The 71,368-nt window shown below is 39.8% G+C and overlaps 5 protein-coding genes across 5 annotated transcripts; all 5 read left to right on the top strand.

The window, feature by feature from the left end:
• The first annotated feature begins 13,580 nt into the window (after positions 1–13,580).
• LOC132712182 (vomeronasal type-2 receptor 26-like) lies at positions 13,581–15,882 on the top strand. Its single transcript, XM_087883550.1, has 3 exons — positions 13,581–13,664; positions 14,056–14,185; positions 14,978–15,882. Exons 1-3 carry the CDS (start codon positions 13,581–13,583, stop codon positions 15,880–15,882), a joined length of 1,119 nt encoding a protein of 372 aa, XP_087739676.1.
• A 12,859-nt stretch (positions 15,883–28,741) lies between these two features.
• On the top strand, positions 28,742–31,265 carry LOC148116260 (vomeronasal type-2 receptor 26-like). Its single transcript, XM_087883549.1, has 2 exons — positions 28,742–28,847; positions 29,806–31,265. Exons 1-2 carry the CDS (start codon positions 28,742–28,744, stop codon positions 30,708–30,710), a joined length of 1,011 nt encoding a protein of 336 aa, XP_087739675.1. The 3' UTR covers positions 30,711–31,265.
• A 9,731-nt stretch (positions 31,266–40,996) lies between these two features.
• Positions 40,997–44,226, top strand: LOC148116259 (vomeronasal type-2 receptor 26-like). Its single transcript, XM_087883548.1, has 3 exons — positions 40,997–41,080; positions 41,586–41,715; positions 43,322–44,226. Exons 1-3 carry the CDS (start codon positions 40,997–40,999, stop codon positions 44,224–44,226), a joined length of 1,119 nt encoding a protein of 372 aa, XP_087739674.1.
• Positions 44,227–57,456: 13,230 nt separating this feature from the next.
• Positions 57,457–62,417, top strand: LOC148116258 (vomeronasal type-2 receptor 26-like). The gene is made up of 3 exons (XM_087883547.1): positions 57,457–57,540; positions 58,030–58,159; positions 61,513–62,417. Exons 1-3 carry the CDS (start codon positions 57,457–57,459, stop codon positions 62,415–62,417), a joined length of 1,119 nt encoding a protein of 372 aa, XP_087739673.1.
• A 1,063-nt stretch (positions 62,418–63,480) lies between these two features.
• On the top strand, positions 63,481–70,812 carry LOC148116257 (vomeronasal type-2 receptor 26-like). Its single transcript, XM_087883546.1, has 5 exons — positions 63,481–63,484; positions 66,464–67,296; positions 68,376–68,594; positions 69,100–69,229; positions 69,812–70,812. Exons 1-5 carry the CDS (start codon positions 63,481–63,483, stop codon positions 70,714–70,716), a joined length of 2,091 nt encoding a protein of 696 aa, XP_087739672.1. The 3' UTR covers positions 70,717–70,812.
• Positions 70,813–71,368: the final 556 nt, after the last annotated feature.

Raw genomic sequence — 71,368 nt, 5'->3', positions numbered from 1 at the left:
TTCTCTGAGAATGTCCTTGGTTCCCAAGAGAAAGTATTTTGTTTTGGCTATCAAAATCCCAGCTATCTAAAATCCTGCCTCCCTATCCCTCAGCTCCAGTGTGAAACATTGAAGCTGTCAAGATGGCTTTGGTTAGGTCAGCTTCAGTTGATTTTGGAGCACAATTCATGGGTTCCCTACTAGGCTTTCCACTCCTACTTTTACATCCCATCAGGAAAACCAGACACCAATCTTTCTGGGAAAGAATGGGATGTGAGATTCTAGCTTTAATCTTAATTAACAACCTGCCTCTTCTATCAGAACATTCGATGTCCCAAGTGATTTGTAGACCTGTCAGAGACAGAGCAGATCTGTCTACCTATATCTGCTAAACCTTTCCTGTAAATAAAAAAAGTTTGAATGAGTGGATTTGAAGTATAAAGAAGAGATGTTGAGCCAGAGAAGAGATCCATTTTTCTGGCTATTCCAAGCATTGTGGCAATCACTATATTTCTTTTGAAGTTTGGATCATGGCTCATGAATTAATTAGGGCATCTTTCAGAAACTTGACACCTTGTCAGTATGGATGGATGATTCACCCTTGTTGATTCACCAAGAAATTCACACTGACTTTCGATTTCAGATGCAGCTCACTGTGACCCCTGCCCAGAAAACAAATATCCCAACAAGGACAAGGACAACTGCATTGCCAAGAAGATCCATTTCCTTTCCTATCAAGACAGCCTGGGATACATTTTAGTTTCTCTCGCTCTTTCTCTCTCTGTGATCACATTGGCAGTTCTGGTGATTTTCCGTAAAAATCACAACACACCAATTGTCAAGGCCAACAACAGGGATCTCACCTATGTCCTCCTGGTCTCCCTCCTGCTCTGCTTCTTCTGCTCCTTCCTTTTCATTGGTCGACCTGGGAAGCTCACCTGTCTCTTCCGACAAACTGCCTTTGCCATTCTCTTTTCCCTGGCTGTTTCGTCCATTTTGGCAAAAACTGTCATGGTGGTTCTGGCCTTCATGGCCACCAAGCCAGGGAACAAGACAAGGAAACTCTTAGGAAAACCTCTGACCAACTCCATTGTCTTAGCCTGTCCCCTGGTCCAAGCACTTCTTTGTGCCACCTGGCTGGGAACCTCTCCTCCATTTCCCAACTTTGACTTCCACTCTTTAGTAGGAGAGGCCATCTTGGAATGTAATGAAGGCTCAGCTTTCATGTTTTCCACTGTCCTCTCCTACATGGGTTTTCTGGCCCTCATCAGTTTCACGGTGGCCTTTTTGGCTAGGAAATTGCCTGACAGCTTTAATGAAGCCAAGTTCATTACTTTCAGCATGCTGGTCTTTTGCAGTGTTTGGATCTCCTTTCTCCCTACCTACCTGAGCACCAAAGGGAAGTCCATGGTGGCCGTGGAGATCTTCTCCATCTTGGCCTCTGGGTCTGGTCTCTTGGCTTGTATCTTTTTCCCCAAATGCTACATTATCCTATTTAAACCAAATCTCAATTGTAGAGAGAATATAATGAGACATAAAAATCTCTGATGTATATGGGGATGTATGTTTAATTTTGACATTTTAGTTTTTGATTTTTAAAATAAATGATGAGAGAGGTGCTTTTTCCTTAAATAATTCTAAATCAAGTGATGTGCTAATCACAAATTTCTAATAATCAGCAACAAACACCCATCCTTTTATTTTTCATTAATGCCAGTTCTTCCCAGGGAGGCCCCATGATCAACTTGGAAATAAATGATAATAAGGTAAAGATGTTGTTATTACTTTCCAACATGCCTGTTCTCTTTTTTTAATCTGATTGGCTATAAAAATGTGTTGTGTTCACTATTAGTGTTTTTAAGACTTTTTTTCCAATAGATTAGCAAGGGTTTGCCTTTTCCTGCTAATTTTTTCATTCAATTGGCCATTAGTTTTTTTAAAAGGTATGGAGTTTATATGAACCATACTCTTTTAATTTCTATTAACTTAAGTGAGAAAGCTACATTTTTCATCAATAAGATCATGTGATTATTTTCTGGCCCCAGCTTTTCATACCTTATTTATTCTTTGTGACTGTTATGAAGATGGAAGGATGGATGGATGGATGGATGGATGGATGGATGGATGGATGGATAGATAGATAGATAGATAGATAGATAGATAGATGAATACATCATGGCTTGTTCTTTCTTGAACAAATAATTAAACAATTGATTACTGAGTAGGGAGGAAGACCTTGTTTTATGATACTCTCTGATTTCTTTAAAGAAATTAGAGATAAGAGGTCAGGAAATACTTTAAAAAGTGGTTATTTGAGAAGACAAATGTCTTCTACTACTATATGCAGATGATATCTAAGGACTCGAATCATTTCCAAAAATCGTTCCATAGATAGATATACATCCTTGTTATGAGTATGCATTTGAAAAATTATATATCAAAAACCAAGATAGCTGTGTTTGACAGAGAAATTGATATGAACTGTTCACAAGAACACTTTTCATTTTGTTCCAGTGACTGTCTGGAAGAATTCAGTCTTTAGGAAGTGTGTGTGTGTGTGTGTGTGTGTGTGTGTGTGTTATGGCATACAATCAAGATGGGGAAATTGGAGGACTTAAAAACAGTGGTGAAATCCAATTTTTTTTATTACCGGTTCTTTGGGTGTGACTTGGTGGACGTGGCAGGAGGAGGATACTGCAAAATCTCCATTCTCTCCCCACTCCTGGGGGAAGGATATGGCAAAACCTCCAATCCCACCCCATTCTGGGGCCAGACAGAGATGGTATTTGCTGGTTCTCCAAACTGCTCAAAATTTCCGCTATTGGTTCTCCAGAACCTGTCAGAACCTGCTGGATTTCACCCCTGCTTAAAAGGCATGGAAATGAATTTAGAAACATAGAGGGTTCTTGGTTCTGAGGAATGAACTTGATGAAAAAATGAACATGTTAGCAGGAGATTGATAAAGTCATGGTTGGAGGGAGTTAAAGGGAATCTCCCAAAAGAATAGCTATTTTTTTATTAGTTGGTGGTGTGTACATTTATTCAAACAATGGCTGTCTGCAAGTAGGTGTAAGATCCTGTGGGGCAGTTTGATGCTGGGATGTCAGAACTGCCACTCAAAAGAAAAAGCACCTCCTTCCTTAAATTGGGGGAGGGGTGTAGAGGGGAGGGGAAGGTGTGTGTAGAAGTGTAAATCTGACAAGTGTTCCCAGCACTACCATTCATAAATGTTCCAAGGACCAAATGACACTTTTTGAAATTCTTATTTGTAATATTGACGATGCTCCCAGATAACAGGGACCCTCAGTGGAATAAAACAAATTGATTAATAAATTTTTGAAAAAGTAGGCATATTGCATACTGGATGAAAATTGGCTGTGGGGATTCCAAATAATAGATCCATTGCAAGCAAAAACTTAAAGGCAGGTGGAATCCAAAATAAGAATAGCTTTATTGGAAAGATCATATTGGCACATATCTGGTGAAAACCAGCTCTGAGGGGCCTTTTGGTCTTCACCGAATTAAAAGTAAAAGTCCTTTGCTCCAGTGTGGCAGCACTGAACCCAGAGGTGGGCTGTTGCCTGGTCAGACCAGCTCAGGGGAACTGGTAGTTCTGACCACCGGCTGGGCCCACCCACCGTCCCTAGCACTATTCTGTCCTATATTGCTAACACTCTGGCTCACTGGCCCCACCCGCACAGCCCAGCTGAGTTCCACGCCTCGCCTGCTGTACTCACTGCGGCTGCCTAAAAAGACTTCCAGGGAGTTTGAAGCAGCGCACAAGCGAGGAAGGTGAACATTTCTGGTGAACCGGTTGTTAACATATGTGCAGCCCACCTCTGACTGAACCCTCAAGATGGCTTCAGCCAGATCAGCTTCAGGGTTGACATTGGCCAGTACGATGGGATCACTTACTTGAGGAGCGGGATAGCCACAACCTCCTTGAGAGATGCAGGAACAACATCTCTCTCACGGATGAATTTATGCTTGATCCAGTTCCGTTCCTGGTCTGATCCCAATAATAGAGACTTTCTGCTTCCAACCTTTCTTCTTGCCTTCATTTTCTTTGTTGATTTTGGGGCATTCAGACTCTCCACAGCTCAATATCATCCTTTTGAACAAATCGAAGCTTTACAAAAAACTACCATCACTAACATCTGCTTTTGGAGGAGGAGCTGAGAGTCCAGGAAGACACCCAGAGTGCACAGCAGTCCTAAGCAAGTCATGCAAGATCAAAGATCCAGTGTCCTCAGTGCTGGGAGGACCAATCATCCACAGCTGCTTGATTCTACTAGGATTAAAATGGAGACTGTTCCTCCCCATTCAATAGGCTTCGGGTACTAGGGCAAAATCTTGACCTCATTGCTTGGTCAATCAATGGTTGTATAATTGAATACCCTCAGGGTAAGGGTGATACTTGACTTTGAAACGAGAAGGACTCATTGAGGTACCTTGAAAACCAGAGGTTGGGGCTCAGTGTCTCCCCTCCAACTAACACTGAATGGAAAGAGCTCCAGGGAATGGAGAGAACCACATAATACCATGGACACACTCCTATTACCTCTGCCAATCCAGACGTTTGCCATTTGGTGACGGTGTCTTTCCCACACCAGTTCACAATTCTGAAGACCTGCTTCCCAAGACAAATACAGCAGGCAAACTTTTCTGATTCCAACTCATTGTTGGAAACTCTTCACATAGAGTTTATTTCAACCTAATACCTTGAGAAATTCTCTTGCCAACTATTAAGTTCTATCGGAAGAATTAGTGTCTAATTACGTCACCTGCCATGTTAGTATTTATAAACCACTTATTCCATCCAAGTGTTGGTATGATTGCCCAGACTTACTAGGATTCAATTGATTGTCAAAGGCCACCATGCCCCATCAACACTTATACTATCCAAACAACCTATGGAAGAGGCCAAACTCCACCTTGTGTGCACATGCTCAGTTTCACATGACTCAAATACACAATTCCACCTTGATTGTCCAGTGCATCTGATCTGTGGATTAATAATAGGAAATCCAAACTCATTTTTCTCTATCTGGTGTATTGCTCAGTAAATAAGAAAATTGCTTTTCCATGCAATTATCAGAAGAACAGCAATCTCTAATGTATCCCCTATGGATTTCTACCCACAAAAATCTTCCAAGTTGAAACCTGCTTTAAATTAAATACTCGGAGTTCTCCCAGTGGAGGCAGGACATGTCACCTTGCTTTGTGTTGTGAAGAGGCAACTTCAGGGTTTGGTGAGACTTGTATTGCCTTAGTATCCTCTTTGGTCACAGACCATACACAGGCAACAGGAAGCATGGTTGAATATAAATTTGCTTTGGGGGCCATCCAGGTGGCACAGACTATCTCTCTTGTGCTAAAGCTCTGCTGAGATTTCAAGGGCTCCCTGCAATTCAGTCTCTGCACACACAAAACACCCTTTGGGTTCCTGATCTAGGAGGAAAGGTGGGAAGAATGTCTGGGCTGCCTCTCCTCCTCCTGCTGCTGCTGCTCTTCTGGCTCCTGCCTCCAACTTCTGCTAAGAAGATGCAAACTAGGTGTGTGTTGAGAAACACTTTACACAGTACGAGAGACTTTTACAGGCCTGGTGATTTCATTATTGGTGGGAATTTTCCCATTGGAACTGTATATAAATTCAACTTTAAATCCTTTAAAAAAGACCCATCTTCATTTCGGGAGGAGATTTTGTAAGTTTCACCTAATTATTTGGTTTGTTCAAGGACTCTTTTCAGAAATACTTGTTCTAGTGATGTTTGCAATGCCCTAGCGTAGTTCAGATGTTTGTGCTTTTCTCAATGAAGAACTGATAAAATAGGCTAGAATTCTCAATCTTTCCAGTTCTCTTCAATATCTTCATCAATGACTTGCACGAGGGGATAGATGGGGAACTCATCAAATTTGCAGATGACACCAAGCAGGCAGGAATAGCAAACACTCCAGAAGATTGGCTGAAGATACAGAAGGATCTGGACAGACCTGAACATTGGGCGCTATCTAACAAAATGAAATTCAACAGTGAAAAAAGCAAGGTTCTACATTTAGGGAAGAAAAACAAAATGCACAGGTACCATATATGTGGTACATTGCTCAATAGAAGTAACTGTGAGAGGGATCTTGGGATCCTAGTGGACAATCACTTAATTATGAGCCAGCCGTATGCTGCAGCTGCCAAGAAAGCCAACACAACCCAAATGAATTTGGGAATTCCTCCTACAAAGGACGTTTTTAAACATGACACCAGCACACACAAGCTTTCCTTAAAATTTCCCTGATGATTTTCTCACTATAGAGTCATACCCAAGAACTACCAGCAGTTAGTAGCATTGGTATTTGCAGTCACAGAGGTCAACAAGGATCTGGTTCTCCTCCCCAACATCACCCTTGGCTTCCACATCTATAGCAATTTTCAGACTCAGATGGAGATTTCCTCAAACAGCCTCTCCCTTCTCTCCACAAGAGGCCAAATGATTCCAGGTTACAAATGTGACAGGCAGCATCCTCTGCTCTCTGTCATCGGAGATCTCAACCACAGATCCTCAAGGCAGATGGCCTCCATCTTCAGCACCTTCAAGGTCCCACAGGTAAGAGGCCTCATTGGATAGAGTATGGGGTAGACAAATAACACACAGTGCAGCTAAAGGTGGAAAAGGGGTTTGCGGGGACCTATATTTATATTTTGTGTGTTTTTATAGAAGTCAAAAGTGATAGATAATGAGCTATATTGAAATGTGGTATTTGCCAAGAGGAATTCCTTCCTAATCTATTCTTCATAAAAGTAGTGTAGTTAGTATATTCTCTGTATTAATTTGACATTCCCTTGGCTTTTGACACATCATCACCAGGCAAAATACATAACCTCTTCTTCCTAATATGTAAGCCTTCTTCCTAACAAGTCCAGAAAATTAAGCTTGTCACTCAAAGTGAATCAGGTGGGGCAACAATCCACATAATGGTGACCCTTAAAATTTACTCTATCAAGAAACTCACTTTCTCCAGCTAGGTGTTGGCTTTGAGTTCACTCAGGGAGAGAGAAGAGTTTATCCTTCCTTCTTCTGGATTAATCCCAGTGAATTTGATCAGTATGTGGCTTTAGTGCAGCTGCTCCTGTATTTCCAATGGAACTGGGTTGGGCTGGTAGCCCCTGAAGATGACAGAGGAGAACGTTTCGTCTCAACTCTGACGCCAATGCTCCAGGAGAAGGAGATCTGCGTGGCCTTCACTGAAAAGTTGAAATCAAATTTTCTTAAAACTCCAAAGTTGAAAATACTGCACATTTCGGACACTTGGACTAAAGCTGAAGTGATTGTTCTATTTGGAGACTCCAATAGCATTAGAAATGTACAGGTGACAATGAGTATCTATGAACATTTGAGAAAGATATCATTTCGGAAAGTTTGGATCTTAACTTCCCATTGGAAACTTAGTGTGGTCAGTATTCAAGACATATCGAAAGCAGTAAAGCCCTTCCATGGGGCTTTGCATTTAAGGCCCCACACTGGGGATCTCTCAGAATTCAATCATTTCCTCCTGTCTTTAGACCCCTTGAAGCCACAAGGAGACATCTTTCTCCTATTATGTTGGGAAATGTTGTTTGGCTGCAGGATCCACAAACCAGGCAGGATCTTTCCAAAGGGGAAGAAACAATGTACAGGAAGGGAGAATTTACAAAGTTTACCTTCTTACGTTTTTGAAACAAGCATGGAAGGTGAAAGTTACAACATCTACAATGCCATTTATGCTGTGGCACAAGCATTACATGTAATGCATGGATCTGGAGCACAACCAACCATGATGAGGCTTGGAAAGAGGATCTCAAATATTCAATCATGGCAGGTAATCCCAGTGACCTTTTTATCTGATCCACAGATCAAATAAATGATAGGTAGTTGTCTAGGTAGAAAACTACCACTAGGCATTTCTTGATCTACTGATTAAATATCTGTATTTAAAATGTACCTAAGAAGAGATTAAGATAGCAATTATGGAAAACTGTCATTTGAATTAAGTACCGGTAAGAGGTTTTTGTTTGGTTTTTTTATTGAAAAGTTTTAAAAATTTTTACAAACATTTCCCCTTCTCCCTCCCTGCTCCCCTTCCAACCCTCCCCTTCCCCTCCCTCTCCCCCCCCACTTCCCAGAGCAAAATACAGGGTATAACATTTGACAATCATAAGCTAACGTAAGCTAATTATCAATAGTCTCCTATCCCCCTTTTGAACTTTTAACTCCCCTTTTACTAAACTAAATTTAAGTACTTTATAAAATCTCTTTGATCATTCATAAACTATTTGAAATTTTTTAGTCCGATATTTGCCTTGAATATAATCAATCCATCTTTTCTATTCTAACATATATTTCTCATTTGAATGGTCCTTTAGATATGCTGAAATTTTCACTGTTTCTGCTAAATTTACTACTTTTAATGTCCATTCTTGAATAGTAGGTAAACCTTCCTTCTTCCAGTACTGCGCCACCAAAAGTTATTAAGTTCAGAATCAGATTAATCTCTATAGCCGTACAATCTGTAATGATACCTCACAAAAACAACTGTGGAGTAAACTTTATCCTTTTTAAAAAATATATTTTGAATAATCCACCATATTTTTATCCAAAATGCTTTAACTTTTTTACAAGTCCACCAAACATGAAAATAGGTAGCATCAACACAATCACATCTCCAACATTTGGGTTGTAAGTTTGGATACATACAAGCTAACTTTTTAGGATCCAAATGCCATCTACAAAACATTTTATAAAAATTTTCTCTCGAATTTTGAGCTTGTGTCAATTTTACATTTCTTACCCAGATCCTTTCCCATGTTTCCATCATTATTGGTTCCTCAAAATTTTGTGCCCATTTTATCATACAATCTTTAACTAACTCTGTCTCTGAGTCTATTTCTATCAAAATATTATACAACCTTTTTATATGCATTCTACTCTGGTCCCTAATTTGTTTTATCAAATTTTCTTCACTTTGTATAACACCAATTTTCTGGTCTTTTTTCCATCTATTCTGCAGCTGTACATATTGAAACCAGGTTTGAATTGCCCTTTCCTCTCTTAGTACATTCAAAGGCTTTAACTGTAGTACATTTCTTTCTGTAAACAGAAGTTCTTTATAAGTAGTTACATCCTGTCTTTGTTCTATATTTTCTATCGCATGTCTGGGTACTACCCACATGGGTATCTTGCCATTCAATTTATATTGGTATTTTTTCCAAACACGCAGGAGGGCATTCCTTAGTATATGACTTTTAAAAGTCCTATCCACCTTCTTCTCATAGACTAAGTAGGCATGCCAACCATACAGCAAATCATACCCTTCAATATTCAGTATTCTTTCATCTGTTAAATTAATCCAATCACTAATTGCTGACAAAACAGCTGCTTCATAGTACAATTTTAGATTGGGCAATTTCAAACCTCCTCTTTCACGTGTATCCTGCATTATTTTTAATTTAACTCTCGGTCTCTTCCCTGCCCAAACAAAATTGTTAACGCCTCTCTGCCATTCCTCCAGATTTGCATCCTTTTTAAGTATTGGTATCATTTGAAAAAGAAATAGAAACTTGGGCAGAACATTCATTTTAACTGCTGCTATTCTTCCTAACAAAGACAGTTGTAATTTTTTCCATTTATCCATCTCTATCTGTATTTTATGCCATAACAATTCATAATTATACTTGAATAATTTCCCATTTGACATTGTAATAAAAATTCCTAAGTACTTAACCTTTTTCACTATCTCGCATCCTGTTACTCTTTCCATTTCTTCTTTTTGATTTGTATTTATATTCTTAACTATCATCTTTGTTTCCCCTATATTTATTTTAAACCCTGACACTTGACCCTATTGCCTAATTATCTCCATCAAACCTGTAACTGAATTTACTGGTTGGGTTAAAGTTACAACCAAATCATCTGCAAATGCTCGTAGTCTATAATCATGTTGCCTGATCTTTAATACCCTGTATGTTATCCGCCTCCCGTATTTTATTCAGCAATACTTCCAAAGTTAAAATAAACAGTAGTGGAGACAAGGGACATTCCTGTCTTGTTCCTTTCTCAATTTTAAAGATTTCTGTGAGACTACCATTAACTATTATTTGTGCTGTTTGTTTCTAGTATATTGCCTTAATAGATTGTATGAAATGCTCTCCCAACTGCATCTTTTGTGCTACTTTTACTAAAAACTGCCAATTCAATCGATCAAACGCTTTCTCTGCATCCAAAAACATAAGCACTGCAGGGACTTGGTTGTTCTTCCCCAAATACTCCAGTATATTAACAATTTGTCTTACATTGCTTTTCATTTGTCTCCCTTGTATAAATCCAGTTTGATCTTTGTGAATCACTTGTTGCAAACTGACATTAATCTATTTGCCAAAATTTTTGCAAAGATCTTATAATCTGTATTAAGCAATGATATGGGTCTGTAATTTTTGGGTTGACTATGATCTTGATCTTTCGGGATCAGAGAAATAAAAGCTGTTCTCCAGGATGGTGGCACTTCTCCTCCCCATTGTATTTTAACAAATAACTCCTTAAGAGGTTCTACCATTTCTAATTGAAAATTTTTATAATACAGTGCTGTCAAACCATCTGTGCCAGGAGCCTTTCCACTTTTTAATTGTTTAATTGCCAAAAGTATTTCCTCAGTGGTTATTAATACATTCAGTCTTTCCCTTTGTTCATCAGTAATTGCAAGAATATTTTCCTTCTGCAAATATCTCTCTATATCATTACCTTGTATATTATCACCAGCATATAACCTCGTATAAAAGATGGTGGGTTTCCAGCCTTTAGTATGGTAGTGTAAAAACTCTTGCCTTCCAAACTGAGTTGAGACGATGTCTCTCACCCAAATAATTCACCACGAATCCGGCTGGAGCTTCCCATCTGTATTGCAACTGACGCCTTCTAAGTTCATCAATTAAAAATGCATAGTCCTTTCGAGATCTCAACATTTTGGGGGGAATTTCCTTCATTACTGAAACCTCCTGTCCTGCCACTTGAAGTTTCTTCTTATGAGAGACTTGTAAAACTCCATTTCTTGTTCTCCTTGTAACAAAGTAAATCACAATATCTCTTGGTAGTTGTCTCTGTCTGGCAATCCATGAATTAATGCAATAAATTTTGTCTATTTGCCAGTCACACTCTGCTTTAGACTCTCCAGTAAACTGAGCAAGGGCTTGTGCAAAAGTCTCTCTGAGATTTTCCTGGTTATTTTCTTTCAAGCCTCTGACCCTCACTGCCCATTCCATTGCTCTGTATTGTGTCATTATGAGTTCTGCTTCCACCTTTTCCATCTTGTTTTGAGCCTCTCCCAATTTAGCTTCCACATTCAAATTAAACTGATCAATTTCATTCACCCTTTCTTCCAATGATGTAACATGACCCACCAGTCCCTTAAATGCTTCCACAATATCTTCTCTTATTGCATCATTTTGGGTTTAAATTGTTTCTTTAATTTCAAGTAATTCCTCAGACACTACTTTAATTTTTTCCTCAAAACAGAGTGTGATTTTTTCTTCCAAATCAGTAGACAAATCAGTAGACCGTTTCTTTAAAGCTCCCTGAAGAACTTCAACTGTCAGTGTTTGTGTGTCTGGTGAGGCTAACAAAAACTGCATTTTTGATGTTTGAGCTGGAGAAGTCCCCACACTTTTAGTCACAACAGTTTTTATTTGCTTCGCAGCCATCTCCAAACTGCACTTTCCCACCAGCCACTCAGCAGAACCAACAGATCTTCTTAATCTCAGTCCTTAATAATTATTATGGCTTATTGATAAATCAATATTGTATTCTTTAATTTCCAATTCTCAAAAATACCCCAAAAAGTCTTTTAAGATGTACTGACAGTGTTAACGAGCGTTAATGAGCGTTAACAAGCACTTTCTCTTTTAACTTTCGGTTTCACGCCCTTAAGCAACTCAGCGCCATCTTTTTTAAGCTTTCTCCCATCTCAAGCTCCGAAGGAAGTGGTAGTTTATTAGCGTTAAAGTTTAGTACTTGCAGTTGTGATTCCTCCTGTCTTGCTCTGCCTGCTTTCAATCCAATCGATGTGAATTCATTTAGTTAACAGGGGTGGTCACGGCGCCTTGTTCTGTTAAAAAACAGACATGTCCCGGATCCGGAGCTTCTTCAGATGCTTGGAGAGCTCTCACCCTCTACGCCCCAGGATTAATCCTGGAGGTCTTGGGGAGCTCTACCCACACCTGCCTGCTCGCCTTCCCCTCTTCTCCCGAGGGGAAAGTTCCGAGCCGCTAGAACATCTGATTTTCGCTGCTCTAGTGGCTTTACAAGATCGCGGGGGTTAGCGCTCCAAAGGGAGCTGCCGCCGACGCCTGCGGTGCACCCAGAAGCCTCGAGGTTTTTGTTGAAAAGAGATAGATGGCGGAAAAAGAGAATTAAACCAAACTGATTGTTCATAAGAGCAAAGAGCTTCCTAGAAGTTCCTGGAAGGACATCAGTGGTTGCCTGAGAGTGTGCCATTTCTTGTACTGCTTTGTTTGTTGGGTTAAGCTTCTGTCAAGCTCAGCATGTGCAGAAGAACCCAACATGGTCCTAATCTGAGTGCATTTGTGGAAGATGCTTCGACAGGTCAGTTGAAGTCCTCGTCAGCATGGTAGAACCTCCTGGTTTTCTCTCAGTAGATAGCCTGAATCCAATCTATAAAAAGACATATTAAGTATGGCAGTACTTAATATTGTAAATATTAAAGTATTTAATATTTAATACTTTATTAAATATTAAGTAATATCAGTTCATATTAAGGTTGATTATTGTGTCTTAGAATTATTTGTGAGTCCACTCCATTTTTTTAGTATGCCATTTCTTGTACTGCCTTCTTTGTTGAGTTAAGGTTCTGTCAACTTCAGCATATGCAGAAGAACTCAACTTTACTGGGTTCCTGATCTGAAATTCATCAGACTTTTCAACATCAAAGGCTAAATTTTTCCTCTCTAGACAGTGAAGTGATAAATCAGGGCAGGACAAACCTTCCACATGGCCCCCATTTGGTCAAATCTACTTCTTTGCAAGCTACACTTTCTTTATTTCTAGAGAAAGTCTAGCTTGCATTTGTCATTTACAAAACTATGGGCCCAAATAAAACTAAAAATGTAGCTTACCAAGTATCACAAAGCAAAACTACACAATGAAATTTGGAATATGGCATTAAAATGTTTGTATGTAGCTACCATTCTTGTAAGACTGGAATTGAAGAAGCCATGATACTAATGTCCAATGATAAAGAAAATGTGTTGTCATTCAAGTTGAATATTTGATGTTACTTCTGATTACTTAGATTTCCATCAAGGGGACTCATTTAGCTTCTCAGATATAGACCCTCTCCTAGGCTGATGGCCATCACCTTATGAAGGAAACCAGGATGTCCTATGTGTGGAGTTCAACCAATCAGTCCAGATGTCTTTTTTTCCCCAGATTCTCCCCTATCTGAGGAACAGCAAGTTCAACAACAGTGCTGGAGAGGAAGTCTCCTTCTCAGAAAGTGGATTGGTGTCTACTCGTTATGATCTTCTCAACTGGCTTTTCCTCCCCAATCAATCTTTTGTCCCCATGAAAGTTGGGCAAATAGATTCCACAGCTTCCCAAGGACAAGATTTCACCATTAACTCCAATGAAATCGTCTGGGTCACAAAGGTGAGCTGGAAGAAAAAGTTGTAAATTCAGCAAAGGATTCATTCACTCCAGGAGATGCAAAACACCCTTTCACTGGGAAATCCATTAAATTCAGGAATTTGATGGAAAAACATGCTTTTGAGTTGAACACATTTGAGATTTGACTTATAATTCTTTCTTTTAGAAAAGCTGTAGCTCCATGTCACAAGCCTTCATTTACATTTTGAGGTCCCAGTTCCAGTCTCCAGCATCCATTAGTGGGTCAGGATTGCATTGGCCTGACTCCCTCTGGAGTTTCTGGTAAACCATTTCTTTTGAAGATGTTCTAAAGATGGAAAGAGCAATGTACAAATGAATAAATGAAGAATAATCTATGCTGAGCCACCTGCAATATCTCTCTTCTCTTTTTTAGAAGGTGCCCTTTGCCAGGTGTGGCATGAAGAGGTGCCAGGCAGGAGAGAGGAGAAGCGTTCCAGAGGGAGAGCCAGTTTGCTGCTACCAATGTGACCCTTGTCCAGAAGGAACCATTTCTAATCAGACAGGTAGCACATTTAAATGTTGATTGATATTCCAGGATCAAGGAAACCATTCAATGGAAAAGTGTTAATTTTGGCATCAGCTTGGTAGGATTTATATGCTTCAATATATTCATATTTCTTTTCAGCAGACCCTCTCAATTCATGAATCTAAACTTAATATAAATTTAATACAGGTGGGTGTCAGGGTTCCAAGTTGTTGAGTCCTCACAATTACGACTCCACTCACACAGGCTGTGTTGTCAGCCGACACGGATTGGTTGAGATGCGAGCAACTAAATTAGTGGGAAATTCCTGCTCATGTATTGGTTAGCACCATCTGACAGTTCGCTATTTAAGCAGCTGTCAGACGGCAACAGTTGTCTTTGTTGCTGCTAGGTGGAATTGCCTTGTTCTTGTTAGCGTTATGTGTTAGCAATAAAGTTGGTTTTCTCAGGAGCCAAGCCTCCGTCTTTGTCTGCCTGCCAGATCTTACACAAGTAATACACACATATCAAACAAAATTACAAGGCAGGTAAATTCCTCAAAGAATAGCTTTATTGGATATATCGTATTGGCACAGATCTGGCGAAAACTGACTCTGACGCTTCCCACGGTTTACACCTAATTAAAAGTTTGTCACTTTCTCAAAACAATCAGTCACATGGTCCAATCAAGGTGCTGTCTGGTTGCCTGTCGACATCACTGCATCTTCTTCTGACCAGGTGTGAGAATGTCCTTGGATCCCAAGAGAAAATATTTTGTTTTGGCGATCAAAATCCCAGCTATCTAAAATCCCCCCCTGACTTTCGATTTCAGATGCAGCTCACTGTGACCCCTGCCCAGAAAACAAATATCCCAACAAGGACAAGGACCACTGCATTGCCAAGAAGATCCACTTCCTTGCCTATCAAGATACCCTAGGATACATTTTAGTTTCTCTCGCTCTTTCTCTCTCTGTGCTCACATTGGCAGTTCTGGTGATTTTCCGTAAAAATCACAACACACCAATCGTCAAGGCCAACAACAGAGATCTCACCTACGTCCTCCTGGTCTCCCTCCTGCTCTGCTTCCTCTGCTCCTTCCTCTTCATTGGTCGACCTGGGAAGCTCACCTGTCTCTTCCGACAATCTGCCTTTGCCATTCTCTTTTCCCTTGCAGTGTCCTCCATCTTGGCAAAAACTGTCATTGTGGTTCTGGCCTTCATGGCCACCAAGCCAGGGAACAAGACAAGGAAACTCTTAGGAAAACCTCTGACGAACTCCATTGTCTTAGCCTGTCCCCTGATCCAAGCACTCCTTTGTGCCATCTGGCTGGTAACCTCTCCTCCATTTCCCAACTTTGACTTCCACTCTTTAGTAGGAGAGGCCATCTTGGAATGTAATGAAGGCTCTGCTTTAATGTTTTATGCTGTCCTCTCCTACCTGGGTTTTCTGGCCCTCATCAGTTTCACGGTGGCCTTTTTGGCTAGGAAATTGCCTGACAGCTTTAATGAAGCCAAGTTCATTACTTTCAGCATGCTGGTCTTTTGCAGTGTTTGGATCTCCTTCCTCCCCACCTACCTGAGCACCAAAGGGAAGTCCATGGTGGCCGTGGAGATCTTCTCCATCTTGGCCTCTGGGGCTGGTCTCTTGGGTTGTATCTTTTTCCCCAAATGCTACATTATCGTATTTAAGCCCAATCTGAATTGTAGAGAGAATATAATGAGGCATAAGAATCTCTGATTATAATCTCTGATTATCAATATGAAACATATTTATATTGATACCCAATTTACACACAGGTGTCTCCAGCTGGTTTACATTAAAAAATACAATATAAAAACCAATTAAAATGCCTCGTTCCACCTCCATTTATACAGGGATTGGGAGGTTTCGTTTTGATTTTGATTATTTTTCAAATTCATCTCACTTCTTTAAAAAAGAGGAAATGATGGAGGACTTGTCCCTTAAACAATTGGAAATCAAGTGATGTGAATAATCTCAGAATGTCTGTTAATCTGCAACAATCACCCACTTTTTTCATTAATGCTACTTGTCCCAAAGATCAATGATAATAAACATTGATATTGTATATCTGGATATTAGTTTCCAAAATGATAGTTTCCAAATGACATTTTATTAATTTTAATAAAAAGCATATTTAAGAATATGTTGGGTTTGTTTTACTCTGAGTGTTTTTCAGCATGTTCCTTTCCACTGATTCCTGAGGCTTTGCTGAATTTCCTACTGGATTTTTCTTTCAATTGACTATTAGAGGATTTTTTCTTTAATTCTAGCATTGAAATGAACCGTATTGTTTTATTCTCTATTATGTTAATTGAGAAACATAGTTTATTAATAAATAAGCTCATGTGAAACTGATATTGATGGATATTTTCCTGTTCCTGCTCTCTTCTTAACATTTTTAACCAAATATTACAAAGAAGGAAGGTGGATGGATGGATGGATGATAAGGAAGGAAGGAAGGAAGGAAGGAAGGAAGGAGGGAGGGAGGGAGGGAGGGAGGGAAGGAAGGTGAGGTTAAATGCAATGTATTGTGAGTAGTAAGAAAGATATGGTAAGAAAGAAGGAAGGTGAGTGGGTGGATGGGTGGGTGGAGGGAAGGAAGGAAGAAAGGAAGGAAAGAAGGAAGGAGGGAGGGAGGGAAGGAAGGAAGGGTGAAGTTAAATGCAATGTATTGTGAGTAGTAAGAAAGATATGGTTGTGTGATATTCTCTTGCTTATTTAATGAACTTACTGGTAAGAATACAGGACATGCTTAATGGCTGGTTATTTGGGCCTGCAAATGTCTGTTTACTCTTATATACAGTGGACAGTATGGTCTCTGAGAACTCAAATGATTTGCAATAAATGTTCATAGATTTGGTATATATATTCTCACTATGGGTAAGTATTTGTGGAGTAATATACACAACACCAAGATGGTTATGATTTATGGGGAAATGGAATGAACAAGAAGCAAGAAATGGAACGAACAGCTTTAAGGAAGCCCTTGTCAGACAGCTGCACAATCTCTGTGTCCCAGTGACTGCCTGGACCAATTCAGTCTTTATAACAGATGGGAAAATGAAGGGAATAATGATAAGGTCTGCAAATAGGTGCAGAAACATATAAATGATTCAACAGAGGGAAAAAGGCTGATGATCAAAATCAGAATAGAGGTGGAAGGGACCTTAAAGGTCTTCTAGTCCACTCCCCCGCCAAGCAGGATTTCCTATATCATTTCAGACAAGTGACTCTCCAGTCTCTTCTTCAAAACCTCCAGTGATGAAGCACCCACAACGTCTGAAGAAAAGATTTTCCATTGGTTAATTGTCCTCACTGTGAGGAAGTTTCTCTTTTTTAAGTTCTATGGGAGAAGTTAGTGTCTAATTTCATCCCCTGCCATGTTGGTATTTATAAACCACTTAGTCCATCCAAGTGTTGGTATGATTGCCCAGACTTACTAGGACTTACTGATTGTCACAAGTGCCACCATACCCCATGAAGACTTATACTATCCAAGCAAACTATGGAAGAGGCCAAACTCCATGCTCAGTTTCCCATAACTCAAATACACAATTCCTCTAGATTGTCAACAGCATCTGATCTGTGGATTAACAACAAGTGTCCCGAAATCATTTTTCTTTATCTGCTGTATTGCTCAGTGCATAGGAAAATTGTTTTTCCTTGTAATTATCAGGAGAATGGTAATTTCTAATGTATCCCCTATGGATTTCTACCCATGAAGATCTTCTGAGATAAAACCTGCTTTAAATTAGATACTTGGAGTTCTCCCGGTGGGGACAGAACATGTCACCTTGCCTTGTGTTGCAAAGAGGCAACTTCAGGCTTTGGTGAGAGTCAGCTAGCCTTAGTTTCCTCTTTGGTCACAGACCATACACAGGTAAGAGGAAGCACGGTTGAATATAAATTTGCCTTGGAGGCAATTCAGGTGGAATAGACTATCTCTCTTGTGTTAAAGCTCTGCTGAGATTTCAAGGGCTCCCTGCAATTCAACTTCTGCAAAAAAAAAAAAAAAAAAAAAAACACCCTTCTGCAAAAAATATAACCTCTTGATTTCTGATCTAGAGGGGAAGGTGAGAAGAATGACTGGGCTGCCTCTCCTCCTCCTGCTGCTGCTCTTCTGGCTCCTGCCTCCAACTATTGCTATGATGATGCAAACTGGGTGTGTGTTGACAAACACTTTACAGAATAAGAGCGAGTTTTACAGGCCTGATGATGTCATTATTGGTGGGAATTTTCCCCTGGGAACTATACATACATCCAACTTTAAATCCTTTAAAGAAAAAGCATCTATACTTCTGGAGAATATTTTGTAAGTTTCACCCAAAGGGGAAAGATGTAAATAATTTTGTTCAGGGACTCTCTTCAAAAGTACTTGTTCTAGTGATGTTTGCGATATTCACATCTTTGTGGTTTTCTCAACAAAGAACCAAATTCATAAAATAGGCTAGAATTTTCCATCTTCCCAGAACTCTTGAAGTTAATAAACCACCAAAAAGTGAGGAAGGACAACACCTTAGAAACTGTGCCAGACTAGTGAAGAAGTTGACTTACAACATTTATTCGGACATAAACTCCTGATGCAAAACTCAAAGATGAGGTCAATCCATTTACAGTGTGGAGGAGTTGTAAAAAATCCATCCATCTTGAAATCAGGATTGCTCCTATATAGGTGCCTTCAGGAAATGTACAAATGTACAAAACAAACACAATGGAGTTCAGGATTTCCTGCTACAAAGGACATTGAAAAAATAAGCAGGATAAACTCCATCAACACAAACTTTCCTTAAAATCTCCCCAATGATTTTCTCACTGTAGAATCATACCCAAGAACTACCAGCAATTCATGGCCTTAGTGTTTGCAGTCACAGAGATCAACAAGGATCTGGTTCTCCTCCCCAACATCACCCTTGGCTTCCACATCTATAGCAATTTTCAGGCTGAGATGGAGATTTCCATGATCAGCCTCTCCCTGCTCTCCACCCGAGGCCGAATGGTTCCAGGTTACAAATGTGACAGGCAGCACCCTCTGTTTTCTGTCATCGGAGATCTCAACCCCAAATACTCAAGGCAGATGGCCTCCATCTTCAGCATCTTCAAGGTCCCACAGGTAAGGGGGCATCACTGGATACAGTATGGGAGTAGACAATCAACTGAAGTGCACCCAGAAGCTAAAGGTGGAAACCAAAGGTGTTTTGGGGAACATATATTTATTTTTCTGTCGAGATATGTTTTTATAGAAGCCAAAAGTGATAGATAATGGGATAATTTTGCCAAGAGGAATTCCTTCCTAATCCATTCTTCATAAAAGTATAGTGTAGTATATTCTCTGTATTAATTTGACGTAAAGTTGCCTTGGCTTCTGACAATTCACCACCAGACAAAATATGTAACCTCTTCTTCCTAATATGTAATCCTTCTTCTTAAGAAGGCCAGAAAATTAAGCTTGTCACTCAAAGTGAGCCAGCCTAAAAGACAGGCAATAATCCCCATAATGGTGACCCTTAAAATTTACTCTATCAAGAATCTCACTTTCTCCAGCTCAGTGTTGGCTTTGAGAGCCCTCTGGAATGCAGATCAGTTCACCCTTCCTTTTTCCGGATTAATCCCAGTGAATTTGCTCAGTATGAGGGTTTAATTCAGCTGCTCCTGTATTTCCACTGGAACTGGGTTGGGCTTGTGGCCCCTGAAGATGACAGAGGAGAACGTTTCATCTCATCTCTGACGCCAATGCTCCAGGAGAAGGAGATCTGTTTGGCCTTCACTGAAATATTTAAATCGGATTTTCTTGCTGCTCCAATGTTGAAAATACTTCAGATTTTGGAGACTTGGTCTAAAGCTGAAGTGATTATTCTGTTTGGAGACTCTAATAGTATTACAAATGTACAGGCAGCAATGAGTATCCATGAATATTTGAGAAAGACATCATTTTGGAAAGCTTGGATCTTAACTTCCCATTGGAAACTTAGTGTGGTGAGGAATCAAGACGTATCGAAAGTAGTAAAGCCCTTCCATGGGGCTTTGCATTTTAGGCCCCACACTGGGGATGTCTCAGAATTCAGCCATTTCCTCCTGTCTTTAGACCCCTTGAAGCCACAAGGGGACGTCTTTCTCTCGCTATGTTGGGAAATGTTGTTTGGCTGCAGGATCCACAAACTAGGTGAGATCCTTCCAAAGGGAGAGAAACAATGTACAGGAAAGGAGAATTTACAGAATCTGCCATCTTACGTGTTTGAAACAAGCATGGAAGGTGAGAGTTACAATATCTACAATGCCATTTATGCTGTGGCACACGCATTACATGCAATGCATGGATCTGGAGCACGACCAGCCATGATGAGGCTTGCAAAGAGGATCTCAAATATTCAGTCATGGCAGGTAATCCCAGTGATTTTTTATCTAGTCCACAGATCTTTAGATAGGAATCTACCTATATGCATTTCTTGCATTAAATATCTATATGCGATCTATATGCTTTATTTGTAACTTTCCTTTAAGAGCCATACATATCTTGTGGACAGTACATTGTCTGGGTTGATATACTTTTTACATAATGCTAAAATAATAGTACGATTAGATATACATAACCATAGTATTCTGACTTGTCATGCACACTGTAATTCTAGCAAATTATTATACATCAGTGTTTGTAATAGTATTTTCCCAATTTGTACTTTCTACTCTACTCCTCATTTTTAATATAGCCCCCATTTTGAAAACTATTTTGTCTCTATCCATCATCTTTTTTTTTTTAAATCATCATTTAATGACCTTTTGGTAGCTTTTTCATTGATTATCTATATACATATATAATGTAACTTATTAGATAGATAGATAAATAGATAGATAGATAGATAGATAGATAGATAGATAGATAGATAGATAGATTGATTGATTATATATATATATATATTAAAAATAAACCCTGTCATTAGAATTAAATGAGAGGTATTTGTTGAGAAGGGATAGAAGGAAAAGAGAATTAAAACAATCCGATTGTTCATAAGAGCAAAGTTCCTGGAAGGACATCAGTGGTTGCCTGAGAATTAGGTGTAACCACTTCAAGGAGAAGTGGTCATCACAGAGCATGATTGTCAGATGTAAATGCCTTATTCTCCAATGTGTAAATAATGTATATATGGAACATCAGAGGTTAACTTATTCTTTGGACTTTAATGTATTCATAACTTACCACTCCCATTCCTAGCTCCACCCCTTGTATATATAAGGAGCCACCCTCACCATTCTCGTCGCTTCTACCTTGAATATTCAGTGAATATAGAATGCCTATCATAATTAAAAAGAAATATATTTAAAGCTCTAACTCCTATTATCTTTATTGAGTCTGATCCTGAAAATATTGCAACAAGCTGGTAGCAGAGGATGGTTAATTGACTCAATAAGTAATTAAAAATGTCCAAGAAAGATAGGCCCAACACCAGGGCCTACAGCAAAGAAATAGAAACTGATCAAGAGATGATCAACGAATCCACCAATGCGATTTCGAGAGAATCCGAAGAATATACCACTGAAGAAGAAGAACTAATGAGTGAAAATAATGACCAGAAAGAAATCGAAATAGAAAATAACGAACTCAGGTCAGAGATATTAAAGATACTAAAAAGCCAAAAGAATGATAAAAGTCTCATCGCGGACCTCCAGGAGATGCTGAAGAACAGCGGAGCAGCGAGAGAGAAAAACGTCATTAAAGAAAAACCCAAAGATCAAAAAACCGTAAGTGAGATGACTACTGAGAAAATAGTTGTTAAAAAGAAAAGATGTGATCCCGCGCGAAATTTTGAATGGCAGCCATCTTGGTTTCAACGAACTTCAAAAGAGAATGGAGCAGAGCCAATCAAAACGCTCAGTTCAAAATTTCTGGCGCGAAAAACACTATCAGACGAAGAAAGTGAGAAAGAAGTCTCAAACTCTTCAGATGATCCAAAATCAGAAAGTGAAGACGATTTAACAAAATCTCAAGTAAAATCAGCAATGAAAACGCTTTTTGCTGCTTTTGGGCCAAGACTGAAAATTACCAAGACATCTACGAAGAAGCAAGAAATCAAACCGGCGACTCAAGACCTGCACGCTCCCATCCTGACTTCGAAAGCGACGACGCCCGAGCCCAGAGAGCCATGCCGATTTCGCCCTACACCACAGACAAAATCGAATACCAACGCACACAAAAAGAAGAAAAGAACCGTCGCCACCACCAGAACCCCAAAAACCGAGCCAGAGACCGACTCATCTGAGGAGGAGCGGATCGAGAGAGCTGAAAGGGAGAGAACCTTCCACGACGCCACCAAAGAAGAAATGAGCAACGCGCATGTGCGAAACTACGTAGACGATCCAGAAGGACTTGAACTGGCCAGAGAACCGCGCAGACTCATTGCAAGCATCCCAATGCCGTTCTGTAATTTCCTGCACTTGAGAGATCACGGACTGCCCCAGGTTGTAAGTAATGGACAGAATAATGTAGGTAACTTACCCAGTGACTTCCCAAAACTTAGAATTGATGGCATTAATTTACAAGAGTGGTATCAACAGCTTCAGGTTATTTTCATGAAAGAAAATTTACTATTCTTTATAACTAGCCCTCCAAGAAGACCTTGGACTTTAAAAATAGATTGTTTACATCATAGAGCATTTTTCATAATAATATCTAGCGTGTCTCCTGCAATGTATCATAGCATCAAACCAAACCTAACTGTATCAGAAATAATTCAATGCATGTTTAATCTATTTCACAGCGATAGCGTAGCTACAACCACAAGAATGTCTAAGGATTTCTTTTCCTCTAGAGTAAAACCAGGGGTTTCTATAAGTGAGCATTTGATAAATCTAAACAAAATAAGAGCTGAGCTACAATTGAGGGGGGAAGTGATTTCAGATCAAACAATGAAAAGTGTTATTATCAATTCACTTGATCCATCATGGGATAGCTTTATGTCACACTTAGATACCATTAATTTGGGATATTTATCCATAGAAAGTCTATCTAACAAATTGATAGCAGAAGACAATTCAAGAAAAAATCGATCCAGTAACCAAACAGACCACAAACCTTTTAGGAAAGTAGTCTTTCAAGATAAACATAATGAGGCCTTTAGATGCTACAATTGTGGATCCAGGGAACATAGTAGAAGAGACTGCCCCAAAGTCTCAAGAGAGAGACATAGACCAGAATATAGGAGCAAATATAATTACAGACAATCTTCCACAGATAGACACAAATATAGAAGTCCACCAAATTACAAAGAAGGTAGAAGGGGTAGAGAAAATTCAAAAGAGAGGAAATCTGGGTCACTGAATGGGCTAAATAAACAAGACAGCACCAGAACACAGCAGGATGAGAATAACAATTGGCTTATTGATTCTGGTGCAACAAATCACACCACCAACAACAAAAGTATATTATCTTCATTTATAGAAGATAAGTTTGTGATAAAGGTAGCTAATCAAGAAAAGGTTCAAGTACTAGGCAAAGGAAATGTGACCTTGCCTGGTCTAGGAAAAATAGAGGGGGTATTATTAATCCCAGAAATACCTCACAACATACTAAGTGCCATAAAATTAAGCAGAGAATCTGATATCAATATAGTTTTCTCAAAGGGGAAAGCAACTATAGAAAAGAACAAAACAAATGTAGGTACTGTAATGATAAAAGGAGGTCTACCCTATCTGATAACTAAAGAAAGATGTTTACATAACATTGATTCAAATATGGAAGATTGTATTGAAGCAGATGATGAAAATGTCAGTAACAGTGACAATGATGAGTGTAGAATAACTCATGATCACAAAAATACATACAAGGAAAAGAAACCAAAAATAGGTAAACCAATTCATGATGAGTGTGCTCACATCTTACACAGGAAGTTAGGACATGCAAGCTTTCCTGTAGTACAAAAAATGACTGAACACGCAGAAGGTGTCAAAATAAAAAATTGTGAAAATTATTTGGAATGCTCAGTATGTAAGTCCACCAAACTAAAAACCAGTCCCAGACCAAAAAAATCTAACAGATCAACTAACAATATTTTTGATTTGGTACATATGGACTTAGTTGGTCCATTAAGTCCCTCAATTACCTATAGAAAACGTTACTTCCTAACAATAGTGGATGACTACAGCCGATATGGTTTTGTTTACACATTAAAGCACAAGGATGAAACATTTCAGAAATTTAAGGAATTCTACAAACGTATAGAAACACAACATAATATCAGAATAAAGCAAATTATGACAGATAGGGGATGTGAGTTCATGTCTAAAGAATTCTCCCAATGGTTAAAGGATAGAGGAATGTTACATTTCACGTCCAATCCTTTTTCTGCATTTCAAAATGGAGTTGCAGAGAGGAAAAATTCCACACTACAAACCATGATTAGGTGCACATTAGAAGATGCTGGTTTAGGCAAACAATTTTGGTCAGAGGCATTACATTATTCGAATTACACTCAAAATAGAACCTGGTCCAGTATTGTGAATAAGACACCATATGAGGTGATGTACAATAGAAAACCCAAATTATCACACATGCACATATTTGGAGTCACTGCAGACGTACACATACCTAAACAATTGAGGAGAAAGGGAGAAAATGTATCCAGGAGATTAAGATTCATGGGATACGAAACTGGAACCAAAGGGTACAGATTTATTGATAGTAATAACAAATTTATAGTATCCAGAACAGCTGTGTTCCATGAACAGGCCAATTGGTCAAAATTGCACCTTAATGAAATATTTCCTAATAAATGTAAAGATACGATATCTTGCAAGGAAGGAACAACAGAAAATCAAAATATTAACAAAAGTAAGAACAAAACCAAAACTTGGACTAATAGTCAGCATAAAATAAAGACAGACACATTAACAAAAAAGGAAGCTAGATATTTGCATGATAACCATAGCAAGCCTGAAAGAACTATTAGAAACAATAGAAACCAAATACCAAATAAATATAAAGATTACATAATGCATATGAATGGAGAACAAATAACACCTAATACATATGAAGAAGTATTGAAACTTCCACATGAAGAAAGAGAAAAATGGGAACTAGCTATGGAAAAAGAGATGGAAAGTTTACAAGGATTAAATGTATTCACACCTGCGATCGCACCTAAGGATAAAACAATTATAGGTACCAGGTGGATTTATAAAATTAAGAACTTAGAAGGAGGCAATACCTTATACAAGGCTAGACTAGTTGCACAAGGCTATGCACAAAAATATCCAGAAGACTATACTGATACATATTCACCCACAGTGAGAACAGAGAGTGTCAAAACAGCCCTTGTAGTAGCATCTGCACTCAATCTGGACGTATTCCAATATGACATACAGACCGCATACTTACATGCAAAATTAGATAAGGAAATATATGTAAGAGCACCACACAGTCAATACACTAATAAGAACGAAATTTGGTTATTAAATAAGAGTCTGTACGGATTAAAGCAATCCGGCAAAAGATGGTACGATTGCTTGGTAAAAGTACTTAAGACCATGGATTTCAACGCCACCACTGCTGATAACTGTTTCTTTGTAAAAAAGAGTAATGATCATATTGAATTTGTATTAATTTACGTGGACGATATTTTATACATTGGAAAGCATAAAGAGAGCAGGGAAATCTTTGTAAATAAGTTAAATGAACACTTCTCACTGAAATCTCTGGGTAAAGTGAATAAATACCTTGGTGTGCAAATTAACAAAACTAAAAGGGGATTCAAACTTACACAGAAAGATAAAATCATCGAACTCCTAAACAAATGTAACTTAAATAATGCTAAAACCTGTGACACCCCTATGCAAACTGATTTTCTTAGAAACACTGATGAATCTTCCCCTGAGTTTAAAGACAACACATTTTACAGATCAGTTATAGGTTCACTCCTTTATATATCTAATTGGACTAGGCCAGATATTGCATTACCTCTCAATCTATTGTCAAGATATGTTAGTAAACCAACCTTGTATCATTGGGAAGCTGTCAAAAGAATTCTAAGATATCTGAAGGGTACATTAGATTTTTGTTTAATGTTGGAACCCAATAATGACAGAGAACCAAAAATTACTTGTTATGCTGATGCAGATTGGGCTGGTGATACATCATGCAGAAAGAGTACTTCTGGTTATGTTTTTCTATTGAATGATTGTCCAGTTTACTGGTATACTGGTAAACAAGAACTAGTAGCCACTTCTACTACAGAAGCGGAATATGTTTGTTTGTCCAAGGCTGCAAATAACCTTGTATGGTTCAATGATCTGATCACTGATGTTTGGAAGAAACCCACCTTACCATTTATTATGCATGAAGACAATAAAGCGGCCATTGAAATATCCAGATCCGATGCAATTGGACAAAGGTCCAGGCATATTGATATAAAGTTTAAGCATGTGAGACAACTGTCTCAAGACGGATTCATTAAAGCAATACATTGCGATACTTCTGAACAATTAGCTGACATATTAACAAAACCCTTACCTTCTAAACAACACAAATATTTAACTTCTAAATTATATGTATTATATTGTCCTGAATCAGAATGTAATTGGTGTTGTGTAACGAACCGGCATTTAGAGGGGGATTTGTCAGATGTAAATGCCTTATTCTCCAATGTGTAAATAATGTATATATGGAACATCAGAGGTTAACTTATTCTTTGGACTTTAATGTATTCATAACTTACCACTCCCATTCCTAGCTCCACCCCTTGTATATATAAGGAGCCACCCTCACCATTCTCGTCGCTTCTACCTTGAATATTCAGTGAATATAGAATGCCTATCATAATTAAAAAGAAATATATTTAAAGCTCTAACTCCTATTATCTTTATTGAGTCTGATCCTGAAAATATTGCAACAATGATGACAATCTGGGTGCAAGTCCTAGGCAGGAATTTTTGTAGAATCTCTTCATTTTCTCTCAGTAGGTAGCCTGAATCCAATCTGTAAAAAGACACTCAATTCATTTTACTGTTGTGTCTTAGAATTCTTTGTGAGTCCACCCTATTTTTATAGTATGTTGTTTCTTGTACTGCTTTGTTTGTTGTGTTAAGTCTCTGTCAACCTCAGCATACGAAGAAGAACTCAACATGGTCCTAATGGGTTCCTGATCTAAAATTTCAACATCAAAGGATAAATTATTCCTCTCTGGACAGTGAAGTAACGAATTCTCCATGTGGTCCTTCTTGGTCAGATCTACTTCTTCATTCTGCTCTCTTTGACTATCAGCTAGAGAAAGTCTGGCTTGCAAAGTTATGATGGAAAGTATTTACCAATAAAGGAGAATATTAGAGGTTGAAATGAAGAGTCTTGGTGCTCTAAGAGCATTATCAATGCTAGAAGGGAGTGATAACACTATCAATGTTATCCATTTTAGGCCATAAAACATCTGCAAGAAAACAACCACCCTCAGATAGCTCCAAGGACCATGTCGATTTAATTATTTAATCATTCTTTAAATGCATTTCTCATGGACTCAAATAAAATTAAAAATGTAACTTGCCAAGTATCACAAAACAAAACTACACAATGTAATTTAGAATATGGAATTAAAATGTTTATATGTAGCTATCATTCTTGTAAGATTGGAATTGAAGAAGCCATGATACTGATGACCAGCAAAATGTGTCGTCATTGAAGTTGAATATTTGATGTTACTTCTGATTACTTTGACCTCCATTAAGGGAACTCATTTAGCTTCTCAGATATGGACCCATCTCCTAGGCTGATTATGACAGAAACCAGGATGTCCTATGTGTGGAGTTCAGCCAATTAGTCCAGGTGTCTTTTTTTTTCTTTCAGATTCTCCCCTATCTGAGGAACATCAAGTTCAACAACAGTGCTGGAGAGGAAGTCTCCTTCTCAGAAAATGGATTGGTTTCTACTCGTTATGATCTTCTCAACTGGCTTTTCCTCCCCAATCAATCTTTTGTCCCCGTGAAAGTTGGGCAAATAGATTCGACGGCTTCCCAAGGAAAAGATTTCACCATTAACTCCGATGCAATCATCTGGGTGACAAAGGTGAGCTGGAAGGAAACGTTGTAAATTCAGCAAAGCATTCATTCACTCCAGGAGATGCATAACACCCTTTTCACTGGGAAACAGTAAAATTCAGGGATTTGATGAAAAAACATGCTTTTGAGTGGAACACATTTGAGATTTGACTTCTGAAAAGTCCAGGATAGGATAGGTTAGGAAGAATTCCTGCTTGAAACCTAAAACACTATTGAAGCAAGCAAGAATGGTTTTCATGGACCATTTCCATTCAGTTGGATCCCCACGGTTCTTTCTTTTAGAAAGAATTTAGCTCCATGTCACAAGCCTTCCTTTGCATTTCGAGGTCCCAGTTCCATCTCCAGCATCCGTTGGTGGGTCAGGATTGCATTGGCCTGACTCCCTCTGGAGCTTATCCTGATTTCTGGTAAACCATTTTTTTTGAAGACGTTCTAAAGTTGGAAAGTGCAGTGTACAAATGAATAACTGAAGAATAATCTTTGCCGAGGCCACCTACAGTATCTCTCATCTCTCTTTTAGAAGGTGCCCTTTGCCAGGTGTGGCATGAAAAGGTGCCATGCAGGAGAGAAAAGAAGCGTTCCAGAGTGCAAGCAGGTGTGCTGCTACCAATGTGCCCCTTGTCCAGAAGAGACCATTTCTAATGAGACAGGTAGACACGCTTTAAATGTAGCTCTTCCAGGATCAAGGAAACCAGTGGAAAATATTAATTTTGGCAGGATTTACATGATTCAGCATATTCATACTTTTCAGCAGACCCTCTCAATTCATGAATCTTAACTGTACTCCTCCACAGGCCTCTTTTCTTGCTCCTCATAAATTTAATACAGGTTGGTTACAGGGTTCTGAGTAATCCACCCATATCAAGCAAAACTCCAAGGCAGGTAGATTCCTCAAAGAGTAGCTTTATTGGATATATCATATTGGAACAGATTCTGGTGAAAACCGACACTGAAGATTCCCACAGTTTTCACCTAATTAAAAGTAAAAGTTTGTCACTTTCTCAAAACAACCAGTCACATGGTCCAATTATATTGCTATCTTGTTGCCTGGTGACATGACTCCACCTTCCTCTGAATATATTCTGTGAGAATATCCTTGGTTCCGAAGAGAAAGTATTTTGCTTTGGCTACAAAATCCCAGCTATCTAAAATCCTGCCTCCCTATTCCTCAGCTCCAGTGTGGCAACATTGAAGGTGTCAAGGTGGCTCTGTTCAGGTCAGCTTCAGGATTGACAGTTGGTTTTGGGGCACAATTCATGGGTTCCCTACTTGGCTTTCTACTCCTACTAATACATCCCATCAGGAAAACCAGACACCAATCTTTCTGGGAAAGAATGGGATGTGAGATTCTAGCTTTAATCTTAATTAACGACCTGCCTCTTCTATCAGAACACTCAAACTCCCAGGAAATTTATGGACCTGTCTGACACAGAGCAGGTACATCTATCTATGCTAACCCTTCCCTGCAAAAAAGTTTGAATGGGTGGATTCGAAGCATAAAGGAAAGATGTTGAGCCAGTTTTTCTGGCTAACTCAGCATTGTCAATTTGGATGGATGATTTGCCCTTGTTGATTCACCATGAAATTCACACTGACCCTTTATTTCAGATGCAGCTTGCTGTGACCCCTGCCCAGAAAACCAATATCCCAACAACAACAAGGACCACTGCATTGCCAAGAAGATCCACTTCCTTTCCTATCAAGACACCCTAGGATACATTTTAGTTTCTCTCGCTCTTTCTCTCTCTGGGATCACATTGGCAGTTCTGGTGATTTTCCGTAAAAATCACAACACACCAATTGTCAAGGCCAACAACAGAAATCTCACCTACATCCTCCTGGTCTCCCTCCTGCTCTGCTTCCTCTGCTCCTTCCTCTTTATTGGTCGACCTGGGAAGCTCACTTGTCTCTTCCGACAAACTGCCTTTGCCATTCTCTTTTCCCTTGCTGTTTCCTCTGTCTTGGCAAAAACTGTCATGGTGGTTCTGGCCTTCATGGCCACCAAGCCAGGGAACAGGACAAGGAAACTCTTAGGAAAACCTCTGACAAACTCCATTGTCTTAGCCTGTCCCCTGGTCCAAGCAGTTCTTTGTGCCACCTGGCTTGCAAATTCTCCTCCATTTCCCAACTTTGACTTCCATTCTTTAGTAGGAGAGGCCATCTTGGAATGTAATGAAGGCTCAGCTTTCATGTTCTACACTGTCCTCTCCTACCTGGGTGTTCTGGCCCTCATCAGTTTCACGGTGGCCTTTTTGGCTAGGAAATTGCCTGACAGCTTTAATGAAGCCAAGTTCATTACTTTCAGCATGCTGGTCTTTTGCAGTGTTTGGATCAGCTTCCTCCCTACCTACTTGAGCACCAAAGGGAAGTCCATGGTGGCCGTGGAGATCTTCTCCATCTTGGCCTCTGGGGCTGGTCTCTTGGGTTGTATCTTTTTCCCCAAATGCTACATTATCCTATTTAAGCCCAATCTCAATTGCAGAGAGAATATAATGAGGCACAAGAATCTCTGATTATAATCTCTGATTATAAATATGAAACATATTTATATTGATACCCAATTTACACACAGGTGACACTAGCTTCATTTTGATCTTGGTTATTTTTCAATTTGATCTCATTTCTTTTAAAAGTGGAAATCAGAGGCGGGCTTGTCCCTTAAACAATTGGAAATCAAGTGATGTGAGTAATCTCAGAATGTCTGTTAATCTGCAACAATCACCCACTTTTTTTATTAATCCTAGTTGTCCCAAAGATCAACGATAATAAACATTGATATTGTATATCTGGATATTAGTTTCCAAAATGATAGTTTCCCATTTTATTAATTTTAATCAAAAGCATATTTAAGAATATGTTGGGTTTGTTTCACTCTCAGTGTTTTTAACCTTGTTCCCTTCCACTGATGCCTGAGGCTTTGCTGAATTTCCTACTGGATTTTTTCTTTCAATTGACTATTAGAGGGTTTTTTCTTTAATTCTAGCATTGAAATGAACTATATTGTTTTATTCTCTATTATGTTAATTGAGAAACATACTTTATTAATAAATAATTTCATGTGAAATTCATATTGATAAATATTTTTCTGCTCTTGCTCTCTTCTTGATATTTGCCAAATATTACGAAGAAGGAAGATAGGTAGGTGGATGGGTGGGTGGATGGAAGGAAGGAAGGAAGAAAGGAAGGAAAGAAGGAGGTAGGGAGGGAGGGTGGGAAGAAGGAAGGAGGAAGGAAGGAAGGAGGGAGGGAGGGAGGGAGGGAGGGAAGGAAGGAAGGAAGGGTGAAGTTAAATGCAATGTATTGTGAGTAGTAAGAAAGATATGGTTGTGTGATATTCATTTGCTTATTTAATGAACTTCGTGGCGAAGGTTGTTGAGAGTGTGGTTGTGCGACAGCTTCCCCAGAACCTGGATGAAACGACGTATCTATATCCGTTCTAGTCAGGTTTCAGGCCTGGGTACAGTATGGAAATGGCATTGGTCGCATTGGCTGATGATCTCTGGAGGGCTCGGGACAGGGGTTGCTCCTCTATCCTGGTCCTGTTAGATCTCTCAGTGGCTTTTGATACCATTGACCATGGTATCATGCTGCACCGGTTGGAAGAGTTGGGGGTGGGAGGCACCATACTATGGTGGTTCTCCTCCTTTCTCTCCAACCGGTCGCAGTCTGTGTTGATAGGGGGGCAGAGGTCGACCCTGAGGCCCTCATATGTGGGGTGCCACAAGGATCGGTCCTCTCGCCCCTTTTGTTCAACATTTATGTAAAGCCGCTGGGCATGATCATCCGTGGTTTCGGAGTGAAGTAGCACCAGTACGCTGATGACACCCAACTGTACATCTCCACCCCGGACCACCCCAACGATGCCCTTGAAGTGATGTCCCGGTGCCTGGAGGCCGTGCGGATCTGAATAGGAAGAAACAGGCTCAGGCTCAACCCATCCAAGACTGAGTGGCTGTGGTTTCCAACATTCTGATATAGTCAGCTGGTGCCATCGCTGACTATTGGGGGTGAATCATTGGCCCCCACGGAAAGGGCTTGCAACTTGGGCGTCCACCTGGATTCACAGCTGTCTTTAGAACAGCACTTGACAGCCGTAACCGGGAGGATTTTTCATCAGGTTCACCTGATTCGCCAGTTGCGTCGCTTTCTAGATCGGGACTCCCTACGCACAGTCACTCATGCCTTCGTCACCTCTTGTCTGGACTATTGTAATGCTCTCTACATGGGGCTCCCCTTGAGGAGCACTCCGAGGCTCCAACTGGCGCAGAGTGTGGCTGCGCGGGTGGTTATGGGAGCGACGTGGCGTTCCCATGTAACACCTCTCCTGCGCGAGCAGCACTGGCTCCCGGTGGTCTTCTGGGTGCGCTTCAAGGTTTTGGTTATCACCTTTAGAGCGCTCCATGGCTTAGCACCTGGTTATCTATGGGATCGCCTGCTACCACCAATAGCCTCCCACCGGCCAGTACAGTCCCATAGAGAGGGGCTCCTCCAGGTGCCGTCGGCCAAACAATGTCAACTGGCAGCCCCTAGGGGGAGAGCCTTCTCTGTGGGGGCATCTACGATCTGGAACGAGCTCCCCCTGTAGATACAGAGGATCCCGGATCTGTGCACCTTCCGTCGCGCACTCAAGATTTATTTCATCAAGCTGGCCTGGCCTAAATCTTTTCCCCTTTTAAATGTAAATTTTAATTTGTTTTTAAATTATTGGGTATTTTAAATTTGTCTCAGCCAAATTATTTAATTTGTTTTTATTCTATTTTAAATTTTTGTATTTATGTGTTTTATTCTGTGGCTGTTCACCGCCCTGAGTCCTTTGGGAGTAGGGCGGTATATAAATCCAATTACAGTTAAGAATACAGGACATGCTTGACAGCTGGTTATTTGGGCATGCAAATGTCTGTTTACTCTTTTTTTTCCATTTTTTTATTTTATAAACAAACAAACAATACATAATCAATCATTCAGTGTATCTTCTGAATACATCTTTTATGTCTTCTTTTTACTCCTCCAGTATTTATCATATCTTAATATTATCATTTCATTTATTATGACATTTCCCCCACATTTCTTACTTTTCTATTAATACATTTATCTATTTTTTATTTTATTAAAAATTATACAACAATTTTATCCCCACAAAACCTTTAACCCCCCTCCCCCTGCCCCCCCCGACTTCCCAGAGCAAAAACAGGGTATAACATTTAACAAACATAAGCTAAAATATGCTAAGTTACTACAAGATTCAAACCTCCCTCACACTCTTTAACTCCCCTTTTAAAAATTATTCATCAACCTTCCTTTCATAAATTCTCTTATCACATTTCACACTTGTTACTAAAATCCTTTCCATACCTTCTTTTTCAGCATTACTCCCTAATAAAATTCTAAATTAAACATTTATCCTCTTTGGTCATTCATAAACCACTTGCCAATTTCTGTTTGTTCAACATTACTCCCTTGTAAAATTCTAAATTAAACATTTTAAAACTTTCTTTAAAGCATGTCTTTTTTTAAAAAAAATAAATTATTTTAGGTTAAACATTTTAAAGTCTCTTAATACATCAATAAGACATTCTTCAAAATATAAGTTTCAAACCTTTTTTTTTTTAAAAAAGCTAGCCATTAAATTTTAAATTAACCATTTTAATACTTCAATAAGTTTTAAAAAGCTATCCAATTTTAATTAAACTTTTTTACTTCAATAAAACATTCTTCAGAATATAACCTTAAAGATACTGTTAATCCATTGGGTTAAGTTATTTCTAACTCTTGAGTTCATTCTTCAAAATATAAATTTCAAAACTTTCAGGAAGCTATCCATTAACTTTTAAGTTAACCATTTTAATACCCCAATAACTTTTAAAAAGCTATCCATTTAGTTAAACATTTTTACTTCCATAAAACATTCTTCAAAATATAATCCTCAAAAGGCTATCCCTTAAATTATATCCAAAACTAAATATAATAAAACACTTCCTTTATATCATTGTCTTAAGATAAACTTAAAAAATACTAATTTCAGTAAGCTTTTCAAATTTATTACTAAGATCCTCCCCAAAAGAAATTGATCTTCCATTCTTCCTTTCTTTCTATATTTTTTCCAGTCCTTCTTCTTCAATAATACTTTCTTCTTCAGGATTGCTCCTCCCCCTGATTTTATTTTTGAAAATTTTTGAATTTGGATTTGAGGTTGATGTATCTTTGGAATCCGTTCTCTTCTTAGAATTATTTCCTTTAATTTGGAACCCCCATTTCGACTTTTCCTGCTTGTATAATCAGTCATTTCATTCCTTAAATATTGATTCTGTCTGTAAAGCCAAGAATTGTCACGGTAAAATTCATCAGTCTGCAGGAAAGAGTGTCAGCATGTCAAGATGCATTTATCCTAGTGCTGACATGAGAAGGAGAACGCAAGTGTCTGCAACGGGACGGTTGCCTTTCACCTACTTATTTTAGCTGGAGATAATGTCCCCTAGGAGATGGATGGGAGGGGGGAAATTCTTTGAATTGGAGCAGTAGATTAGGGGTGAATGATTGGGAAGATGGCCAATTAATGCAGAGGAGTGGGGGAAGGAAGAGGAGGGATTTTGGGTCAGCACGGCAGTGCTGGCTGCATGGAGTCAGTGTAAAAGTTGCCGTGCTAAATAAAATGGAAGTTTGTTTGTTTCAAAAAAGACTTTGTTTGAAATGCAATTTATTTGAAGATGGCCTGAAAACCTGACAAAGAGTCTATTTGCTGCTTTTCAGTTGATTACATAGAAGCCTCTATCAAAACCTCTGTTTCCAGTGTGCTAAGCTCCATCTTAAACCTGACAGCCTCTTTTTTATCCTCCAAAGTCAAATTAGCCTGGTTAATTTCTTCCTCTTTTCCAGCCAGCAAATCATTGTTATTCTCCAAATTTTGATTTTGAACAGTCCTTTTAATTGATTCTAATATAACAGAAGTATGAAAATTTAAGAGTTCTTGTAAAATCTTTACAGTCACAACTTGTGAGTTTGCTGACTCATATAATAATGATCCTCCATCCTTGATGTCAGCCATATTTCAATTTTCACTTTGAATTTATTCAGCTATCAGGTCAATAAGTCCAATTATTTTCCACACAATTTAAAAGTGTAAATTAGTTGAGGTCAATACCATAGTCTTTTCCATTCCACTTCCACTTTAAATCTTTTTTTAATGTGTAATCCAGTAGCTTTAACAATGTTGCTAGTGTTAACAAGCACTTTCACTCATAAGTTTCGTTTTCACGCCCTTAGGCGCCATATTTTTTTTATTCTTAAACGGAGTTAAAGTTCAATACTTGCATTTTTTGTTCTCCTGACTTTGCTCTGCCAGCATCCAGGGTCCAAGTTTCTTATAATCCTTAAAATTGCATTGCTGGTGTGGTCGCGACGCCTTGTTCTGCATAAAACAGACTCGTCCCGGATCCGGAGCACTGAAGGGATTTCAGGGAGCTCTCACCCTGCAAACCCTAGCCTTAAAAAAAAACCTGGGGGTCTAGGGGAGCTCTACCTAGACCCTTCTGCTCTTCTCTCCCCCTTTTTCCCTGGGGGAGAGTTTTGAGCCGCTAAAAAGCTGATTTTTGCAGTTATAGGGGCAAACGGAATTGCGGGGCTGGAGCTCCTGAAGGAGAGTCCACCGGCGATTGTGGAGCCACCGGAAGTCCATCTGTTTACTCTTATATACAGTGGATGGTATGGTCCCTGAGAACTCAAATGATTTGCAATAAATGTTCATAGATTACACATACTTTCTCACTATGGGTAAGTATTTGAAAGGTAATATACACAACACCAAGATGGTTATGATTTATGGGGAAATGGAATGAACAAGAAGCAAGAAATGGAACGAACAGTTTTAAGGAAGCCCTTGTCAGACAGCTGCACAATCTCTGTTCCCAGTGACTGCCTGGACCAATTCAGTCTTTATAACAGATGAGAAAATGAAGGGAACAATTATAAGATCTGCAAATAGGTGCAGAAAGATAGAAATGATTCAACAGAGGGAAAAAGGCTGATGATCAAAATCAGAATAGAGGTGGAAGGGACCTTAAAGATCTTCTAGTCAAGCCCCCTCCTCCCCCCCCCGCTCAAGCATGAGATCTTACAACATTTCAGACAAGTGACTGTCCAGTCTCTTCTTTAAAACCTCCAGTGATGAAGTACCCACAATGTCTGAAGGCAAGCTATTTGATTGGTTAATTGTCCTCACTGTGAGGAAGTTTCTCTTTTTTAAGTTCTATGGGAGAAGTTAGTGTCTAATTTCATCCTCTGCCATGTTGGTATTTATAAACCACTTAGTCCATCCAAGTGTTGGTATGATTGCCCAGATTTACTAGGGCACAACTGATTGTCAAGGGCCACCATTCCTCATGAAGACTTATACTAGTCAAACAAACTATGGAAGAGGCCAAACTCCTTGCTCAGTTTCACATAATTCAAATACCCAACTTCACCTTGACTCTCAACGGCATCTGATCTGTAGAATAACAACAAGAGTCCCAAATTCATTTTTCTTTACCTGGTGTATTGCTCAGTGCATAGGAAAATTGTTTTTCCTTGTAATTATCAGGAGAATGGTAATTTCTAATGTATCCCCTATGGATTTCTACCCATGAAGATCTTCTGACATAAAACCTGCTTTAAATTAGATACTTGGAGTTCTCCCGGTGGGGGCAGAACATGTCATCTTGCCTTGTGTTGCAAAGAGGCAGCTTCAGGGTTTGGTGAGACTTGTATGGCCTTAGTTTCCTCTTTGGTCACAGACCATACACAGGTAACAGGAAGCACCGTTTAATATAAATTTACCTTGGAGGCCATTCAGGTGCCACAGACTGTCTCTCTTCTGCTAAAGCTCTGCTGAGATTTCAAGGGCTCCCTGCAATTCAACTTCTGCAAAAAAAAAAAAAAAAAACCTCTTGATTTCTGATTTAGAGGGGAAGGTGAGAAGAATGACTGGGCTGCCTCTCCTGTTGCTGCTGCTCTTCTGGCTCCTGCCTCCAACCATTGCTAAGAAGATGCAAACTGGGTGTGTGTTGACAGACACTTTACAGACTAAGAGAGAGTTTTACAGGCCTGGTGATGTCATTATTGGTGGGAATTTTCCCCTGGGAACTTCACATATATTCAAATTCAAATCCTTTAAAGTAAAACCATCTCTACTTCTGGAGACTATTATGTAAGTTTCACCCAAAGGGGAAAGATGTAAATAATTATTTGGTTTGCTTTGTGTTCAGAGACTCTCTTCCAAAATACTTGTTCTAGTGATGTTTTCAATGCCCTAGCATAGTTCAGATCTTTGTGCTTTTTTTCAAATAAAGAACCAAACTCATAAAATATGGAGACTATGGAGAATTCTCCATCTTTCCAGAACTCTTGATCAGAAAGCTAATAACGCACCAAATAAAGTGAGGAAATTCTGCTGCCTTAGTGAAGAAGTTGACTTTCAATATTAATTTGGACAAATTTCTGATTCAAAATTCAAAGATGGTGTCAATCTGTTTACAGTGTGGACTTGTGGTAAAGAAAATCCATTTGTTTTGGAATCAGGATTGCTCCTAAATAATGGCCTTCGGTAAATGTATGCTGTAGTCTTGTGCTCAACAATGTCCCCACTTATCTGTACTTACTTCGTTTCTTTATGTTTATGTTTATACCTGTACCTGCTATGTTGTAGATGTTTGACAAAATAAATAAATAAATAAATAAATAACGAAATAGTTTCCAGACCTGAAGAAGCTGCTTCAAGAGGGAAACAAATTAATTATAGTGAAAGAGAAGCGATTGGGAAGGACTACAATCATTGAAACAAAGTGAAGAAGGGAGGGCTGATGGAGGGATATAAAATGATCTGTGATATGGATAAAGAGGATTTTCTCCTTTCCATCAAGGCCATTAATCAAGGAACATCCTTAACAATGAAACCAACACAATGGAATTTGGAACTTCCTGCTACAAAGGACGTTGGAAAAATAAGTAGGATAAACTCCATCAATACAAGCTTTCCTTAAAATCTCCCTAATGATTTTCTCACTGTAGAATTGGACCCAAGAACTACCAGCAATTCATGGCCTTGGTGTTTGCAGTCACAGAGATCAACAAGGATCTGGTTCTCCTCCCCAACATCACCCTTGCCTTCCATATCTATAGCAATTTTCAGTCTGAGGTGGAGATTTCCATAATCAGCCTCTCCCTTCTCTCCACAAGAGGCCGAATGGTTCCTGGTTACAAATGTGACAGGCAGGATCCTCTGCTCTCTGTCATCGGAGATCTCAACCCCAGATCCTCAAGGCAGATGGCCTCCATCTTCAGCCTCTTCAAGGTCCCACAGGTAAGAGGGCCTCATTGGATAGAGTATGGGGTAGACAAATAACACACAGTGTAGCTAAAGGTGGAAAAGGGGTTTGCGGGGACCTATATTTATATTTTGTGTGTTTTTATAGAAGTCAAAAGTGATAGATAATGAGCTATATTGAAATGTAGTATTTGCCAAGAGGAATTCCTTGCTAATCTATTCTTCATAAAAGTAGTGTAGTTAGAATATTCTCTGTATTAATTTGACATTCCCTTGGCTTTTGACACATCATCACCAGGCAAAATACATAACCTCTTCTTCCTAATATGTAATCCTTCTTCCTAACAAAGCCAGAAAATTAAGCTTGTCACTCAAAGCGAGCCAGGTTGGGCAATAATCCACATAATGGTGACCCTTAAAATTTACTCTATCAAAAAACTCACTTTCTCCAGCTAGGTGTTGGCTTTGAGTTCATTCAGGGAGAGAGAAGAGTTTATCCTTCCTTCTTCTGGATTAATCCCAGTGAATTTGCTCAGTATGTGGGTTTAGTGCAGCTGCTCCTGTATTTCCAATGGAACTGGGTTGGGCTGGTAGCCCCTGAGAATGACAGAGGAGAACGTTTCATCTCAACTCTGACGCCAATGCTCCAGGAGAAGGAGATCTGCCTGGCCTTCACTGAAAAGTTGAAATCAAATTTTCTTTATACTCCAAAATTGAAAATACTGCATATTTCGGAGACTTGGTCTAAAGCTGAAGTGATTGTTCTATTTGGAGACTCCAATAGCATTACAAATGTACAGGTGGCAATGGGTATCTATGAACATTTGAGAAAGACATCGTTTCTGAAAGTTTGGATCTTAACTTCCCATTGGAAACTTAGTGTGCTGAGGAATCAAGACGTATCAAAACTAGTAAAGCCCTTCCATGGGGCTTTGCATTTTAGGCCCCACACTGGGGATGTCTCAGAATTCAGTCATTTCCTCCTGTCTTTAGACCCCTTGAAGCCACAAGGAGACATCTTTCTCCCTCTATGTTGGGAAAGGTTGTTTCCCTGCAGGATCCACAAACCAGGCAGGATCTTTCCAAAGGGGAAGAAACAATGTACAGGAAGGGAAAATTTACAAAGTTTACCTTCTTACATTTTTGAAACAAGCATGGAAGGTGAAAGTTACAACATCTACAATGCGATTTATGCTGTGGCACACGCATTACATGCCATGCATGGATCTGGAGCACAACCAACCATGATGAGGCTTGGAAAGAGGATCTCAACTATTCAATCATGGCAGGTAATCCCAGTGGCTTTTTATCTAGTCCACAGATCAGATAAATGATAGGTAGTTGTCTAGGCAGAAAACTACTTCTATGCATTTCTTAATTTACTGGTTAAATACCTGTATGTAAAATGTATCTAGATACCAATTATTGAAAACTCTCACTTGAATCAAGTACCGGTAAGAGGTTTTTGTTGAAAACCGATAGATAGTGGAAAAAGAGAATTAAACCAAACCAATTGTTCAAAGCTAGTCAGCATTGTAGGGCCTCCTTGTTTTCTGTAGCCTGAATCCCATCTATAAAAAGACACTCAGTTCGTATTAATGTTGGTTATTGTGGCTTAGAATTATTTCTCAGTCCACTCCATTTTTTTTAATATGCCGTATCTTGTACTGCCTTGTTTGTTGTCTTAAGTCTCTGTCAACTTCAGCATATTCAGAAGAACTCCACTTGGTCCTACTGAGTTCCTGATCTAGAATTCATCAGACTTTTCAACATCAAAGGCTAAATTATTCCTCTCTAGACAGTGAAGTGACAAACCAGGGCAGAATAAAGCTTCTACCTGGCCCCCACTTGGTCAGATCTACTTCTTCTATTCTCTTTGACTATCAGCTTGAGAAAGCCTAGCTTGCAAAGTTATGATAGAGAGTATTTACTAATAAAGGAAAAAATTCTATTTTAGGGTTGAAATGAAGGATCTGGGTGCTCTTTTCTTGCAGACATGTCATGACCCAACTAGGTAGCATCATCAGCACTAGAAGGGAGTGATATCACTATCAATGTTACCTAGTTTAGTCAAGAAACATCTGCAATTTAATTATTTAATCATTCCTAAAATGCATTTCTCATGCATTCAAATAAAATTAAAAATGTCAATTGTAAGACTTGAATTGACGAAGCCATCATACAAATTCATGATAATGTGGGGATGAAATTGAATATTTGATATTACTTCTGATTGCTTAGATCTCCATCCAGGGAACTTATTGAGCTTCTCAGATATAGACCCATCTCCTAGGCTGATTATGATAGAAACCAGGATGTTCTATGTGTGGAGTTCAGCCAATTAGTCCAGGTGTCTTTTTTTTCCAGATTCTTCCCTATCTGAGGAACAGCAAGTTCAACAACAGTGCTGGAGAGGAAGTCTCCTTCTCAGAAAGTGGATTGGTGTCTACTCGTTATGATCTCCTCAACTGGCTTTTCCTCCCCAATCAATCTTTTGTCCCCATGAAAGTTGGGCAAATGGATTCCACGGCTTCCCCAGGACAAGATTTCACCGTTAACTCCGATGAAATCATCTGGGTCACAAAGGTGAGCTAGAAGGAAACATTATAAATTCAGGAAAGTAGTCATTCACTCCAGGGGATGCATAACACTCTTTTCACTGGGAAACCCATTAAATTTTGGAATTTGATGAAAAAACATGCTTTTGAGTTGAACATATTTGAGATTTGACTTCTGAAAAGTCCAAGATGGGGTAAGATTGTGAAGAAGTCCTGCTCGAAACCCATTACAGTAGGCAAGAATGATTTCCATGGATCATTTCCATTCAGTTGAATCCTCACAATTCTCTTTTAGAAAGAGTTTAGCTCCATGTCACAAGCCTTCATTTGCATTTTGAGGTCCCAGTTCCAATCTCCACCATCCTTTGATGGGTCAGATTGCATTGGCCTGACTCCCTCTGGAGCTTGTAATGGTTTCTGGTAAACCATTTCTTTTGAAGACATTCTAAAAATGGAAAGAGCAATGTACAAATGAATAACTGAAGAATATTCTTTGCTGAGGCCACCTACAGAATCTCTCTTCTCTTTTTTAGAAGGTGCCCTTTGCCAGGTGTGTCATGAAGAGGTGCCATGCAGGAGAGAAAAGAAGCGTTCCAGAGGGCAAGCAGGTGTGCTGCTACCAATGTGCCCCTTGTCCAGAAGGGACCATTTCTAATGAGACAGGTAGACACACTTTAAATGTAGATCTTCCAGGATCAAGGAACCAGTGGAAAATATTAATTTTGGCAGGATTTACATGCTTCAATATATTCGTACTTTTCAGCAGACCTTCTCAATTCATGACTCTAAACTGTACTACCCCACAGGCCTCATAAATTTAATACAGGTTGGTGTCATGGTTCCAAGTAATACACCCATATAAAGCAAAACTCCAAGACAAGTAGATTCCTCAAAGAATAGCTTTATTGGATATATCATATTGGCACAGATCTGGTGAAAACTGACTCTGAAGGTTCCCATAGTTTACACCTAATTAAAAGTAAAAGTTTGTCACTTTCTCAAAACAATCAGTCACATATTCCAATCACAGTGCTGTCTGATTGCCTGTCGACATCACTCCACCTTCCTATGACCAGGTGTGAGAATGTCCTTGGTTTTCAAGAGAAAATATTTTGTTTTGGCTATTAAAATCCCAGCTATATAAAATCCTGCTTCCCTATTACTCAGCTCCAGTATGGCAACATTGAAGCAGTTAAAAAATGGCTTTGGTCAGTAGAGCTTCAGGGTTGACAGTTGGTCTTCGTGTACAATTCATGGGTTCCCTACTAGGCTTTCTACTCCTACTTTTACATCCCATCAGGAAAACTGGACACCAATCTTTTTGTGAATGAATGGGGTGTGAGATTCAAGCTTTAATTTTTACTAAGGACCTTCTTCTTCTATCACAACACGCAGTCTCCCAGGAAATTCATAGACCTGTCAGAGATAGAGAAGATCTATCTACCTTTCCTGCAAAAAAAAGTTTGAATGAGTGGATTTGAAGTACGAAGTAAAAAGCCAAGACAGTGAGCCAGAGAACAGATCTCTTTTTCTAGCTAACCTATTCCCAGAATTGTCAATATGGATGGATGATTTTTTTTTATGTATAATGGACACTGAAGATGGCATTTAATTTCATTGCACAAGGTTCAATGACAATAGTAAACTAAACTAAATTCATAGACATGTCAGAGACAGAGGAAATATATCTATCTTTGTCCGCTAACCCTTCCCTGCAAAAAAGTTTGAATGGGCGGATTTGAAGTATAAAGCAGAAAACAGATCCATTTTTCTGGCTAATCTATTCCCTGTCAGCATTCCAGAACCCCCAACCCACCCCACCCCTCAGCTCCAAGTAAATACTCTGAGGCAAGCATTTTCAAAGTTCTATTTACTAGAATAGGTAAACTGGCACATCTGGGAAAACCTGAATCTAAAAGGTCCGGGTTTTCCCTCAGTAAATCAAAACTCCCCAAACCACCCCCTTAGTCCTCAGTCAATCACATGCTCCAATCAACCGCCGTCCCATCTCGAGACATCACTCCAACCACTCCTTCTCCAGATGCAGGATTGCCCTGACCTTGACTGACAGGAAGAATGCTATTATGTCTACAGGCAACCCCTCTACTAACACCCCACCCACCCACTTTCCCACACATGAGAAGGTGGCAGCATGGAAGCTTCCGGGGTAATATGGCTTCCAAAGCTGACATTCCCAGCATTGTCAGTATGGATGGATGATTTGCCCTTGTTGATTCTCCATGAAATTCACACTGACTCTTGTTTTCAGATGCAGCTCGCTGTGACCCCTGCCCAGAAAACCAATATCCAAACAAGGAGAAGGACAACTGCATTGACAAGAAGATCCATTTCCTTTCCTATCAAGACAGCATGGGATACTCTTTAGCATCTCTCGCTCTTTTCCTCTCTGTAGCCACATCTGCAGTTCTGGTGATTTTCCGTAAAAATCACAACACACCAATTGTCAAGGCCAACAACAGAGATCTCACCTACGTCCTCCTGGTCTCCCTCCTGCTCTGCTTCCTCTGCTCCTTCCTCTTTATTGGTCGGCCCGGGAAGCTCACCTGTCTCTTCCGACAAACTGCCTTTGCCATTCTCTTTTCCCTTGCGGTTTCCTCCGTCTTGGCAAAAACTGTCATGGTGGTTCTGGCCTTCATGGCCACCAAGCCAGGAAACAAGACAAGGAAACTCTTAGGAAAACCTCTGACGAACTCCATTGTCTTAGCCTGTCCCATGGTCCAAGCACTTCTTTGTGCCACCTGGCTAGCAACCTCTCCTCCATTTCCCAACTTTGACTTCCACTCTTTAGTAGGAGAGGCTATCTTGGAATGTAATGAAGGCTCAGGTTTAATGTTTTACACTGTCCTCTCGTACCTGTGTGTTCTGGCCCTCATCAGTTTCACAGTGGCATTTCTGGCTAGGAAATTGCCTGATAGTTTTAACGAAGCCAAGTTCATTACTTTCAGCATGCTGGTCTTTTGCAGTGTTTGGATCAGCTTCCTCCCCACCTACCTGAGCACCAAAGGGAAGTCCATGGTGGCCGTGGAGATCTTCTCCATCTTGGCCTCTGGGTCTGGTCTCTTGACTTGTATCTTTTTCCCCAAATGCTTCATTATCCTATTTAAACCCAATCTCAATTGTAGAGAGAATATAATGAGGCACAAGAATTTCTGATTATAATCTCTGATTATAAATATGAAATATTTATATTGATACCCAACCTACACACAGGTGACTCCAGCTGGATTACAACATTAAAAACAACAAGATAAAAACCCATGCCTCATTTCCACAATCACTTATGCAGGGATAGGGAGGTTTCATTTTGATCTTGGTTATTTTTCAATTTGATCTCATTTCTTCAAAAAGAGGAAATCAGAGGCGGGCTTGTCCCTTAAACACTTGGAAATCAAGTGATGTGAGTAATCTCAGATTGTCTGTTAATCTGCAACATTCACCCACTTTTTTTCATTAATGCTAGTTGTCCCAAAGATCAACATTATAATAAATATTGATATTCTGTATTTAGATATTAATTTCCAAAATGATAGTTTCCCATTTAATCAAAAGCATATTTAATAATATGTTGGGTTTCTTTTACTCCAAGTGTTTTTAAGATTGTTCCCTTCCACTGATGCCTGAGGCTTTGCTGAATTTCCTACTGAAATTTTTCCTTTCAGTTGACTATTAGAGGTTTTTTTCTTTAATTCAAGCACTTATTGTGAACCATATTGTTTTATCCTCTATTATGTCAATTGAGAAACATACTTTATTAATAAATAAGCTCATGTGAAATTGATATTGATGGATATTTTCCTACTCCTGCTCTCTTCTTAATATTTTTTCCAAATATTACAAAGAAGGAAGGTGGATGGATGGATGGATGATAAGAAGGAAGGAAGGAAGGAAGGAAGGAAGGAAGGAAGGAAGGAAGGAAGGAAGGAAGGAAGGAAGGAAGGAAGGAAAGAAGGAAGGAGGGAGGGAGGGAGGGAAGGAAGGGTGAAGTTAAAGGCAATGCATTGTGAGTAGTAAGAAAGATATGGTTGTGTGATATTCTCTTGCTTATTTAATGAACTTACAGGTAAGGATACAGGACATGCTTAATGGTTGGTTATTTGGGCCTGCAAATGTCTGTTTACTCTTATATACAGTGGACAGTATGGTCTCTGAGAACTCAAATGATTTGCAATAAATGTTCATAGATTTGATATACATCCTCACTATGGGTAAGTATTTGGAAGGTAAAGTACACAACACCAAGATGGTTATGATTTATGGGGAAATGGAATGAACAAGAAGCAAAAAAAAAATGGAATGAACAGCTTTAAAGAAGCCCTTGACAGACAGCTGCACAATCTCTGTGTCCCAGTGACTGCCTGGACCAATTCAGTCTTTATAACAGATGGGAAAATGAAGGGAATAATGATAAGGTCTGCAAATAGGGGTAGAAACATAGAAATGATTCAACAGAGGGAAAAAGACTGATGATCAAAATCAGAATAGAGGTGGAAGGGACCTTAAAGGTCTTCTAGTCCACTCCCCCCCCCAAGCAGGATTTCCTATATCATGTCAGAGAAGTGACTCTCCAGTCTCTTCTTAAAAACCTCCAGAGATGAAGCACCCACAACGTCTGAAGAAAAGCTTTTCCATTGGTTAATTGTCCTCACTGTGAGGAAGTTTCTCTTTTTTAAGTTCTATGGGAGAAGTTAGTGTCTAATTTCATCCCCTGCCATGTTGGTATTTATAAACCACTTACTCCATCCATTTACCTTCTTACATTTTTGAAACAAGCATGGAAGGAGAAAGTTACAACATCTACAGTGCCATTTATGCTGTGGCACACGCATTACATGCAATGCATGGATCTGGAGCACAACCAACCATGATGAGGCTTGGAAAGAGGATCTCAAATATTCAATCATGGCAGGTAACCCCAGTGACTTTTTATTTGATCCACAGAGCAGATAAATGATAGGTAGTTGTCTAGGTAGAAAACTACTTCTATGCATTTCTTGATCTGCGTGTAAAATGTATTTTTTTTAATTTTTTATTATATTTTTATTGTTAAGGAATAACAAAAAAGAAAAAAAAATCAATACAAAAAATCAATAGTAAGGAAAGAAAAAAAAAATTTTCCCCAACGTGCTATACAAACGGAAAGGAAGTTTTAGGAACTTGAAGTCTTCAATTCTTCCAGAAATCTCTTTGATAAGGTACTGGTGCCGATTCATCCAATCTCCCAAGTGCAAAGTCCACAAATAGTTGCCAAGTGTTCCAAAAAACATTTTCTTTATATATACCACTTCTAATTTTAATATCACAAGTCAATTTATCATTTAATGCAAATTTCCATGTTTCATTGTACCATTCTTCTAATTTTAAGTCAACATTTAATTTCCAATATCTAGCAATTATAATTCTCCCCATTATAACCAAAATCCTCACCAGTTCTCTTTCTCCAGTTGTTAATGTTGTTTCATTCAATATTAATAATAATATGGTTTCCAATTTCAATTTGACCCTCTTCTTAATTATTTCAAATATTTCATTTTCTATCCTAGACCAAAAAAGTTCAACCTATTACATTTACACCACATATGAGCATATGTCCCGAGTTCCACTTTACATCTCCAACACATTTTATCCACTTTATTATCCATTTGAAAAAGTCTTATTGGGGTCAAATACCACTTCCAAATAACTTTATAATTATGTTCTTTAATCCTTATTGATAATGTCCTCATTATTCTGCTAACCCAATTCATATTCCAATTTTGATCAGAAATTTCAATACCCAGTTCTTTTACCCAATTCTCTTTCATTACCCTTTGTGAATTATTATCAGAGTTAATAATTTTATAAATTTTACTAACTAATCCCTTTGGCCCAATTTCATCTTTTATTATTCGAGATGTCAAATTTTCAAATTCCGTTTCCTTTCTGCTCTCATCGTTCCTTTCTTTGTATTTCCTATTCCATTTATTTATTTGAATTCTTTCAAACCAATTAATGTTTAATTTTCCATAAATTTCCTCTTTCCTCGTTTCATTTTCTATAAATTTCAACCATTCACTAATTGTTTCCACTTTCTCTTCTATTATAATCCTCTCTCTGTTACTATTTAATTTCATTGGGCAATTCTCTTTCAGTTTACCTAAATACAATGTGTCTGGTATTAATTTTTTTGCTACTCTGTCCCAATTTTTAGTCAAACTATTTAACCAATAATTGCAAATTTTAACCTTACCTTTAAAATTTTCCAAAAACCATTTGTAACCGAACTTCTTTATTTCCTTCATTTCCAAATTACCCCAAAGTTTAACATCTCCTTTTAAAATTTTTACTACTGTTTTTATATTAAATGCTCTATAATAGTTTAATAATTTTGGAATTCCTAAACCACCTTGTTTTTGGTTCTGATACCACATTTTCTTAATCAGTCTTGGTTTTTTATCCCCATTACAAAATTTATCTAATTTTTTATGTAAAATGTAAACAACAACAGTGCTGGAGAGGAAGTCTCCTTCTCAGAAAGGGGATTGGTGTTTACTCGTTATGATCTTCTCAACTGGCTTTTCCTCCCCAATCAATCTTTTGTCCCCATGAAAGTTGGGCAAATAGATTCCACAGCTTCCCAAGGACAAGATTTCACCATTAACTCTGATGAAATCATCTGGGTCACAAAGGTGAGCTGGAAGAAAAAGTTGTAATTTCAGCAAAGGATTCATTCACTCCAGGAGATGCAAAACACCCTTTCACGGGGAAACCCGTTAAATTCAGGGATTTGATGGAAAAATATGCTTTTGAGTTGAACACATTTGAGACTTGACTTATAATTCTTTCTTTTAGAAAAGCTGTAGCTCCATGTCACAAGCCTTCCTTTACATTTTGAGGTCCCAGTTCCAGTCTCCAGCATCCATTAGTGGGTCAGGATTGCATTGTCCTGACTCCCTCTGGAGTTTATCCTGGTTACTGTTAAACCATTTCTTTTGAAGATGTTGTAAAGATGGAAAGAGCAATGTACAAATGAATAAATGAAGAATAATCTTTGCTGAGCCACCTGCAATATCTCTCTTCTCTTTTTTAGAAGGTGCCCTTTGCCAGGTGTGGCATGAAAAGGTGCCATGCAGGAGAGAAAAGAAGCGTTCCAGAAGGAAAGCCAGTTTGCTGCTACCAATGTGACCCTTGTCCAGAAGGAACCATTTCTAATCAGACAGGTAGCACATTTAAATGTAGATCTTCCAGGATCAAGGAAACCATTCAATGGAAAAGTGTTAATTTTGGCATCAGCTTGGTAGGATTTATATACTTCAATATATTCATATTTCTTTTCAGCAGACCCTCTCAATTCATGAATCTAAAGTTAATTTAAATTTAATACAGGTGGGTGTCAGGGTTCCAAGTAATTCACACATATCAAGCAAAACTCCAAGCAGGTAGATTCCTCAAATAATAGCTTCATTGGATATATCATATTGGAACAGATCTGGTGAAAACCGACACTGAAGTTTCCCATGGTTTTCACCTAATTAAAAGTAAAAGTTTGTCACTTTCTCAAAACAATCACAGTGCTGTCTAGTTGCCTGGTGACTTCACTCCACCTTCCTCTGAATACATTCTGTGAGAATGTCCTTGGTTCCCAAGAGAAAGTATTTTGTTTTGGCTATCAAAATCCCAGCTATCTAAAATCCTGCCTCCCTATCCCTCAGCTCCAGTGTGAAACATTGAATCTGTCAAGATGGCTTTGGTTAGGTCAGCTTCAGTTGATTTTGGAGCACAATTCATGGGTTCCCTACTAGGCTTTCCACTCCTACTTTTACATCCCATCAGGAAAACCAGACACCAATCTTTTTGTGAAAGAATGGAGAGTGAGATTCAAGCTTTAATTTTTATCAAGGACCTGCTTCTTCTATCAGAACATTCGATGTCCCAGGTGATTTGTAGACCTGTCAGAGACAGAGCAGATCTGTCTACCTATATCTGCTAAACCTTTCCTGTAAATAAAAAAAGTTTGAATGAGTGGATTTGAAGTATAAAGAAGAGATGTTGAGCCAGAGAAGAGATCCATTTTTCTGGCTATTCCAAGCATTGTGGCAATCACTATATTTCTTTTGAAGTTTGGATCATGGCTCATGAATTAATTAGGGCATCTTTCAGAAACTTGACACCTTGTCAGTATGGATGGATGATTCACCCTTGTTGATTCACCAAGAAATTCACACTGACTTTCGATTTCAGATGCAGCTCACTGTGACCCCTGCCCAGAAAACAAATATCCCAACAAGGACAAGGACAACTGCATTGCCAAGAAGATCCATTTCCTTTCCTATCAAGACAGCCTGGGATACATTTTAGTTTCTCTCGCTCTTTCTCTCTCTGTGATCACATTGGCAGTTCTGGTGATTTTCCGTAAAAATCACAACACACCAATTGTCAAGGCCAACAACAGGGATCTCACCTATGTCCTCCTGGTCTCCCTCCTGCTCTGCTTCTTCTGCTCCTTCCTTTTCATTGGTCGACCTGGGAAGCTCACCTGTCTCTTCCGACAAACTGCCTTTGCCATTCTCTTTTCCCTGGCTGTTTCGTCCATTTTGGCAAAAACTGTCATGGTGGTTCTGGCCTTCATGGCCACCAAGCCAGGGAACAAGACAAGGAAACTCTTAGGAAAACCTCTGACCAACTCCATTGTCTTAGCCTGTCCCCTGGTCCAAGCACTTCTTTGTGCCACCTGGCTGGGAACCTCTCCTCCATTTCCCAACTTTGACTTCCACTCTTTAGTAGGAGAGGCCATCTTGGAATGTAATGAAGGCTCAGCTTTCATGTTTTACACTGTCCTCTCCTACCTGGGTGTTCTGGCCCTCATCAGTTTCACGGTGGCCTTTTTGGCTAGGAAATTGCCTGACAGCTTTAATGAAGCCAAGTTCATTACTTTCAGCATGCTGGTCTTTTGCAGTGTTTGGATCAGCTTCCTCCCCACCTACCTGAGCACCAAAGGGAAGTCCATGGTGGCCGTGGAGATCTTCTCCATCTTGGCCTCTGGGGCTGGTCTCTTGGCTTGTATCTTTTTCCCCAAATGCTACATTATCCTATTTAAGGCCAATCTCAATTGCAGAGAGAATATAATGAGGCACAAGAATCTCTGATTATAAGATCTAATTATAAATATGGAACGTATTTATATTGCTACCCAATTTATACACAGGAGTCTCTGGCTGGTTTACATGAAAAAATACAACATAAAAATCCCTGATGTATATGGGGATGCATGTTTAATTTTGACATTTTAGTTTTTGATTTTTAAAATAAATGATGAAATGAGAGAGGTGCTTTTTCCTTAAATAATTGGAAATCAAGTGATGTGCTAATCACCAACTTTCTAATAGTTAGCAACAAACACCCATCCTTTTATTTTTCGTTAATGCCAGTTCTTCCCAGGGAGGCCCCATGATCAACTTGGAAATAAATGATAATAAGGTAAAGATGTTGTTATTACTTTCCAACATGCCTGTTCTCTTTTTTTAATCTGATTGGCTATAAAAATGTGTTGTGTTCACTATTAGTGTTTTTAAGAATTTTTTTCAATAGATTAGCAAGGGTTTGCCTTTTCCTGCTAACTTTTTCATTCAATTGGCCATTAGTTTTTTTTAAAGGTATAGAGTTTATATGAACCATACTGTTTTAATTTCTATTAACTTAAATGAGAAAGCTACATTTTTCATCAATAAGATCATGTGATTATTTTCTGGCCGCAGCTTTTCATACCTTATTTATTCTTTGTGACTGTTATGAAGATGGAAGGAAGGATGGAAGGCAGGATGGATGGATGGATGGATGGATGGATGGATGGATGGATGGATGGATAGATAGATAGATAGATAGATAGATAGATAGATAGATAGATAGATAGATAGATAGATAGATGAATACATCATGGCTTGTTCTTTCTTGAACAAATAATTAAATAATTGATTACTGAGTAGGGAGGAAGACCTTGTTTTATGATACTCTCTGATTTTTTAAAAGAAATTAGAGATAAGAGGTCAGGAAATACTTTAAAAAGTGGTTATTTGAGAAGACAAATGTCTTGTACTAATATATTCAGATGTCATCTAAGGACTCGAATCATTTCCAAAAATCGTTCCATAGATAGAAATACATCCTTGCTATGTGTATGCATTTGAAAAATTATATATCAAAAACCAAGATAGCTGTGTTTGACAGAGAAATTGATATGAACTGTTAACAAGAACACTTTTCACTTTGTTCCAGTGACTGCCTGGAACAATTCAGTCTTTAGGAAGTGTGTGTGTGTGTGTGTGTGTGTGTGTGTGTGTGTGTGTGTGTGTGTTACAGCATACAATCAAGATGGGGAAATTGGAGGACTTAAAAACAGTGGTGAAATCCAATTTTTTTTATTACCGGTTCTTTGGGTGTGTCTTGGTGGACGTGGCAGGTGGAGGATACTGCAAAATCTCCATTCTCTCCCCACTCCTGGGGGAAGGATATTGCAAAACCTCCATTCCCACCCCATTCTAGGGCCAGCCAGAGATGGTATTTGCCGGTTCTCCAAACTGCTCAAAATTTCCGCTATCGGTTCTCCAGAACCTGTCAGAACCTGCTGGATTTTACGCCTGCTTAAAAGGCATGGAAATGAATTTAGAAACATAGAGGGTTCTCGGTTGTGAGGAATGAACTTGATGAAAAAATGAACATGTTAGCAGGAGATGGATAAAGTCTTGGTTGGAGGGAGTTAAAGGGAGTCTCCCAAAAGAATAGCTATTTTTTTATTAGTTAGTGGTGTGTACATTTATTCAAACAATGGCTGTCTGCAAGTAGGTGTAAGATCCTGTGGGGCAGTTTGATGCTGGGATGTCAGAACTGCCACTCAAAAGTAAAAGCACCTCCTTCCTTAAATTGGGGAAGGGGTGTAGAGAGGGGGGAAGGTGTGAGTAGAAGTGTAAATCTGAGAAGTGTTCCCAGCACTACCATTCATAAATGTTCCAAGGACCAAATGACACTTTTTGAAATTCTTATTTGTAGTATTGACGATGCTCCCAGATAACAGGGACACTCAGTGGAATACAACAAATCGATTAATAAATTTAAAAAAAAGAAGGCATATTGCATACTGGATGAAACTTGGCTGTGGGGATTCCAAATAATAGATCCATTGCAAGCAAAAACTTAAAGGCAGGTGGAATCCAAAATAAGAATAGCTTTATTGGAAAGATCATATTGGTACATAAAATCTAACTCTTTTGGTCTTCACCGAATTAAAAGTAAAAGTCCTTTGCTCCAGTGTGGCAGCACTGAACCCAGAGGTGGGCTGTTGCCTGGTCAGACCAGTTCAGGGGAACTGGTAGTTCTGACCACCGGCTGGGCCCACCCACCGGCCCTAGCGCTATTCTGTCCTATATTGCTAACACTCTGGCTCACTGGCCCCACCCACACAGCCCAGCTGAGTTCCACGCCTCGCCTGCTGTACTCACTGCGGCTGCCTAAAAAGACTTCCAGGGAGTTTGAAGCCGCGCACAAGCAAGGAAGGTGAACATTTCTGGCGAACCGGTTGTTAACATATGTGCAGCCCACCTCTGACTGAACCCTCAAGATGGCTTCAGCCAGATCAGCTTCAGGGTTGACATTGGCCAGTACGATGGGATCACTTACTTGAGGAGGGGGATAGCCACAACCTCCTTGAGAGATGCAGGAACAACATCTCTCTCACGGATGAATTTATGCTTGATCCAGTTCCGTTCCTGGTCTGATCCCAATAATAGAGACTTTCTGCTTCCAACCTTTCTTCTTGCCTTCATTTTCTTTGTTGATTTTGTGGCATTCAGACTCTCCACAGCTCAATATCATCCTTTTGAACAAATCGAAGCTTTACAAAAAAACTACCATCACTAACATCTGCTTTTGGAGGAGGAGCTGAGAGCCCAGGAAGACACCCAGAGTGCACAGCAGTCCTAAGCAAGTCATGCAAGATCAAAGATCCAGTGTCCCCAGTGTTGGGAGGACCAATCATCCACAGCTGCTTGATTCTACTAGGATTAAAATGGAGACTGCTCCTCCCCATTCAATAGGCTTCGGGTACTAGGGCAAAATCTTGACCTCATTGCTTGGTCAATCAATGGTTGTATAATTGAATACCCTCAGGGTAAGGGTGATACTTGACTTTGAAAGGAGAAGGACTCATTGAGGTACCTTGAAAATCAGAGGTTGGGGCTCAGTGTCTCCCCTCCAACTAACACTGAATGGAAAGAGCTCCAGGGAATGGAGAGAACTACATAATACCATGGGCACACTCCTATTACCTCAGCCAACCCAGACGTTTGCCATTTGGTGATGGTGTCTTTCCCACACCAGTTCACAATTCTGAAGACCTGCTTCCCAAGACAAACACAGCAGGCAAACTTTTCTGATTCCAACTCATTGTTGGAAAATCTTCACATAGAGTTTAATTTAACCTAATACCTTGAGAAATTCTCTTCTCTTCTCTTAAGGTCTATCGGAAGAATTAGTGTCTAATTACATCACCTGCCATGTTAGTATTTATAAACCACTTATTCCATCCAAGTGTTGGTATGATTGCCCAGACTTACTAGGATTCAATTGATTGTCAAGGGCCACCATGCCCCATCAACACTTATACTATCCAAACAACCTATGGAAGAGGCCAAACTCCACCTTGTGTGCACATGCTCAGTTTCACATGACTCAAATACACAATTCCACCTTGATTGTCCAGTGCATCTGATCTGTGGATTAATAATAGGAAATCTAAACTCATTTTTCTCTATCTGGTGTATTGCTCAGTAAATAAGAAAATTGCTTTTCCATGCAATTATCAGAAGAACGGCAATCTCTAATGTATCCCCTATGGATTTCTACCCACAAAAATCTTCCAAGTTGAAACCTGCTTTAAATTATATACTCGGAGTTCTCCCAGTGGAGGCAAGACATGTCACCTTGCCTTGTGTTGTGAAGAGGCAACTTCAGGGTTTGGTGAGACTTGTCTGACTTTAGTAACCTCTTTGATCACAGACCATTTACAGGTAAGAGGAAGCACAGTTGAATATAAATTTGCTTTGGGGGCCATCCAGGTGGCACAGACTATCTCTCTTCTGCTAAAGCTCTGCTGAGATTTCAAGGGCTCCCTGCAATTCAACCTTTGCACACACAAAACACCCTTTTGGTTCCTGATCTAGGAGGAAAGGTGAGAAGAATGGCTGGGCTGACTCTCCTCCTCCTGCTGCTGCTCTTCTGGCTCCTGCCTCCAACTTCTGCTAAGAAGATGCAAACTGGATGTGTGTTGACAAACACTTTACACACTACGAGAGACTTTTACAGGCCTGGTGATGTCATTATTGGTGGGAATTTTCCCATGGGAACTGTATATTCATTCTACTTCAAATCCTTTAAAAAAAAACCCTCTTCATTTCTGGGGGAGATTTTGTAAGTTTCACTTAAAAATGAAACATGTAAATAATTATTTGGTTTGTTCAAGGACTCTTATCAGAAATATTTGTTCTAGTGAGGTTTGCAATGCCCTAACGTAGTTCAGATGTTTGTGATTTTCTCAATAAAAAACCAAACTCATAAAATAGGCAAGAATTCTCAGTCTTTCCAGGACTCTCAATCAGGAAGCTAATAAACCACCCAAAAAAGTGAGGAAGGACAACACTTTAGAAACTGTGCTGGCCTAGTGAAGACGTTGACTTACAGAATTAATTTGGACATAAACTCCTGATACAAAACTCAAAGATGAGGTCAACCCATTTACAGTGCTGAAGAGTTGGAAAAACTCCATCCATTTTGGAATCAGGATTGCTCATAAATGGCCCTTCAGTAAACGTTTGCTGTCACACCTACTGCTCAACAGTGGTTTCCAGACCTGAAGAAGCTCCTTCAAGAGGGGAGAAAATTAATGAGGGTGGAAGAGAAGCAATTGGGAAGAACTATACTCATTGGAGCAAAGTGAAGAAGGGAGGGCTGATGGAGGAGTATAAAAAAAATCTGTGATATGGATAAACAGGATTTTCTCCTTGCTGTCAAGGCCATTAATCAAGGAACAGCCTTAACAATGAAAAAAACCCAAAGGAATTTGGGAGTTCCTGCTGCAAAGGGTGTTTTTAAAAATGACATGACCTACTCCACACAAGCTTTCCTTAAAATTTCCCTGATGATTTTCTCACTTTAGAGTCGTACCCAAGAACTACCAGCAGTTCGTAGCTTTGACATTTGCAGTCACAGAGGTCAACAAGGATCTGGTTCTCCTCCCCAACATCACCCTTGGCTTCCACATCTATAGCAATTCTCAGATTCAGAAGGAGATTTCCATAATCAGCCTCTCCCTTCTCTCCACAAGAGGCCAAATAGTTCCAGGTTACAAATGTGACAGGCAGCACCCTCTACTCTCTGTCATCGGAGATCTCAACCCCAGATCCTCAAGGCAGATGGCCTCCATCTTCAGCATCTTCAAGGTCCCACAGGTAAGGGGGCCTCATTGGATAGAGTATGGGGTAGACAAACAACAAAGCACACAGTGAAGCTAAAGGTGGAAAAGGGGTTTGGGGGGACCTATATTTATATTTTTGTGTCGAGATATGTTTTTATAGAAGCCAAAAGTGCTAGATAATGAGATATATTGAAATGTGGCATTTGTCAAGAGGAATTGCTTCCTAATCTATTCTTCATAAAAGTAGTGTAGTTAGAATATTCTCTGTATTAATTTGACATTTCCTTAGCTTTTGACACAATATCACAAGGCAAAATACATAATCTCTTCTTCCTAATATGTATTCCTTCTTCCTAACAAAGCCAGAAAATTAAGTTTGTCACTCAGTGAGCCAATAATCCACATAATGGCGACCCTTAAAATCAAAATCTCACTTTCTCCAGCTAGGCGTTGGCTTTGAGTTCATTCAAGGAGACAGAAAAGTTTATCCTTCTTTCTTCTGGATTAATCCCAGTGAATCTGCTCAGTATGTGGGTTTGGTCCAGCTGCTCCTGCATTTCCAATGGAACTGGGTTGGGCTGGTAGCCCCTGAAGATGACAGAGGAGAACGTTTCATCTCAACACTGATGCCAATGCTCCAGGAGAAGGAGATCTGCCTGGCCTTCACTGAAAAGTTGAAATCAAATTTTCTTAATACTCCAATATTGGAAATACTGCATATTTCAGAGACTTGGTCTGAAGCTGAAGTGATTGTTCTATTTGGAGACCCCAATAGTATTAAAAATGTACAGGTGGCAATGAGTTTCTATGAACATTTCAGAAAGACATCATTTCGGAAAGTTTGGATCTTAACTTCCCATTGGAAACTTAGTGTGGTGGGGAATCAAGACGTATCAAAATTAGTTAAGCCCTTTCATGGGGCTTTGCATTTTAGGCCCCACACTGGGGATGTCTCAGAATTCAGTCATTTCCTCCTGTCTTTAGACCCCTTGAAGCCACAAGGGGATGTCTTTCTTCCTCCATGTTGGGAAAGGTTGTTTCTCTGCATGATGGACACTCCAGGCAGGATCTTTCCCAAGGGGGAGAAAAAATGTACAGGAAGGGAGAATTTACAAAGTTTACCTTCTTACGTTTTTGAAACAAGCATGGAAGGTGAGAGTTACAATATCTACAATGCCATTTATGCTGTGGCACAAGCATTACATGCATTGCATGGATCTGGAGCACAACCAACCATGATGAGGCTTGGAAAGAGGATCTCAAATATTCAATCATGGCAGGTAATCCCAGTGACTTTTTATTTGATCCACAGATCAGATAAATGATAGGTAGTTGTCTAGGTAGAAAACTATCTTTATGCATTTCTTGATTTACTGATTACATATCTGTATGTAAAATGTATCTCAGAAGAGATTAAGATAGCAATTATTGAAAACTGTCATTTGAATTAAGTGAGAGGTTTTTGTTGAAAAGAGATAGATGGCGGAAAAAGAGAATTAAACTAAACCGATTATTCATAAGAGCAAAGAGCTTCCTAGAAGTTCCTGGAAGGACATCAGTGGTTGCCTGAGAGTGTGCCATTTCTTGTACTGCTTTGTTTGTTGTGTTAAGCTTCTGTCAAACTCTGCATATGCAGAAGAACTCAACATGGTCCTAATCTGAGTACCTTAGATTTGATTGCTTAGATCTCCATCATTTAGCTTCTCAGATATAGACCCATCTCCTAGGCTGATGGCCATGATATCATGATAGAAATCAGGATGTCCTATGTGTGGTGTTCAGCCAATTAATCCAGCTGTCTTTTCTTTCAGGTTCTTCCCTATCTGAGGAACATCAAGTTCAACAACAGTGCTGGAGAGGAAATCTCCTTTTCAGAAAGTACATTGGTGTCTGATTGTTATGATCTTCTTAACTGGCTTTTCCTCCCCAATCAATCTTTTGTCCCCATGAAAGTTGGGCAAATAGATTCCACAGCTTCCCAAGGACAAGATTTGACCATTAACTCCGATGAAATCATCTGGGCCACAAAGGTGAGCTGGAAGGAAACGTAGTAAATTTAGCAAAAGATTCATTCATTCCAGAGGATGCACATCACTGGGAAACAATAAAAGTCAGGAATTGGATGAAAAAATATGCTTTTGAGTTGAACACATTTGAGATTTGATTTCTGAAAAGTTCAAGATGGGGTAAGATTGGGAAGAATTTTTGCTTGAAACCCTGGACACCATAAAAGCAGGCAGAAATGATTTCCATGGACCGTTTCCATTCAGTTGGATCCTCACAATTCTTTCTTTTAGAAAAGCTCTAGCTCCATGTCACAAACCTTCCTTGGCAGTTTGAGGTCCCAGTTCCAATCTCCAGAGTCCATTGGTGGGTCAGGATTGCATTGGCTTATCCTGGTTTCTGGTAAACCATTTCCTTTGAAGGCGTTCTAAAGATGGAAAGAGCAATGTACAAATGAATAAATGAAGCATATTCACTGCTGGGGCCACCTACAGTATCTCTCTTCTCTCTTTTAGAAGGTGCCCTTTGCCAGGTGTGGCATGAAAAGGTGCCATGCAGGAGAGAAAAGAAGCGTTCCAGAAGGAAAGCCGGTTTGCTGCTACCAATGTGCCCCTTGTCCAGAAGGAACCATTTCTAATCAGACAGGTAGACTCATTTTAAATGTAGCTCTTCCAGGATCAAGAAAACCAGTGGAAAATATTAATTTTGGAAGGATTTACATGCTTCAGTATATTCCTACTTTTCAGCAGACCCTCTCAATTCATGACTCTAAATTGTACTACTCCATAGGCCACTTTTCTTGCCCCTCAGAAATTTAATACAGGTTGGTGACAGGGTTCCAAGTAATACACCCATATCAAGCAAAACTCCAAAGCAGGTAGATTCCTCAAAGAATAGCTTTATTGGATATACCATATTGGAACAGATCTGGTGAAAACTGACTCTGATTGTTCCTACAGTTTACAAAAGTAGAAGTTTATCATTTTCTCAAAGCAATCCAGTCACATGGTCCAATCATGTTGCTACCTGATTGCCTGTTGAGAAGTATTTTGTTTTGGCTACAAAATCCCAGCTATCTAAAATCCTGCCTCCCTATCCCTCAGCTCCAGTGTGACAACATTGAAGCTGTCAAAAATGGCTTCTGTCAGCTCAGCTTCAGGGTTGACAGTTGGTTTTGGAGCACAATTCATGGGTTCCCTACAAGGCTTCCTACTCCTACTTTTACATCCCATCAGGAAAAGAAGACCCCAATCTTTTTGTGAAAGAATGTGGAGTGAGATTCTTTAGCTTTAATTAGAAGCTTCAGTTTTTATTAAGAACCTGCTTCTTCTATCAGAACACTTGATATCACAGGAAATTCACAGGCCTGTCAGAAACAGAGCAGATACATCTATCTATGTCTGCTAACCCTTCCCTCAAAAAAGTTTGAATGAGTTGATTTGAAACATAAAGCAAAGACATTGAGCCAGAGAGCCAGTTTTTCTGGCTAATCTCTTCCCTGTCAGCATTCCAGAACCCCCACCCCCTCCCCCCTCAGCTCCAAGAAAAGACTCTGCGGCAAGCATTTTCAAAGTTCTATTTACTAGAATAGGTAAATTGGCACATCTGGGAAAACCTGAATCTTAAACTACTTCTCCGCTCTTATCGCATCGGCAGATAATCGCCCAGCCGCCTTGTTTAGGGTGACCTGCTCCCTTCTCCATCTGGGAGCGCGGGAAGACCCCTTGCAAGGACGTGCTGAGGATTTTGCGTATTATCTGCACGATAAAATCGCTCAGATTGGGGACGGCTTGGACTCTGACTGAGTGGGTTCAGGCGATGTGTCTGAGGCGGGTCTTGAGAATGTCATCTGGGAGGAGTTCGATCCTGTGACTCCCGAGGATGTGGACAGGATGCTGGGGAGATTGAACGCAACCACATGTTTATTGGACCCGTGTCCCTCCTGGCTGGTGCTGGCTACCCGGGAGGTTAAACGAGGCTGGCTCCAGAGGATTATTAATGCTTCTCTGAGTGAGGGTGTCTTACCTTCCACCTTGAAATAGGCGGTGGTGAGGCCCCTCCTCAAGAAGCCCTCTCTGGATCCGGCTGTTTTGGCAAACTACCGTCCTGTCTCCAATCTTCGCTTTGTGGTGAAGGTTGTCGAGAGTGTGGTTGCGCGACAGCTCCCACAGTACCTGGATGAAGCTGTCAATCTGGATCCATTCCAGTCCGGCTTCAGGCCTGGGTACAGCATGGAAACAGCATTGGTTGCATTGGTTGATGATCTCTGGAGGGCTCGGGACAGGGGATGTTCCTCTGTCCTGGCCCTATTAGATCTCTCAGCAGCTTTTGATACCATCGACCATGGTATCATGCAGTGCCGGCTGGAGGGGTTGGGAGTGGGAGGCACCGTCCTACGGTGGTTCTCCTCTTATCTCTCCGACCGGTCCCAGTCCGTGTTGGCTGGGGGGCAGCGGTCGACCTCGAGGCACCTTGTTTGTGGGGTGCCTCAAGGGTCGGTCCTCTCACTCCTTCTGTTCAACATTTATGTGAAGCCGCTGGGTGAGATCATCTGTGGATTTGGGGTGCGATGCCATCTGTACACTGATGATACTCAGCTGTACATCTCCACCCCAGACCACACCAACGATGCCCTTGATGTGATGTCCCGGTGCCTGGAGGCCATGCGGGTCTGGATGGGGAGGAATAGGCTTCGACTCAACCCTTCCAAGACCGAGTGGCTGTGGATGCCAGCATCCCGATATAGCCAGCTGGTGCCATCTCTGGCTATTGGGGGCGAGTCATTGGCCCCCACGGAGAGGGCTCGCAACTTGGGCGTCCTCCTGGATGCACGGCTGTCTTTAGAAGAGCATATGATGGCCGTGACCAGGGGGGCTTTTTATCAGGTTCGCCAGTTGCGTCCCTTTCTGGATCGGGACTCCCTATGCACGGTCACTCATGCCCTTGTCACCTCTCGCCTGGACTACTGCAATGCTCTCTACATGGGGCTCCCCTTGAGGAGCACTCGGAAGCTCCAGCTGGTCCAGAATGCGGCCACGCGGGTAATTATAGGGGCAACATGGCGCTCCCATGTGACACCTTGCCTGCGCGAGCTGCACTGGCTTCCGGTGGTCTTCCGGGTGCGCTTCAAGGTATTGGTTCTCACCTTTAAAGCGCTCCATGGCTTAGGGCCCGGTTATTTACGAGACCACCTTCTGCCACCGATAACCTCCCACCAGCCAACTCGGTCCCACAGAGAGGGCCTCCTTAGGGTGCCATCGGTCAAGCAATGTCGACTGACGACCCCCAGGGAGAGAGCCTTCTCTATGGGGGGAACCGCCCTCTGGAATGAGCTACCCCCAGGAATATGACTAATCCCAGACCTCCGGACCTTCCGTCGAGCTTTGAAGACCTTCCTATTTCAGCAAGCTGGGCTGGCTTAAAATTTTAATGGGTTATTTTAAGGGTAATGGGTTTTAATTTTTGGGAAGCCAATTCGATTTAATTCTGCTTTTAAATAATTTTAAATTTTATATTGTATGTATTTTAATTTTGTCTGTTCACCACCCTGACTCCTTTGGGAGAAGGGCGGTATACAAATTTAAATAATAAATAAATAAATAAATAAATAAATAAATAAATAAATAAATAAATAAATAAATAAATAAAGGTCCGGGTTTTCCCTCAGTAAATCAAAACTCCCAAAACCATCCCCTTAGTCCTCAGTCAATCACATGCTCCAATCTACCGCCGTCCCATCTCGAGACATCACTCCGACCACTCCTTCTCCAGATGCAGGATCGCCCTGACCTTGACTGACAGGAAGAATGCTATTATGTCTACAGGCAACCCCTCTACTAACCCCCCCCCGCCTACTTTCCTACACATTAGAAGGTGGCAGCGTGGAAGTTTCCAGGGTAATATGGCTTCCAAAGCTGACATTCCCAGCATTGTCAGTATGGATGGATGATTTCTCCTTGTTGAATCACCATGAAATTCACACTGACTTTTGATTTCAGATGCAGCTCACTGTGACCCCTGCCCAGAAAACCAATATCCAAACAAGGAGAAGGACCACTGCATTGACAAGAAGATCCATTTCCTTTCCTATCAAGACAGCCTGGGATACATTTTAGTTTCTCTCGCTGTTTCTCTCTCTGTGATCACATTGGCAGTTCTAGTGATTTTCCGTAAAAATCACAACACACCAATTGTCAAGGCCAACAACAGAAATCTCACCTACATCCTTCTGGTCTCCCTCCTGCTCTGCTTCCTCTGCTCCTTCCTCTTCATTGGTCGACCTGGGAAGCTCACCTGTCTCTTCCGACAATCTGCCTTTGCCATTCTCTTTTCCCTTGCAGTTTCCTCTGTCTTGGCAAAAACTGTCATGGTGGTTCTGGCCTTCATGGCCACCAAGCCAGGGAACAAAACAAGGAAACTCTTAGGAAAACCATTGACTAATTCCATTGTCTTAGCCTGTCCCCTGGTCCAAGCAGTTCTTTGTGCCACCTGGCTGGCAACCTCTCCTCCGTTTCCCAAATTTGACTTCCACTCTTTAGTAGGAGAGGCCATCTTGGAATGTAATGAAGGCTCAGCTTTAATGTTTTACACTGTCCTCTCCTACCTGGGTGTTCTGGCCCTCATCAGTTTCACGGTGGCCTTTTTGGCTAGGAAATTGCCTGACAGCTTTAACGAAGCCAAGTTCATTACTTTCAGCATGCTGATCTTTTGCAGTGTTTGGATCTCCTTCCTCCCCACCTACCTGAGCACCAAAGGGAAGTCCATGGTGGCCGTGGAGATCTTCTCCATCTTGGCCTCTGGGTCTGGTCTCTTGGCTTGTATCTTTTTCCCCAAATGCTTCATTATGCTATTTAAACCCAATCTGAATTGTAGAGAGAATATAATGAGGCACAAGGATCTCTGATTATTATCTCTGATTACAAATATGAAACACATTTATATTGACATCCAATTTACACACAGGTGACTCCAGCTGGATTACAACATTAAAAAACACAACATAAAAACCCATTAAAATGCCTCATTCCACCCTCATTTATGCATGGTTTATGAGGTTTCATTTTGATTTTGGACATTTTCCAAATTCATCTCATTTCTTTAAAAAAGAGGAAATGATGGAGGACTTGTCCCTTAAACAATTGGAAATCAAGTGATGTGAGGAATCTCAGAATGTCTGTTAATCTGCAACAATCACCCACTTTTTTCATTAATACTAGTTGTCTCAAAGATCAACTTGATAATAAACATTGATATTGTATATCTGGATATTAGTTTCCAAAATGATAGTTTCCCATTTTATTAATTTTAATCAAAATATATATTTAAGAATATGTTGGGTTTGTTTCACTCTCAGTGTTTTTAACCTTGTTCCCTTCCACTGATGCCTTTGCTGAATTTCCTACTGAAATTTTCTTTCAATTGACTATTAGAGATTTTTTTCTAATTCTAGCATTGAAATGAACCATATTGTTTTATTCTCTATTATGTTAATTGAGAAACATACTTTATTAATAAATAAGATCATGTGAAATTGATATTCATGGATATTTTCCTGCTCCTGCTCTCTTAATATTTCTTCCAAATATTACGAAGAAGGAAGGTGGATGGATGGATGGATGGAAGGAAGGAAGGAACGAACGAACGAAGGAAAGAAGAAAGGAAGGAAAGTAGGAAGGAGGGAGGGAGGGAGGGGGAAAGGAAGGAAGGGAGGGAGGAGGGAGGGAGGGAGGGGGGAAGGAAGGGTGAAGTTAAGTGCAATGTATTGTGAGTAGTGAGAAAAATATGGTTGTGTGATAGTCTCTTGCTTATTTAATGAACTTACAGGTAAGAATACAGGACATGCTTAATGGCTGGTTATTTGTGCCTGCAAATGTCTGTTTACTCTTATATACAGTGGACACTGTGGTCTCTGAGAACTCAAATGATTTGCAATAAATGTTCATAGATTTGGTATACATATTCTCACTATGGGTAAGTATTTCAAAAGTAATATGCACAACACCAAGATGGTTATGATTTATGGGGAAATGGAATGAACAAAAAGCAAGAAATGGAACGAACAGCTTTAAGGAAGCCCTTGTCAGACAGCTGCACAATCTCTGTGTCCCAGTGACTGCCTGGACCAATTCAGTCTTTATAACAGATGGGAAAATGAAGGGAACAATGATAAGATCTGCAAATAGGTGCAGAAAGATAGAAATGATTCAACAGAGGGAAAAAGGCTGATGATCAAAATCAGAATAGAGGTGGAAGGGACCTTAAAGGTCTTCTCGTCCAGCCCCCCTCCCCCACTCAAGCATGAGATCCTACAACATTTCAGACAAATGAATATCCAGTCTCTTCTTCAAAACCTCCAGTGATGAAGCACCCACAACGTCTGAAGGCAAAATGTTCCATTGGTTAATTGTCCTCACAGTGAGGAAGTTTCTCTTTTTTAAGTTCTATGGGAGAAGTTAGTGTTTAATTTCATCCCCTGCCATGTTGGTATTTATAAACCACTTACTCCATCCAAGTGTTGGTATGATTGCCCAGACTTACTAGGGCACAACTGATTGTCAAGTGCCACCATGCCCCATGAAGAGTTATACTATCCAAGCAAACTATGGAAGAGGCCAAACTCCATGCTCAGTTTCACATAATTCAAATACCCAACTTCACCTTGACTCTCAACTGCATCTGATCTGTAGAATAACAACAAGAGTCCTAAAATCATTTTTCTTTACCTGGTGTATTTCTCACTACATAGGAAAATTGTTTTTCCTTATAATTATCAGAAGAATGGTACTTTCTAATGTATCCCCTATGGATTTCTACCCATGAAGATCTTCTGACATAAAACCTGCTTTAAATTAGATACTTGGAGTTCTCCCGGTGGGGGCAGAACATGTCATCTTGCCTTGTGTTGCAAAGAGGCAACTTCAGGGTTTGGTGAGACTTGTCTCTCCTTAGTTTCCTCTTTGGTCACAGACCATACACAGGTAAGAGGAAGCACCGTTTAATATAAATTTACCTTGGGGGCCATTCAGGTGCCACAGACTGTCTCTCTTGTGCTAAAGCTCTGCTGAGATTTCAAGGGCTCCCTGCAATTCAACTTCTGCAAAAAAAAATATATAACCTCTTGATTTCTGATCTAGAGGGGAAGGTGAGAAGAATGACTGGGCTGCCTCTCCTCCTCCTGCTGCTGCTCTTCTGGCTCCTGCCTCCAACTATTGCTAAGAAGATGCAAACTGGGTGTGTGTTGACAGACACTTTACAGACTAAGAGAGAGTTTTACAGGCCTGGTGATGTCATTATTGGTGGGAATTTTCCCCTGGGAACTTCACATATATTCAAATTCAAATCCTTTAAAGTAAAACCATCTCTACTTCTGGAGACTATTATGTAAGTTTCACCCAAAGGGGAAAGATGTAAATAATTATTTGGTTTGCTTTGTGTTCAGAGACTCTCTTCAAAAATACTTGTTCTAGTGATGTTTTCAATGCCCTAGCATAGTTCAGATCTTTGTGCTTTTTTTCAAATAAAGAACCAAACTCATAAAATATGGAGACTATGGAGAATTCTCCATCTTTCCAGAACTCTTGATCAGAAAGCTAATAACGCACCAAATAAAGTGAGGAAATTCTGCTGCCTTAGTGAAGAAGTTGACTTTCAATATTAATTTGGACAAATTTCTGATTCAAAATTCAAAGATGATGTCAATCTGTTTACAGTGTGGACTTGTGGTAAAGAAAATCCATTTGTTTTGGAATCAGGATTGCTCCTAAATAATGGCCTTCGTTAAATGTATGCTGTAGTCTTCTGTTCACAAATGTCCCCACTTATCTGTACTTACTTCATTTCTTTATGTTTATGTTTATACCTGTACCTGCTATGTTGTAGATGTTTGACTAAATAAATAAATAAATAATGAAATAATGAAATAATGAAATAATGAAATAATGAAATGGTTGCCAGACCTGAAGAAGCTGCTTCAAGAGGGAAACAAATTAATTATAGTGAAAGAGAAGTGATTGGGAAGAAGGGAGGGCTGATGGAGGGATATAAAATGATCTGTGATATGGATAAAGAGGATTTTCTCCTTTCCATCAAGGCCATTAATCAAGGAACATCCTTAACAATGAAACCAACACAATGGAATTTGGAACTTCCTGCTACAAAGGACGTTGGAAAAATAAGCAGGATAAACCCCATCAATACAAGCTTTCCTTAAAATCTCCCTAATGATTTTCTCACTGTAGAATTGGACCCAAGAACTCCCAGCAATTCATGGCCTTGGTGTTTGCAGTCACAGAGATCAACAAGGATCTGGTTCTCCTCCCCAACATCACCCTTGGCTTCCATATCTATAGCAATTTTCAGTCTGAGGTGGAGATTTCCATAATCAGCCTCTCCCTTCTCTCCACAAGAGGCCGAATGGTTCCTGGTTACAAATGTGACAGGCAGGATCCTCTGCTCTCTGTCATCGGAGATCTCAACCCCAGATCCTCAAGGCAGATGGCCTCCATCTTCAGCCTCTTCAAGGTCCCACAGGTAAGAGGGCCTCATTGGATAGAGTATGGGGTAGACAAATAACACACAGTGTAGCTAAAGGTGGAAAAGGGGTTTGCGGGGACCTATATTTATATTTTGTGTGTTTTTATAGAAGTCAAAAGTGATAGATAATGAGCTATATTGAAATGTAGTATTTGCCAAGAGGAATTCCTTGCTAATCTATTCTTCATAAAAGTAGTGTAGTTAGAATATTCTCTGTATTAATTTGACATTCCCTTGGCTTTTGACACATCATCACCAGGCAAAATACATAACCTCTTCTTCCTAATATGTAATCCTTCTTCCTAACAAAGCCAGAAAATTAAGCTTGTCACTCAAAGCGAGCCAGGTTGGGCAATAATCCACATAATGGTGACCCTTAAAATTTACTCTATCAAAAAACTCACTTTCTCCAGCTAGGTGTTGGCTTTGAGTTCATTCAGGGAGAGAGAAGAGTTTATCCTTCATTCTTTTGGATTAATCCCAAGGAATCTCCTCAGTATATGGGTTTAGTCCAGCTGCTCCTGTATTTCCAGTGGAACTGGGTTGGGCTTCTGGCCTCTGAAGATGACAGGGGAGAAGGTTTCATTTCATCCCTAATGCCAATGCTCCAGGAGAAGGAGATCTGCCTGGCCTTCACTGAAAAGTTGAAATCAAATTTTCTTTATACTCCAAAATTGAAAATACTGCATATTTCGGAGACTTGGTCTAAAGCTGAAGTGATTGTTCTATTTGGAGACTCCAATAGCATTACAAATGTACAGGTGGCAATGGGTATCTATGAACATTTGAGAAAGACATCATTTCTGAAAGTTTGGATCTTAACTTCCCATTGGAAACTTAGTGTGCTGAGGAATCAAGACGTATCAAAACTAGTAAAGCCCTTCCATGGGGCTTTGCATTTTAGGCCCCACACTGGGGATGTCTCAGAATTCAGTCATTTCCTCCTGTCTTTAGACCCCTTGAAGCCACAAGGAGACATCTTTCTCCCTCTATGTTGGGAAAGGTTGTTTCCCTGCAGGATCCACAAACCAGGCAGGATCTTTCCAAAGGGGAAGAAACAATGTACAGGAAGGGAAAATTTACAAAGTTTACCTTCTTACATTTTTGAAACAAGCATGGAAGGTGAAAGTTACAACATCTACAATGCGATTTATGCTGTGGCACACGCATTACATGCCATGCATGGATCTGGAGCACAACCAACCATGATGAGGCTTGGAAAGAGGATCTCAACTATTCAATCATGGCAGGTAATCCCAGTGGCTTTTTATCTAGTCCACAGATCAGATAAATGATAGGTAGTTGTCTAGGCAGAAAACTACTTCTATGCATTTCTTAATTTACTGGTTAAATACCTGTATGTAAAATGTATCTAGATACCAATTATTGAAAACTCTCACTTGAATCAAGTACCGGTAAGAGGTTTTTGTTGAAAACCGATAGATAGTGGAAAAAGAGAATTAAACCAAACCAATTGTTCAAAGCTAGTCAGCATTGTAGGGCCTCCTTGTTTTCTGTAGCCTGAATCCCATCTATAAAAAGACACTCAGTTCGTATTAATGTTGGTTATTGTGGCTTAGAATTATTTCTCAGTCCACTCCATTTTTTTTAGTATGCCGTATCTTGTACTGCCTTGTTTGTTGTCTTAAGTCTCTGTCAACTTCAGCATATTCAGAAGAACTCCACTTGGTCCTACTGAGTTCCTGATCTAGAATTCATCAGACTTTTCAACATCAAAGGCTAAATTATTCCTCTCTAGACAGTGAAGTGACAAACCAGGGCAGAATAAAGCTTCTACCTGGCCCCCACTTGGTCAGATCTACTTCTTCTATTCTCTTTGACTATCAGCTTGAGAAAGCCTAGCTTGCAAAGTTATGATAGAGAGTATTTACTAATAAAGGAAAATATTCTAGTTTAGGGTTGAAATGAAGGATCTGGGTGCTCTTTTCTTGCAGACATGTCATGACCCAACTAGGTAGCATCATCAGCACTAGAAGGGAGTGATATCACTATCAATGTTACCTAGTTTAGTCAAGAAACATCTGCAATTTAATTATTTAATCATTCCTAAAATGCATTTCTCATGCATTCAAATAAAATTAAAAATGTCAATTGTAAGACTTGAATTGACGAAGCCATCATACAAATTCATGATAATGTGGGGATGAAATTGAATATTTGATATTACTTCTGATTGCTTAGATCTCCATCCAGGGAACTTATTGAGCTTCTCAGATATAGACCCATCTCCTAGGCTGATTATGATAGAAACCAGGATGTTCTATGTGTGGAGTTCAGCCAATTAGTCCAGGTGTCTTTTTTTTTCCAGATTCTTCCCTATCTGAGGAACAGCAAGTTCAACAACAGTGCTGGAGAGGAAGTCTCCTTCTCAGAAAGTGGATTGGTGTCTACTCGTTATGATCTCCCCAACTGGCTTTTCCTCCCCAATCAATCTTTTGTCCCCATGAAAGTTGGGCAAATGGATTCCACGGCTTCCCCAGGACAAGATTTCACCGTTAACTCCGATGAAATCATCTGGGTCACAAAGGTGAGCTAGAAGGAAACATTATAAATTCAGGAAAGTAGTAATTCACTCCAGGGGATGCATAACACTCTTTTCACTGGGAAACCCATTAAATTTTGGAATTTGATGAAAAAACATGCTTTTGAGTTGAACATATTTGAGATTTGACTTCTGAAAAGTCCAAGATGGGGTAAGATTGTGAAGAAGTCCTGCTCGAAACCCATTACAGTAGGCAAGAATGATTTCCATGGATCATTTCCATTCAGTTGAATCCTCACAATTCTCTTTTAGAAAGAGTTTAGCTCCATGTCACAAGCCTTCATTTGCATTTTGAGGTCCCAGTTCCAATCTCCACCATCCTTTGATGGGTCAGATTGCATTGGCCTGACTCCCTCTGGAGCTTGTAATGGTTTCTGGTAAACTATTTCTTTTGAAGACATTCTAAAAATGGAAAGAGCAATGTACAAATGAATAAATCAAGAATATTCTTTGCGGAGGCCACCTACAGTATCTCTCTTCTCTTTTTTAGAAGGTGCCCTTTGCCAGGTGTGGCATGAAAAGGTGCCATGCAGGAGAGAAAAGAAGCGTTCCAGAGGGCAAGCAGGTGTGCTGCTACCAATGTGCCCCTTGTCCAGACAGGACCATTTCTAATGAGACAGGTAGACACACTTTAAATGTAGATCTTCCAGGATCAAGGAACCAGTGGAAAATATTAATTTTGGCAGAATTTACATGCTTCAATATATTCTTACTTTTCAGCAGACCCTCTCAATTCATGACTCTAAACTGTACTACCCCACAGGCCTCATAAATTTAATACAGGATGGTGTCACGGTTCCAAGTAATACACCCATATAAAGCAAAACTCCAAGGCAAGTGAGACAGTGAGCCAGAGAACAGATCTCTTTTTCTGGCTAACCTATTCCCAGAATTGTCAATATGGATGGATGATTATTTTTTTATGTATAATGGACACTGAAGATGGCATTTAATTTCATTGCACAAGGTTCAATGACAATAGTAAACTAAACTAAATTCATAGACATGTCAGAGACAGAGGAAATATATCTATCTTTGTCCGCTAACCCTTCCCTGCAAAAAAGTTTGAATGGGCGGATTTGAAGTATAAAGCAGAAAACAGATCCATTTTTCTGGCTAACCTATTCCCAGCATTGTCAGTATGGATGGATGATTTGCCCTTGTTGAATCTCCATGAAATTGACACTGACTCTTGTTTTCAGATGCAGCTCACTGTGACCTTTGCCCAGAAAACCAATATCCCAACAAGGAGAAGGACCACTGCATTGCCAAGAAGATCCACTTCCTTGCCTATCAAGACACCCTAGGATACATTTTAGTTTCTCTTGCTCTTTTCCTCTCTGTGACCACATCTGCAGTTCTGGTGATTTTCCGTAAAAATCACAACACACCAATCGTCAAGGCCAACAACAGAGATCTCACCTACGTCCTCCTGGTCTCCCTCCTGCTCTGCTTCCTCTGCTCCTTCCTCTTCATTGGTCGACCTGGGAAGCTCACCTGTCTCTTCCGACAATCTGCCTTTGCCATTCTCTTTTCCCTTGCAGTTTCCTCCATCTTGGCAAAAACTGTCATGGTGGTTCTGGCCTTCATGGCCACCAAGCCAGGGAACAGGACAAGGAAACTCTTAGGAAAACCACTTTCTAACTCCATTGTCTTAGCCTGTCCCCTGGTCCAAGCACTTCTTTGTGCCACCTGGCTGGCAACCTCTCCTCCATTTCCCAATTTTGACTTCCACTCTTTAGTAGGAGAGGCCATTTTGGAATGTAATGAAGGCTCAGGTTTAATGTTTTACACTGTCCTCTCCTACATGGGTGTTCTGGCCCTCATCAGTTTCACAGTGGCCTTTTTGGCTAGGAAATTGCCTGACAGCTTTAATGAAGCCAAGTTTATTACTTTCAGCATGCTGGTCTTTTGCAGTGTTTGGATCAGCTTCCTCCCCACCTATCTGAGCACCAAAGGGAAGTCCATGGTGGCCGTGGAGATCTTCTCCATCTTGGCCTCTGGGTCTGGTCTCTTGGCTTGTATCTTTTTCCCCAAATGCTACATTATCCTATTTAAGGCCAATCTCAATTGCAGAGAGAATATAATGAGGCACAAGAATCTCTGATTATAATCTCTGATTATAAATTTGAAACATTTAAAATGATACCCAACCTACACACAGGTGACTCCAGCTGGATTACAACATTAAAAACTACTACATAAAAACCCATTAAATGCCTCATTCCACATCTGTTTTTGCAGGGATTGGGAGGTTTCATTTTGATCTTGGATATTTTTCAATTTGATCTCATTTCTTTAAAAAGAGGAAATTAGAGATGGGCTTGTCCCTTAAACAATTGGAAATCAAGTGATGTGAGTAATCTCAGATTGTCTGTTAATCTGCAACATTCACCCACTTTTTTCAGTAATGTTAGTTGTCCCAAAGATCAACTTGATAATAAACATTGATATGGTGTATTTGGATATTAATTTCCAAAATGATAGTTTCCCATTTTATTAATTTCAATAAAAAGCATATTAAGTAATATGTTGGGTTTGTTACACTCTCAGTGTTTTTAAGCTTGTTCCTTTCCACTGATTCCTGAAGCTTTGCTTTCTTTCAATTGACTATTAGAGGTTTTTTTGTAATTCTAGCATTGAAATGAACCATATTGTTTTATTCTCTATTATGTTAATTGAGAAACATACTTTATTAATAAATAATATCATGTGAAATTGGTATTGATGGATAGTTTTCTGCTCGTGCTCTCTTCTTA

Source organism: Pantherophis guttatus, chromosome 1 (assembly GCF_059756535.1).
Source record: "Pantherophis guttatus breed Tessera chromosome 1, ASM5975653v1, whole genome shotgun sequence".
Taxonomy (NCBI): Eukaryota; Metazoa; Chordata; class Lepidosauria; order Squamata; family Colubridae; genus Pantherophis; species Pantherophis guttatus.
Note: the sequence above shows the minus strand (reverse complement) of the source record. Positions and strands in the feature narration are given on the sequence as shown.

What these genes read in the sequence shown, in the direction of transcription:
- LOC132712182 (XM_087883550.1), top strand. Translation starts at nt 13,581, where the DNA reads ATGAAAGTTGGGCAAATAGATTCCACAGCTTCCCAAGGACAAGATTTC. An exon ending in AAATCGTCTGGGTCACAAAG is followed by an intron (nt 13,665 to 14,055) that starts GTGAGCTGGAAG and finishes TCTCTTTTTTAG; the next exon opens with AAGGTGCCCTTTGCCAGGTG. An exon ending in AACCATTTCTAATCAGACAG is followed by an intron (nt 14,186 to 14,977) that starts GTAGCACATTTA and finishes TTTCGATTTCAG; the next exon opens with ATGCAGCTCACTGTGACCCC.
- LOC148116260 (XM_087883549.1), top strand. Translation starts at nt 28,742, where the DNA reads ATGAAAAGGTGCCATGCAGGAGAGAAAAGAAGCGTTCCAGAGTGCAAG. An exon ending in GACCATTTCTAATGAGACAG is followed by an intron (nt 28,848 to 29,805) that starts GTAGACACGCTT and finishes CCTTTATTTCAG; the next exon opens with ATGCAGCTTGCTGTGACCCC.
- LOC148116259 (XM_087883548.1), top strand. Translation starts at nt 40,997, where the DNA reads ATGAAAGTTGGGCAAATGGATTCCACGGCTTCCCCAGGACAAGATTTC. An exon ending in AAATCATCTGGGTCACAAAG is followed by an intron (nt 41,081 to 41,585) that starts GTGAGCTAGAAG and finishes TCTCTTTTTTAG; the next exon opens with AAGGTGCCCTTTGCCAGGTG. An exon ending in GACCATTTCTAATGAGACAG is followed by an intron (nt 41,716 to 43,321) that starts GTAGACACACTT and finishes TCTTGTTTTCAG; the next exon opens with ATGCAGCTCGCTGTGACCCC.
- LOC148116258 (XM_087883547.1), top strand. Translation starts at nt 57,457, where the DNA reads ATGAAAGTTGGGCAAATAGATTCCACAGCTTCCCAAGGACAAGATTTG. An exon ending in AAATCATCTGGGCCACAAAG is followed by an intron (nt 57,541 to 58,029) that starts GTGAGCTGGAAG and finishes TCTCTCTTTTAG; the next exon opens with AAGGTGCCCTTTGCCAGGTG. An exon ending in AACCATTTCTAATCAGACAG is followed by an intron (nt 58,160 to 61,512) that starts GTAGACTCATTT and finishes TTTTGATTTCAG; the next exon opens with ATGCAGCTCACTGTGACCCC.
- LOC148116257 (XM_087883546.1), top strand. An exon ending in CAACTATTCAATCATGGCAG is followed by an intron (nt 67,297 to 68,375) that starts GTAATCCCAGTG and finishes TTTTTTTTCCAG; the next exon opens with ATTCTTCCCTATCTGAGGAA. An exon ending in AAATCATCTGGGTCACAAAG is followed by an intron (nt 68,595 to 69,099) that starts GTGAGCTAGAAG and finishes TCTCTTTTTTAG; the next exon opens with AAGGTGCCCTTTGCCAGGTG.